The sequence below is a fragment of the Paralichthys olivaceus genome, chromosome 9, assembly GCF_024713975.1.
Source record: "Paralichthys olivaceus isolate ysfri-2021 chromosome 9, ASM2471397v2, whole genome shotgun sequence".
Lineage (NCBI taxonomy): Eukaryota > Metazoa > Chordata > Actinopteri > Pleuronectiformes > Paralichthyidae > Paralichthys > Paralichthys olivaceus.
In genome coordinates, this window is record NC_091101.1 from 4,736,726 (window position 1) to 4,808,814 (window position 72,089).

Sequence of the window (72,089 nt, forward strand, 5' to 3'; positions counted from 1 at the left end):
TGACGGGCAACACAAAAACACTGTCGTACAAAAGAAATGTGAAGTGTTCAATTTTGCATTGGGTTGCGATAATGCACAATGAGTCTGTTATGTGGACTGATAGTATATCTGCTCTGTCAGACACATGTGAGACAGGTGACTGAAAAACATGACATGCCACACATGAAGCGACTCCTGCTGCATGCAGCACAATATCAATTTCACCTTGTTGTCATTTCTGTTTGTACTGATTTCATTCCACGTTGTGTATACTAGTGCACTGTGTTTGCCCTTCCTGCGGTAATGCTGGGTGCAGCTTCCTTTCTGATACTGTAAATGTGACCTGCAGTGGGGTATTCATGAATAGAGCGACGCTTGCAGGGAGGTAGTTCAGGCAGCCAACTTGAGCTGCACTACTCTAATAATGTGACGTGCCGCACTCTACACAACCCTCTGTATTACACATCCTTCCAATATGTCTGCAAAGAGTTACCATCGCTCCCTTTGCTTGTCAATGCCTCTGCTGCTATACGTCAGTATCGCTGTCTGTCAATTCAGCCCCTCCACCACCCCAGTACCCACCTGTAGGCCAAAAGATATTTGCTCATCTCTTCCCATTGTATTATTTATGATACATCATACTCTCATGGAAAAAAAATAGATTTTTGCAAGAATTTGAAAGTACATGTTCCACATTTTTACATCCATGACTTCTATAAATGTCATTCTTTGTGGATCTGCTGGATCCTCTTGTCACAGCGATGGTATTTGCTTTGCTCTGGGAAATGATAATGTCATGCCATTAGTTTTCACAGATACATGTCTCTCACATTATAGACCTCACAAGATCTGACTGATCTCTAAAAATGCAGTCAAAGATGACATACAAAGTCAACGCAAAGATTCAAATAAATGCAGATGCCATGTTACTTCACCCATTCAAGTTGACATATTTGAACCTGAGTGAAAAATGTGCGCTATACAACATCAAGAAGGCAATCAGCTGCTGGTCAGCCTCAGGTATCTATGGAAACAAGAGTCATCCAGACACAGCTCCTGGAAAAGATGATAAAAATTCCCCAAGCTGTCTGCATCTCTGGATGTTTTTGTGAACCTAAACGACAGAGCTGGCTTTCTCTGGAATTTCCAGAACAAGTACAATTCACATTTGAGATGCTTATTGAATTAGTCAGTGTTTGAAGTCTAGGCTCCTCAATCATCACTCCCCCAGATGTGATTATGATATAGATATAAGAGGCAAATATATATAACCCCCTGCAGCAAGGGGAAGGAAGTGAGGAAGGCTGCCAAATTGGGATGATGTGTATTATAGAGGTTTGTGGAGCATGAGGCATGTCACATGATTGGAGTGAGTCGGTTCCTTGCACTGGCTCGCAAGGATCACTCTTTTCGCTTCAACCAGTACACATCTCTTCTTTTCCAGAGAATAAGTGAATAGTGACGAGAATCAAAGCATTCGGTTAGTGTTGTTCAGCTACAGGAAAACTGTCACAGATCTCCACTTGCATCAATCACAGTGTTTATGCCGTAATTTCACTGTGCTGCTGTCCTCCAGCTGTATCACTGATTCAGTAAGAGCAAACCGACGTCCACCGACTTTATCTGTTGGTCCAGGAGCAAGAGACACAGTTTCAGGCTGCGATCAGCAGAGTGACACCCTGCTCATTTCCTGTGTCTGAGTTCCAGACATGAATGATAGTTCTGCTCTTTGCCTTCTCCATGACTCTGACACACAATTCCTCAATCTGTGATGAAAATGTGTGCAGTACAAAAGCTGTATGACAATAATCACATACTGTAAGATGGAGGCTAATGTAAAGCTATGGGGTCGAGGATACGGTATATAAACCTAAAATTGTATCATGTATTATACAGTATGGACAGAACAACTACATTTGCATTGAAACATGAGCAGAAGTAAATATATTATTTATTTATGTCTTGCATAAACCCTACCCTCTCTTCTTTCCTGTGCTTGCTACTGGAAAAGTGTGTCACTTGAAATGCAAGTATAACAATGTGCTTCATGATCTATCAGTATATTAAAGGTAGGGTTGGTCATTTGTTTCTGAAACACTTAATATCATGTTTTGTTGAAACTCTCTTTGAGTCACTAGCCAACCTGCCTGCCCGTGTTCTCACTGTGGATGACCGAAATCGTCTGTTGTGAGACTGAAGCAGAGACGATAGCAATAAGTTAGTGAGTAACGGAAAAGTCCGTTTTCAGACACTTCATGTGTTTGGTGGATGCAGCTTTGACGAGAGAGCCGATAGGAGGGGGTGGGATGTTTTTCAAAGTCTAGCCTGCTCTTGCTACCTTTTCCAGATGACCAACCCTAGTGTCAAGCTGCATACAGCTAATCTAAAAGTGGTTTTAGTTCAGTGTAATTAAGGGGGATCTAACAGCAGAAATAAAATGTTATATATTTATAATTATAAAAAACAAGGAACCATTACTTTGGAAAGAGCCTTTTATATCTGCATCTGGAGCAGCTCATCTTCCACCATTTTCCACTACCATGCTTCTAAAAGCAGCCTGGCCATGGACAAATGTTTTTTCTTCACTGTGTCCCATTTATCATTTCTTTTTTTTTTCATTACCTGAAAGCCACTTGTGTTGTCCTGCACCCTATAGAAATACACTGGTAGCCTCGCCCTTCTAAGTGACAGGGAGGGCGAGGTGATAAGTATTCAATCTGGAAATGCAGCCGAGTAGATGCTACTAGTAGTAGATGCTACCACATCTTATACATTGAGCCTTTAAATTACTTTAAGAATAATTTTGCAGATGCAAAGTCTGTACATAATAGTATTTCAATTCAAATGAGTTATCACACATTTGCAAATAACTAAACTGTCGCAGCAAGTCTTTACTCTACTAGCTGTCATCCCTGTGTCTGTCTATGCTGCTTGAACTTTCTGCAATGCACCTTTTTTTGCATTCAAATATATTGTAGCCTAGATCTCTCCTGTTATACTTTATAACTTTTATTTCCTGTCTGCATGCAATCTTTTTGTAATGTGTGGCAAGCACTGCCTTGTAAATGGGATTCCTAACAGCCAGTTTGAGTTCCCAGGTCTTTACATTTACTGAGAAATACAACCAAAAAAGTGTGAATTATATTTAGATTGGACAAAGGTGCTTCAAGTATGGCCAAGGGTGCCAATAAATCGACTGCAGAGAAAGTGTGCACCTGTACTCAGGCGGAAGAGGCGGAAATTGATTACTTTCCCAAAGCAGAGAGTAGATAACTTCTCAGCTGGCACCCTCTCCGACAAATCTGCAGAATGCTCTCTCCTCCCCACTCTCATCCACTGCCTCCACATCCAGTAATTCATTGACAGAGTGCTTTACCTTGATGCCTCGTGGTAAGAGCAGTGGAATAAATAGAAAAAAAAGTCCAGTGCAGGAATGATCCGATATAAGTTGACAGATCTAAACAAAAATACTGACTTATAATCACAAACTATGAGGCTACACATATTGCATTTGATCCAGCCTGATGAAACGCATCGAATTGGGAGTCAAAAGGAAACCAGGGCTGTTTATCTGTTGTTTGAAACTTGGCTGTGGTACTTGAGAGTTGAAGGCAGTTTGTGAACTGAATAGTTTACTTCTTGAACAACAGAAAAGAGTGCACTTCGCTGCTTCTACAAATGCACACACCACAGTGCTTTAATTAGCACATGTAAGAGGATTACAAGACAGTAAAGGTTTTCAATTACCACATTTGTAAGCAGCATTTAAAGGCTGCTGTAATGGACACATTACCTTTTAAATGAAATCGATAGAGCAGGAAAACAGTGACACCAAACTATACTGGTCATTCCCACCAGATGACCCCGCAGTCCTGGTGCAGTCCTTGGGTAGTCAGCTTTGACCTAGGGACAGCCAACAGGGACAGGCTGGCTGATCTCAGGTTACGACTTGGATTATAAGGAGTCAAGGGCTACAAAATGTAGGTTGGGGCCAGCCCATTTTCAAAAGTTATTAATAGAATCTTAAAATGAATCTTGAATTTAACTGGTAACCAATGAAGGGATGCAATAATTGGTGTGATATGAGCCCTACAGTTTGTTTGTGTTAAAATACGAGCAGCAGTGTTCTGAACAAGCTGCCAAATGAGTTACCAGGGTTTGGCTGAGGCATGAATACAGGGCATTGCAATGATCCATGCATGTATTAGCTTTTCTAAATCAGAGAGAGATAGAACTGATTTGATTTTAGAAATGTTTTCTAGATGGAAGTAGCAAGATGGAAAAGTTAGATGACAATTTTGAGGCACTATGTTCATTTAAAGAGCTTTTAGTGGATTTGATGTTTTTTTGGGGCAACATGGAACAGGGAGTCAGACTTAACACAGAGATGGTCAGAGACAAATACTAATACGTTCGAGTTGATGCTCAGATCTAATGTGTGGCCGTGATTATGAGTTGGACCACTCACATGTTGGACTAGAATAAAAGACTCTGTGATGTTAAGAGTTCAGTTGTAAAACCATTGGCTGGGTCATCAATGTGGATGTTAAAATCACCAACAATGATAGCTCTGTCATAGTTTAATACAATGAAAGATTAAAGTTGGGGGGCAAAATTAACATTTGGTTTGGGAGTGCGACAGACTACTAGACCGAGGACTGGGACGGTGCTGCAAATTTTGAACATAGTTGTCACAAAGCTAGAAAATGTATCTGTTTTAATGGGGCAGCAAGTAAGGCATTTTTTTAAAACAGCAGCTACCCCCCCCAGCATATTACACTGTAATATATAACAAATGATCTTCTGTTGTATAAACTGTGATTTTATATATACTAATTCAGCTTTTTATCACATATTGAATTATAACGTGTTTATTTAATACTCATTGCTTTACTTTTGATTCAAGCCACTGTCATAACGACTTTCATAATTCATAATGCGTCTCATCTGAGTGTATTTACAAAAATGTTGCTTAAATAACTTCCATTGTTTTAAAAGTGACAAAAATAAAGTAGTTGTGTTTCAGGCTGAAGCAGCTTAATAAGTAGGACTAAACACCACAGCAACCAGTGCAGTAGAACCGGAATGAAAAAGGATCCGTCGTCAGAGTCGGCTAGTAAACCATCCACACACCGTCAAGTCAACACAAACAAACCGCGCATAAAAATGTGTGGATACACACACGTACAGATGCACACAAGGGGCTTGCGGCGCAGCAAGCAGCTGAGATAACACTAACTCAAAGAGACAGCTTCTTTTCCATGAGTCACAATAAATGTACTAATATCTGCACTTTCATATTTTTCGGTCTCATTCACTGCCTCACGGTTTACCAGACAAAAGAGTACCAAATTTACTCCCTGACTTTCATTCTGCCTCCTCAGTCTTCCCTTTCGTTTATTTAGTTCTAAATCAGGAATACAAATGTCCTTTGTCAGCTTACATGTGACACACTGACAGGGAAAGCATACAAACCCGTGTTCCATTTATGAGGTGCTGAGGTAGAGCAAGTGTTATTAGTGCAGTGATTTGTTTTAAGCATATTCCACCATTTTTTTTTACTTCCTTCGACCTGCTAAATGAAAATCCTACAATAATTTTTGTATGATGCATAAATGTATTAGTATGTATAAATCCTGCTTTTCTCCTGAGCCTTAGCTGCATTTCATTTAAGACAGGAATAATGAGTGGTAAGACATATAGTGTAAATGTTAGTCGAAGGGATGAAAACCATGTCAGTGTAATCTAAATTCTAATGAAGTAGTTAAAGCTTTTGTTTAAAGTATTCATGGGGCTACATCCTGAGCACTATTTAAATTATTTGTTTACATTTTGGAAAATGAATAACGCTAAGCTGTCTAACCCCTAACCCTACATATCATTAGATGTGCAGACGATCACTGGATCATTTTTGATACTGAATAAATCTTAATTATAAGTAATATAATGATTCTCAGGCAGGTTCTGCAGCTGTCAGGAGGGTGTTTTTTGCTTTGAAGTCAAAGATGACGTCAGTGTCTGTGTGGTGAGAATCTTGTGGGTCCATGACTTGCCGAAACAACTGTTCTGGGGTTTTGTCTTTTCTTTCTAACTCAACACAGTATCCTTTGCTCACATCTGTCCCTTTGCATCTCCTCTGCACATCTCTGCACCTTTGTTTGGAACTGAGCCTAAATTCCCTGTATGTATGTACCAGTGTTTTTTCTATAAGGCTGAGGCACAGTGCCTAAGTATTTTTCCACGGTGCCCGAACAGAATGAAAGGAGAAGACTATCATGAGATTTCGCTTCCTGAATGTACGTTTTGTGAAACTCAAATTTAAGAAAATTGGGATTGTCTTATATTTCAGCACCAAACAATACCTAATTTATTCATTACAATACACATATCCATTTTGACTGGAGAGTGCTCCAGTGTCACTACTTTATTTTGCATTATGGGTTCGTTGAAGCCTATTCTGCTGCTGAGACGACTGCCTACGATGAAACTCCACAGGGTTAGTCGCACCATTAATGACAGGCACAGACAAAGAAGGAGGGTATAGAGACTGACGGAGGCAGTCAAAACTTGATGGATACTTTTAATGTGCTTCAGCAAATTGATGTGATGGTACACAGCCCCTGTGGCCAGTTGGTTTTCAGAATTAGAAATATGTCCGAGGGATGAGATTGAGAGTAATTTGTAACAGAAACTCAGTGAGGTGAAGAGTTACTACTGTGACAGTCAGCTGTTTATAGACGTCCAATTAGGGAAAGCAGCCAAACACTGTTACCTAGTCAGATGGTTATGAGGGGATGAGAATATTACAGTTCGAATTCATTCACTATAAATCTTGGTCAAATAAAATGAGGATTACTTCAGGACATAGCCCCAACGTCATCAGTGAGCTTTCTTTCTTCTTCTTCAAATAAGCTGTGAAAAACAAACTTGTGTTGTGCTTTTATAAATATTTTAATGATAATGGTGCAAAAATATGTTAAAACCCATATTACTACAATGTGCAATGGACAAAGGCCTGGGAAAAAAAGCCCTGTGAAACGCAGTGTACAGTTTATACCATCCTTATAATCTGCAGGACACATTTGGGAGCACAGCCTTGACTGTTAGTCCATATAATCAACCTCTGAATCTCCATTGTCTGCATTTTACATGAATACAAAGTAGAAGGATGGTGTGGTTTTTTTATTACTTCACAGTGAATCCACTTCACTTAACCAATTTTTTTTGACTAATAAAAATTAATAGTGGTTATACTTATGAAGTGGAAAAATGTGTCATATTAAAGGCTTGTACAGGAACTCACATAGTCAAACTGCTATTAAGTGCTCCTGAATTCACATCTGTATCACCACTCACGCTGTGCCCTACATACTTTGGCCTGTAATAATTGAGCAGCCACAGTACTAACACCGTTCAGCATGTGTCACATGGTATCAACCAACAGTGTAATTTGAACGAGCGAGGCCCACACGTTTTTCTCTTTCATACATTTATGCACATGCACTCGGTTACCGTCATTCCATCTACTGAATGAGACCAACACACACACGTTGTGCCTCTATTTCACTCAGAGTGAAATAGAGACGAAGGCTGCTTGATTGGTATTCAAATGCTTATGTCACACATGCGCTTTTAGTATTCACAGGCTCATTTTAACTTTAACCCATGTCTCCAGGTCTCTGCGTGCACCAGCATTTAAAACACTGATTGAACGGAATGAGAAATTCTGGTGGGTCCTGCAGAAACATGTTCCCTGTAACATGCCACATTTTCCTGCTTGTATTATTTATAATTTGCAATATGTTAAAGCACTCTTCTGAGGTAGTCTGTATCAGGGAGACAAACACAACTAGAGGAGGTTGTATTTGCATGTAGGACACTAGTCTGCATTGAGTCGATCCTTGAAGTTGTGACGTAGTGAGTGCATATCAATGAAATGTCAATCGAGATCGTCAGTGTGTGTCAAGTGTGTCAATATCATTTTAGCTGTGGACCTGCTTTTGCTGTTGCTAAGCTACAGAACACTGTGTACTGAGTACAGTATGTTTCTCTGTAGGAATGTCATAACCCATTGTAACACGGTGCCGGTTTGCTGCCGCAAAAAAAATGAACTCTATTTTTCTGTCACACTGTGAATATGAGCATGCTGCACTGTATCAAGACATAAATAACGCCAGCAGGTGGACACCACCGCTTCAGCAACAGCACTTCAGAAACAGCTTAGTGCACTTCTCTCGACTGATGGCTTATGTGTTTGTATTTTTGTTTATTCATTGTGCCTCCACTGAGCCAGCGATATTAAATATGACTGTGTAACAAAAACAGACAGGGCAGCTTCCTTACCAGCATCAAGACCAACAGTGCGTTCACATGTGCTGACAGTATCTGGCTATCTACTTCTCCTGTGAATCTGTGATTCTATGAGTGTGTTGAACACATACTTTACATTATATCCTGGAGACTTTCTGAAAATGATCCACTGCCATTAGAGATGCTGATAATGTTTGTTTCCACACATTGCTCATCTTTTCTATGACTCAGATAAAGGAAATCTATTTTGCTCATTTCATATTTGTATTCTGGGAGTTGCAGTAGTCAGACTTAGGCACAAGAGTAGCTTTGCATGATTCACAGCTCAAGAAAAAGCCTCATTTATTTCAAATTGTCTGTCATGCAGCTTCTCAGTAGAGACTGACTGATACAGGAAACAGTAGCTGAGGCCTCCTCGATAGCCAACGTTCTTCTGACTGGAGGGACATCTGTGAGACAGCTGAAATCTCTGCCTTCTGTGTGTATATATATATATACACACCCAATCCAAAAAAATGTGTCTATAGCTGTGTCTCAGTTCAGAGGCTGCATTTGAAGACCAATTGTATGACAGTAGCGCAACTTGGTTGTCCTAATTTAAAGGCTCCTTCAAACTCGGATGAGTCCATTCTTGAGCTACAAAGGATCCAATTGGTGTCTCCTTATCCAACCAGCTCAATTGTTTGCTGAAGTAAAAAAAAAAAAAAAGGGACTACAAACCCATATTCCTTTGGTTTAGCCTGGTGGGACTGCTATCAATCAAACATACCCGGATCATACAAACTATAAAAAAGCTCGGAAACATGGTCTGGCTCAAAATCCATCCCGGCGTGGTTCATCTCGGGTGTGAGAGCAAAGCAGGCCAACCGCAGAACTGTGTGACAGTAGGCAACATGTGACTTCAGTAAAAATTCAAAAGCAAAACTATTTCTCATGATAAATTATTAAATGAAAAGGAGTTAAGATAGAGCTGAATCCTCCTGGTGTGCTACTGTTTCGGTTTTATCAGTTATTCATCCTGCCAAGGGGATTAAACTTGGCAGTCACACTATCTTTTCCCCACTTCTTTTTCTGCAGATTTAATTTCTCATATACTAATCAGTCGGTTTTGATTCCACAGTGTTTATATATGATAAATAAGATGCAGTAAAGCACTGTATCTCTCCTGTCATTCACCAGAATCTGATATCACACTTCCACATTCCACATCACTTCACAGATTTGACACCAGGACTATTTTCCCCCAGTTTAGACCAGTCCAACCAGAGGACATTTCTGAAATCAACCTGAATTTTTAAAATTCATTTGCAGTCTGACAGTTGAAGTGTTTATTTGCAGATTTTCTTCAGTTGACACATAATCTGCAACTTTAGCAGCTTTATTTCTGAAAGGTGTAATCAGCTCTTAATCAACCACTGAAAGCTGTAATCAAAGCATGACGTCTGGCTTTAATCCAGAGTTCATTTTTAATGATATAAAACCAGTGTGGCTTCATTATGAATGTGCTCTTACTTTATATAAATGTGTTGAAATGTATTTTTAAGGCTTTGCATTTGACTGGGTAGAACTAAATCATATGGGAGTATCTCTGTGATTGTGTGCTGAAATTGTCAATGAAGGATTTTTGGCAGACAGAGGAGCTGTCTCTTTCTTATTTAACCAAGATTTAAATATATTTAGGTCCATGAGATGGTTGATTTGATTTTCTGAATTCTTCTTGCTGCAGCACTGATGTTTCCTTCAGTTTTTATGTTTTTATTCATTCCACTTTGCTGCTCCTCTCTACATTTAATATAAAAGTTTTGCCAATAGATCCCTTTCCCCTAAATCTTACACACTGGACCTTCACACAACAAAATAGTCAAATCATGCAAAACCATTGGTTTGATTAGAATAAGCAACAATACAACATTGTACAAAAACTATGTTGGCCATTACAGAATTTTGCAGAGCCCTGTTAACTGTGACCTGTGATAAAAACAGATTTAGGAATGTATTTAGTAATACACTTTAGCAGTGAGTTAGTGTGTTTTGGGTTTTCTCTAAACCCATCCCTGGTTTCAAGAGAGGCCACACTGGACTATTTATATTAGCCGTGCCAATGTGTAGCTTCAGAAATAAAGCAACTCGTACAGTCAGGGAAATCTGTTCCTCGTGATTCTTGTCATTCTTTGCTCTGATTCTCAGCTCGTCACACATATTGGTGTATAATAATAATAACATGAAAATAGTAATATGTGAACTAGTGTACAAAGCATTGCACTGCATGAATGTGTCTGTAGTAAGATATTACTAATAAAGGTCAGTGAACAGTTTGAAACAACTTAAAGCTCCTACAAGGAATTTTTCATTTATTTTGGCGCCTCTGTGGACAAAGGCGCAAGTGTTTCCAATGTCTCCTGTCCTAAAGACCCGGGCACAGACAGCATGTGCATTTGTTTTGGTGAAAAAAGTCACATGTGTAGCGATTACAGAACACACACCAAGAAAACAAAGCAATTTCACCAAGATATATAAGGCACAAAGGCACCTGCCACTACGCGATCAAAACAGAAAGCGCACAATTATTTTATTTTAGAGCCTCTTCAGGTGTTTATTCTCTGTGGGTTCATGCAAACACATTCCATAGGAATTTGACCAATTGTAACTGTAAAACATTGATTAGTTCAGCTTCAGTCTCTCAAATATCAGTAATGATGCTGACTTAAATCAAAATCAAAATATATATAATATATCAATACTGACCAAGCTCTACAGGTTTTGAGATCACAGCAGGGGTCAGGTCATTATTTGCAATGTCATCGAGCATTCAAACTGTATTTCTTATCTCAAAGTGTTCTTCTTTCTATTGACTACGTTTACACGGACACCAATATTCTGATTAACCCAAAATAAAATAGCATTTTCTGATAACCTTGACCCAGGTCCTAATCAGACTATGGTCTGAAACATGCAGGAATATGAATTGAATATTCTGTTGACAGCTCATGTAAATGAAAATGGCTAAAACATCTTTCGGTGAATAAGGTCGATAGTTGGAATATTGGAGTCCATATAAATCATTGTTTGTGTCTGTGTTGGTGGGTGGTAGCAGACTCTTGACTCTTGTAGGTGGCATTCAGCCGTTTCAAGCTCCTCGTTGTTCGATGAGAAACGCTGTTGTTGAACACTCAAATGATTAATTATATACAACACTGCAAGTTTTTATTCTCACAGTGGCTCCAGTATTGTATTCACACACTCCAGATCTATTCAATCCAGCAGAGACAGATAAAGAGGGACCTCACCACGCATGTAAATGAGGACTGTGGAAATGGTGCTGTGGCGCGGCATCAGGAACATATCATGGCCGTTTGGCACATTCAATGAATTGGATCTTTAATAAAAATGGCCACAGACAGGTGATTTGGCAGAGAAAACGGCCTGGCCTGGTGGGAGTGCTCTCACTGGACACGTTAAAGAACGCTGTCATTTTAGCTTAGGATCCTCAGCTGTTGGCTTTGTAGGGTCCTTTCAGAACGGAGACACAGGGGGATGCAATTTAAAAAAGAAAGATTCCACGAAGCACACCTTACGCTGCTTGAAAATGCAGATGGGAGAGAAAAGCACCCCCCCCCCCCCCCTTCCTCTTATTGCATTTTCTCTTCCCCTATCATTCACATCTATTCTAAATTCCCCTCGTTCTCCTCTCGCCTTTTTCTCTCAACCTTTTATTCCCGTCTATCGTTCCTGTTCTCTCCTATTTTTCATCAGTGCTCTCACGCTCTCTTTCTTCACCTCTCTCTCTGAGGAACCAGATGTGCTCCGTGTATGATTTATTCAGATACAGAGACCGGCACTGAGTGTCTGCTGCAGGCAGAATGCACTTTGCTTGAGTTCAGATGGTTGAGAATACTTCTTACAGTCGTTCCTTATGCAAATCAGCTTCGCTCATTTATGTGAAAAAGGCTCATCACCTTTTTGGAACTGAAGAAATTGCATCATCATTGTGGGCATGACATAATGCTGCTGCCATATGCTCAAAACATGAAAAAAAAAACATTAGTAAAGAAGGGATTGCTGAAATCGACAGCATCATCTTTTTCAAGTGGAGCTATCCTTAATTTTTTAGTGTTTAACATAGTACCATAATTCAATATATCAAAAAACAAAAAGTGCTGAATGTTGAATTATGTAAACCATTGTGTGGCAGATAATGTTTTCAGTCGGATTCAGCAGAACCTCTTATTGAATAAGTGAATCGTCCTTTGTAATTAACATCCTTTATACATTCCCACAGTGGAAACATCATGTTGGTGTTAATGGCCCTTGAATTGAATATTTTACAAGGAATGGCAACGCTGCAGCCATTTTAAATTTTAAAGATGTCTGCAGATGTACCAAATGTAATTAAAGAAACCCACATGCTTTGCTTGCAATGCTTAAATTATACAGTATAGGTTTCTCGATAATTACACATTATGTAAGTTAAAGTAGAGTACTTAATTTGGGAGTTTATAGAAGACTTTGATTGGTTTTGCCAGTGCCCCAGTGCCACATAAAGATTGGACCATTGAACTAGTACAATGTATTGTGACTTGCAGAGGGTTCTGCTCTTACAGCATTTGGAGTAAATGTTAACCTGTGGAATACTTTTTAGAAAAACATGTGTTTGGGGTCCTTCTGCCTATAACTAAGATTCAATGGAGGGAAAGTGCAGCAGCAAATGTTTTTTTCATTTTTTTGTGTCTCGGTACATTGTCCTTGTTTATTATGTATCCTTGAATATTGTGTTTTTCTAGAAGCCGAAATGCATAAACTTCATAAGTTTCCCTTATGCACCAGCTACAGAAGCTGTTCAATAATGTAATATAGTTTTGGAGCCCAGATCCTGGGTTGTGTAATCAGAATTACACTGTGGTTCCGCTGCGGTGGAGCAACAGGTAGCAAAGCAAAGGAAGCTCGTAAACAATAGAACAAGCTTAAAAAAAAAGGACAAAAAGGCAGATTTGGCATGCTGGTCTAAATCTGAGCACGTCTTCCTTTTTCTGTGTGTGTCACTAAACTCCAGTATTGTGGCTTCTGTTATCAGATGAGGCCTATCCTATTTTAGGCTTCAGAGCCCCCGTGTCGCTTCCCACAGGCTGTTAGAGCACATATGGTGCTACAGAAACACTGCTGGAGGCGAGATTATCAATTCATCGCTTTGTTGCAAGGGCTTCTTCTTGGGACACATGGCTTCCTCTCTCTACCTTCTGCAGGTATATGTTTTAAAAGAGGAAGTCAGTCATTAAATAGCTGTTTTTGGAGTGCAGGGGGGTTGCTGGGGGAAATCCTGGCATCAGGTACAGACATAATTGTGTCAAATAGCTAACAGCAGGTGTGCCAGTGGGCTTATCAAATGGGTGCTTAACAATATGACGGAAATGTGCAAAAAGCCTAATTATAAAATCATGGAACCTCAGGGAAGATTTCTCACAATGTGACTCATCATCGGAGCTGAGATGAGCAGGCTCAGGGAAAAAAAAAAACATCGGAGGGAAGGGCTGATAGTCGAGGGCTACAATTGTTAAAGCCACATTAGGTACAGTGAATTGCACACTGGGAGCGGAAAATGGCAGCAACACAACTAATTCCCCCGTATTGGCCAAATATCCTCCATTACAGGCATTATGTATCACATTGGCTTATTTGCTGCAGCAGGATGAAGAGGCTCTGCCCTGCACTGGAGGGGTAATCTGGAGTATCGGGAGAAATCCTGGTGGGGCGCTGATGTTTCAGGGTGAAGGCCTGAGGTAAGCACTTCGAAACACACACACACAAACCCTGATAAAATATATCAAGCTGGCAGAAGGGAACTGAGTAAGAAGCCCTTGTATATCTGGACTGAGAGCTGTTAGAAAATAAAGGGAAAAGGGGGGTTACATAAAACGAGGCTTCTTTTATCTTTAATTAAAGTTTTTTCTCTTGTTTTACCGTCTTGTGGTTTGTTTCCAAAAAAGGTGGTGTTTTTTGTTTTGGGCTTAGGCAACACCACATTTCCCCTCCAGTTCCTTTATGTAGTTGTTTTTGTGAATGGACAACATGAAACATGTCATGCCAAGTATCATAAAAGTTTCAGGTACAAATATCAAAAGATTCTACTTTGTAAGGTGCTTTCTGCTGAATGTACTTGATGATCTGAGTTTTCATTGTTGACAAAATCCACCACAGGAATACACAGTTACTGATTCCAGCTGCAAACTTGTTTCTGATGATACGAACTGACAGCTCTGAGATGAGTCATGGGTGATGGTGATGTCAAAATGTGGTAAAACACTGAACATGCTGGAAAACTGCAAAGCTGGAAAGAAAGCTTGATCGACATGACTTAAGAGCTGAGAGGGCAGCCTGCAGGGTCTGATGGCCTGAAGAAAATACTTTAAATACAGCAAACTTAAAAAATAACTTCTGAAAACACAGAGCAAACTGATATGACTGAACGCTGCAGGTGCTTTACGCAAGAATTCATGCCAGTAACCCATAAAGCTTGTTGATATTTATTTGGGTGCAGCAACCACCTGAAATAACTCTTTGCCGGCAGCAGCACCGGTCTGATGGGCTCTGGCCACATTTCAACCCCTGGAAACAAAGAGAGAGCTACAGTAATTACCATTACTACTCACAGATGTTTTACAGGCTACATCCACACTGACACGTTTTTAGAGCCTTTTGAAAAATCTCCATCCAGATCAGCTCAGTGGCTCCAGATTAGAAGTCATCTCCATCTATTCTAAAACACCTTAAAAAGGCACAGTGAATTCCCATTCATGTCTACTGGTCATGTGTGTTCCAGGGTGACTAGAGGCAAATTGTCTATTTGCAGTTGGTTGCTTAGTTGTAGAAAAAGCTAAAAACAACAAGGAACAGCAATGGTTAAAAGAAAGAGCAGGAAAGCTCAGGCCAACGTCAATAGTAAGTCACTGCTGGTAGTCGAGTTGTGAGTAATACGATATATATATATGTATATATAAGTGTGAATAAAAATAATCTTTTTTTGAAATGTTCTGTTTTAACTTGATACGTGACATGATTTTGTGGCAAATCAAAGCTGTGACATAACTGAAAGAAGTTTGATTCAGTTGTCATAAGTATCAGTAGTTCAGCTAACTTTGCAAAAAAGACATAAAGCATTGGAGCTTCTGTGTCAGACACAACCTCAGTGATGTAAAGTACTGCATGACTGGACATATAATAGTAAACCTGTCCCCACAAGACGCCTTGACTTCGACATGAAAGGAGACGGCATGTGGGAGCAGGTATTCCAGTATTCATACAAGGAAACTCCATCTAGAACAATGCTCACTACGGCAGACGAACCCCTTTCGACTGTTTGGGTTATCAAGAGAGCTGCTGTTATCACAGAGACAGCACCAAGGTTTGCTCCCCCCTCACCGTCTCTGAGGAATTCCTAACAGACTTCATACATGAATGCAGCTGGGCCGCAATCCTTGTATAAAGGGGCCATTATCACACATATGATGGTGTAGTTAACTTAAAAACCTCTGACAGATGTTGAAGTGCAGTAAGTGAGGTTAAGAGTAGGTGCATCTCTGGCATAATCAAGAAGGCAGCTTCCCCACAGACGCAGCACCGGAGGCAAGATTATAAAATCTCAGCTCTCCATCCCGTCTCCTCTGGGGCGTTCTGCTGTCTGCTTGCTATGAAAACAGGCACAAAGAATCAGAAAGAGAAAGCAGCTGAGGGATGGATAGATGGTGCACAGGGCAAGGTTATTAATTCAGAGCTTTGTCGAAGCCACTTCCCTCAGGACCACCTGACTTGCTTTGCACAATGCCAACAATATAGTACAGTCAAATATTTAAAATTGCTGAAAGACTAATTTGAAACAGCTCTCAGGGTCAGTCCTGAGAATTATTCACGAACCTGTTCCATGATTTAAAGGTCAAGTGCTGCTCTGCTGTGAGGGGTTATCAAATGGGCAACCTCTATTATACAGATAGCATCAGTAAATAGATCATCAATTCATCACAGTGTTGGAAAACTGCTCCCGTGGGCGTACATGTTTTCCTCTTACAATGTACTATTCAGCCTCGATCTGGGGGGAAAAGCTGTCGTAGAGAAGAAAGCGTTTCTCTCAGGAATTACTGGTTGCTCTTCAAAATACAATTACACACACCACACTGCATTTGTCATACACGTGTGTGCTTGGAATAACATTCAGACATTATGCATTGACATGTATCTGATAAGACATCTTCTTAATCCAGTACTGAACTGGCTATCTCCTTCAAACAAGATTTTATTTTATTTACACCTGATTTTTATTGGTGTTACTGTAAAAACCAAATAGAGTTTTAAGAAAGATCACTTCTATCACTGGATCAGATACTTCAAATGGAAATCATATATACATGTGCCAAACCCTCACAATTGCTTTCAGGTATGTCATGTGGGCCAACAATGGTAAACTATGTAAAATTGTAAAAACTGCTCTATTGTTCACTAAGGGAAAGCAGAATACTGCATATCATGTACATAACATACTCGTACATAACAGACATTTATGTTATAGACTTTTAAAACTCTTAAAATAGAAAATGTACACATCTGCTTAATACAGAAAAAATGACCAATCATCTGATGTCATGTCTGAGGTTCAGTTTCCTCTCCTGTCACTTTCTGTACAGGTACAAGTAATTAAATCAATTACAAAAAGAAAACAAAACGGATACAAAATTTGAACAAGTTACAACCTGGCCAATCCATTAATTGTGTGAAGCATCCTCACTGTCAAGCTTTGAGACATTTTTCCTTCTGATCCAACCTTTTGAATTGGATGTCTTCGACCGTAACATGGAGGTGAGGCCCACGCTGATAGGCTCTGGACTTGCAGAAACACACTTTTGTAAGGTTTTTCCAAAGAAAATGTATCAAGTGACAGAATCTTTAAACATAAAATTACCTTTTATGCCTTTTATGACTTTACCTTCAATGGTTAAGCCGGCAGTTTAGACATTTGCGGAGATCAGTGCATGTCTGAAACCGAACACAGTGCCTTAATATGTAACACTTTTACTATCAGACACCATTCATATAATGTGGGTAGAGCCAACAGGCAATTCAGGGTACACTACTTTGCTTAAGGACACTTTGGAATGCAGACTGGAGGAACTGGGGATTGAACCACTAACCTTCTGGTTAGTGAAAGTAGAGAGTGGATACCTGTCGGGTGTGGCTGGGTTCTGCCAAAAGTTTAGAAAGTATGTTTCATCATGTTAGCCCAAACATATGCAGCAAACATTTAACTTGTGTGTGTTAAACCAAAATGTCTATCATCAATATAAAGCAATGCCTCGTGACAAAACAGCTTACACATAAGCTTGGGTGAGGTTTAGATGGACGGTCTTTTTGGGTCAGGTCAGGCTGGGTTACTATTTTATCATAAGGCCTTAGTTGAAATAGCAACTTTAGAGATTTGAGATGTGGTCCCTGAATTGATTTCTAAAAAGGTAAATAAATAAGATTAATGGCTGACGCATGAACTTGACGAATTGAAGAAATCTCAGATCTCCCACACAAGAGTACGGAGATTTGAGAGTGCGCTCGAATGATGAGTTTGTTAAATGCCTCTGGCAGAACCTGTTTTTAATACACAGAGATTGCTCCGAGGGCACAAGCATAAGTTGAAAGTTTTCAAGTGAATGTTGGCCTTGATAAAAATTTGAACCTCCTTACTAAATGAATGCACTGGTGAGGATTATGCTTTATCTTCATGGTATTCCACTGTGGATATAAATAAAGCTTTTTTCCCCCCATTCCTCACCAAGAGAGGCCTCTTCTTCCTCCTCTTATATAAGAGTGGGTGTTGGGTCTGCCTGCTTGACCATGAATGGGCCTTTGTGTTCACCAGTCAGTCTGTGGCATTGATTTAACAAATGCCTGCGGCTGGAATAGTGACTGAAAACAAATCAATGATATTTTCTTAAATAGGATTTATTGAATGTGTTACTTGACAGCCGTAACATATTGAGATTTTGAAATCACTATCTCCCTCTATCTTTATTTCTCTTTGCAACAAAAGGCTGTCTTCGTCTCTCGTGTTTTCTTGCCAAGCCAAGGGCACTTGATTTTCTTTCAGCATATTCATTTTGCACAGCGGCATGGAGGGAAAAAAGAAAATGTGAAATTGTGTTTCAGTCTCTTTGTCCACCTATGAATACAAGTCTGCCATATATCACGAATCGCATATTCCTTATTTTAAAAAATGTGTCTTTTAATAAGGTCAAAACTGTTGCTAGTAACCTCACCTGCTAATTTGTGTTTGCACTTCCTGTTTTCCTTCTCTGATGTCTGAGGTTTTAGTCGGTTGAACGTAACACAGCTGTCATCTCTTTCAACTTGTGTGTGTCAACTGAAGCCCTGTGAGCTTGTATCAGCAGCTGTATACTGTAGGTGCTGACTTTCCTTTCAAATAAACATTATGGGATGAGTTACCCATTGAATGGGTCAGCATTCCTAGCAAACAAACAAAACGAAAAAAGGTTCTAACTTCAATACAAAATTGATCTGAGAAAGAAAAATCTGATGGAAAGTGTAGTAACCATAGCAGGATTCTCCATGTACATCCTGTGGACATGACACCATGGAAAGTTTGCAATGCTTTCCAAAATTTAAATCACAGTTATTAGTAAATTCTATTCTGCTGACAAAAACTTAAGAATGATATGGAATCCAAAATGAGGATAGGACGGATACTTGCTGTCTTGTGTAGTAATCACATTCACACACGAAGGGTTGCTGAATTAGAACCAGTGTGTGTGAGAGCGTTTCATCAACACATACAGTATTGGAATTTGAACGTGTGCACAGACATTGATCGTAATCTGCATCGTCCACCTTCTCATCCATTTGTGTTTTCACCCACACCCTTGGCATGCCTTGTTAGCCGGAGTTATAATGGCTGTCTTGGGACATTGGCTCTAGGTGTAACAGCTTCACACCTCAGAGGAGCACTAATGATTCCTCTGATTCAATTTAACAGTAGTCCTCAGCCACAGTGCATGATCATTGCCAATATGTGAGTGGAGAGAACAGAAGTTTTATTTAAAAAAAGACAAAGACAAACAAAAGTCAAAAAGTCAGTATTCGTACGTTTTTCAAATATGATGTCAGATTTTTGGAAAATACACCTAAACTGCTTTTGGATTTATGAGCTCCAGGTAATTTTCTGACAGTCTCCTGAGGGGCTTTGTGTGAGAACACCCTCAACTTTCTGTAGTTTATCTGAGGATGTAGAATAAGGGAAATGCAGAGGATCGGACAGCAGTCTTAAAGAATGAATTCGAACTCCATGTGTTGATGGTGAACATGCGATTGAAAGCAGGCATAGAGTGGCAAACAAGGAGGCATGGGAAGATTACCAGCTGGCTGTTGAGCTATTAGGGCTGGTGGCAGAGTAGGTAAACACAATCACTCTTATTATTCATTGGTACAGGTGGGATTTGTCTTCGCCTGGGCTCCTTTTGTGAAAACAAATAATGGATTAATTGAAAGCGAGGCTAGAAAACAGGGCAAAATCTCACAATTCAGGGTGTTTGTGGGCGAAGATGTAGATGAGTGTGACACAGAAAGATAACGAGAGAAACACAATGTGTCGATTAGACCTTGTGTTTTTTAATAGAGGTCATGGTCACCTGGAGAGCTTTTTTTGCACGTCCCAGCTCTCGGCAAATATACTCAAACCTTCAGTTTGTGTGAAACCACAAAGTTATGCATGAAATTCATGTATTGAAATCAGGAGAAGAAAGGAAACCAAAAGCAGAGAAGGAAGAAAGAGGGACGGCAAGAAAAGCTTTTTTTTTTTCTTTCATCAAAGTGACGATGACATTTATCAGTCTCATATTTCTGCAGGTGAATGAAACGTGTGTGAACCTATGCAGAGCCCCAGACATGTGACCTCCACTCTGTAATCGCCCTGTAAACCCAGAGTTGACCTGTCATGCTGCGCATATAGCTTTGGGGTAAACACACCAGCTCCGGCTGTGCCCTCTTGTATAATTCATCAACACAGTTGTCTTGTCACATGTAAGTGGAGAAATAAATCTCCGCCGCTGGAAGTCGCTCCTCCTGATAGACTGATGACCTTTTCTTTTTCCCAGTGAGAGGTGGGATTGTTGAGAAGACAACAGGCTTCATATCGAGTCCACGCAGTGCCCTTTCTCTTCTCTCACACACGATGTGCTGCACTGAGTCCTGACAGACCTGAAGAGCTTCTACACAGCAAATTCAACGTACACAATATATGCTGTTATCAGGCTACAGGAAGATTAATATTGGCCATCCTGATAACCATGGAGCTGGTTATCATGGAGCTGGTTATCAGTTTGCTCGAGTTCATTCATTCGAAAGCAGCAAGGTTTTTCATTTTCAGGAGAAACATTAAAACTAATAATAAACCTGTAGGTGCCCAAGTATCTTCTATTTAAGTAATACCCATAAGACAAAAGAGTGAAATTTAAGAAGGTGAAATGTAAATAACGGAATGTAAACAAAGTGAAGTCAAGCAAGAGAAATAATTTCCCACTTTTAAAGTCTGGCTGAGGATATGTTGTGAATATTCCATTTGATGCAGCCAAGAAAATGAAGACTCAGACTGTTTGTGCTGCCAAAGCAGAGGAAAGAAGTAGCTCATGTCTGCTGAGGTCAATCTGAATGAAACGTTCTGAAGAATATTGAACAGTTTGTGTATATTTTTTAATTAAAAGAAACAGTGGTTTTATTTCTCACATTCTGAGCTACATGCGTTATAGCATATATACAGTCAGGAATTCTGACATATACCTGAATTTAAAATGGAGATAAAATAGTTGGATGTTTTTGTATAACGTAGTTATTTTGCCTCAGATGTTCTGTTACTTCTTTGCAGCTAGGAACCACAGGCCTCTGGTTTTATGTTAGCACACTTAGCTTAGCTCGGTTTATAAAACTGATGCATGGATGCAGAGGTAAAAATTCCAATACTTCTGGAAAGAGATACTGATGATCAGCCATGATATTTTAACCATCCCAGCACACGTGCCAAAAGCAACCAAATTGTGAATCAATGTTATATGTCATTTCAGAAAATCATGTTTTATTCGCAACATTGATTACTACACTACCCACAATTCTCAGGTGTAACAACAACAATGTGTGATTGGCAAACATCATGTCAACTAAATGAGATTGTTCAGCGTCATTACAATAAGTTCCTTATGTACACAATATGAAATGCTATACATACAAGACACAAGACAATATATTCCAACACTATTACTTTTTTCAGGGTTACAAGCACCAAACAAATTGTGTTTTATATTACTGTTATATATTTCCTTTTATGATGATCTGGTAGCTCTTTTACATTTAGTTTATTCTTATTTTGTGTGTTTGTGCCTTACTATGTTTCAAATATTATTTTTTCTGAGTAGTAATAAGTGATAAGGAGCATCTGTGCTCACTATATGGTATCATATAATGCCTGTTTGCCTTTTTACTTTTTTATGTCCGAATTTTCTGTTTTAGCAGAAAAGCTGAAATCATGCAGGTATAATGAGGAGGACAAGGATTATTTTCCCCCATGGGCTGCATCGGTTTTCTGCCATGCCTCACTCATAATTTCCTGGAGTACACACCGTGCACACAGTGTGACTCATTCAGTGACATTCTTGGCACACAGGTTCGACGTCAGTTCAAGTCAGCCCAGCGGGCATGTTGCATGTGTCATCGCATTTTGTTTCTGTGACTTTCTCATTTGTCTGAAACGAACATAATTCTTCCATATGACGCACCATTTATTTTTTTGTTTGCCAAAAAGTTGCAGCAATGTTACAGGATCTATTTTTATCACCTAACTGGTGAAATGACTGTGGTCACAGCACACTCATGAATAACAGTAATGATAAATAATAATAAATAACTCAAAAGATTGCTTAAAAGTAAATGTGATGACGTTTCACAAAACATTAGATGATGTGTCTTTTATCTGCTCTTCTCTTGACTGTTTTTCTAAATGCAAACTGAACACATCATGTTTACCAGCTGTCTTGATAAATTCAGCATGATCAGCATTCTCCGCTGAAACATATGCACCAAAGGTCCTGTTTCAGAGGAGCTTAACAGACTGAAAAATAGTAGGGAGCTTTGTTTCTGTTGGCTAAAGACAGAGCAGCAGAGGTTCATAATGTGACACGTATGGGTTTTGTGTTATTTAATATATACACTGTGTCTTTTCTTCAGCCTTTATTAGTCACCTTACTGAGTTTGTTCCTGCTGGTTTATGATCTGACCTGTGGGTGTTTATCACTGGCTCCTTCTCTGCTTCTAACCTCAAGTCATATTCATGCTGGTGTACAGTACAGTGCTGCATCTTGGTATTTATATAATTTACTAACTCAAATATTAGTCTGTGTAAGTCTTTTTTAATTTATGTACAGTTCGGCTTCACCAGTGAACCTGCTGGGCCTGATTTGAGCAGTTTAAGCTGCTGATTATCAGGAGATTGTACATGCTCACCAAAGTCACATTGTGAAAGAACAGGTGTTTGGGAATGGAAGAGGCACCATTCTCCCTATTACAGTACAGTGTAGCATCATCAGGATTATAAATCTTGTATTTTAAAGTTACAGTGTGTAGAATTTATTTAAATATAAAGGCCCATTCAAGGGTAAAGATAACAACAATTTATATAATTTAGATAAAACACGCAAGAGAAAACAAGGATTATTTTATATTCAATTTCTGTCAATGCATCTCTATCACTTAAATCTTACACACTGGACCTTTAAGGTTAAACATCTGCTAACTTTTTTAAGTGTCCCTCAAGATGTTCACAATTGTCTGAGCCTACAAATCGCCCTTATACTCACCTCTGTGTTAATGCATCCTGAACTAGGCCTTTCCTCATCCTCTCTAATGTCTCACTTTGGTTCCCCTCCATTTCTCCCCCATCTTTATCCTGTCGTTCACCTCCCTAACCTCTCCTGCTCCGCTGTCCTTCTCTGTATTAAGATAAATGTGTGCCTACTTAAAGGGAACGTCTGCCTGGTCGCTAGCTACTCTACATTTACACACACACACACAGAGGTTTGTACTTCGGTCTTAGTGAGGACACTCACTGGCATAATTCATACCCAGCCCCTTACCCTAATCTTTACCATCACAACTAAATGCCTAACCCTGAGCCTAACCTAATTCTAAACCTAACCCTAAAACCAAATCTTCAACCCCAAACAGTCCATTAAAGGTGGGTCTGAAAGTGAGGACTGCCCAAAATGTCCTCACTCACCCAAAAATGTCCTCACTCGTAGGTTGTAGGCGAAAAATTGTCCTCACAAAGATAGCTGTAGAAGAGCACACACACACACTTGCAAACACGTCCATGCATAGTAAAGCAAAGCGTTTACTTACATATAGAAACACATACACCAGCATACAATTACATGTGCACATTTCAACATTCTGACTGTGTGTGTGTGTGTGTGTGTGTGTGTGATTAAATCTCACACACACAAGCACACAAACTGAATCACAGAAGCAGACTGAAAGGTTACATTGATCTTAGTCATGGGTGAGATTGCAAAAGCCTTCATCCCTCATCTCTATCTCTCTCCGCCTCATTCTCCCTCTCTCCACCTGTATGTCCATACCTCACTCGCCCCTGCTCCCCACCCTTTATTTTTGCCCCTTTCTTTCCTCTCCACCACCCTCCCAGTTACTCTCCTCCATCTTAAATCACCTCCTCCTCTCACTCCGTCTCTATCCTTGCACACCTCTTTTATTTTCTTTCTTTCTCCCTCTCTCTCTTTCTCCTTCAGCCTCCTCCTCATCTCTGAGTGCTGGTAATATTCGCTATAAATCATGACCGGTCCGACACACACAAACACAAACACACTCACACACATTGCAAGACAGCGCGTTCAAAAACACAAACACTCTGCGACAAGCCAGCTGAGCATTGCAGCTCTTTTAGAGTGTGTGTGTGTGTGTGTGTGTGTGTGTGTGTGTGTGTGTGTCTGTAGCATAAAGGTCTGAATGATTTAGCTCAGTAGCCAAATAGCAGCATTAGTCACACAAACAAACAAGCCCCCCCTTTAAAAACAGTTAGATAATGATCACATCTTCGGAGACAACACAGAAGTTCTCCTATAATAACTTGCCAGTATTCAACCCGGCCACTAAGTTGGAAGCAGACAGATCTTTGTGATGAGATTTTCAGCTGCAGAGCGTGATCAGAGTTCAAATTCCTCCCCCATTCTTCGGAGGAAGAATGCCTTTTATTTGTTTCTCCTCTTCTTTTGTTCAAACTCTCCATTCATAGGTAAATTCATTATTTGATTTCATTGATTTGCAGGGAAGCGGTAATGTTTATTTGTATGTATTTTATATCTCCTATCAGTATGTCTATGATTTATCCTCATAAGTGACCTCTGGGATTCCCTAAACAAATATAGTGAAAGAAGAAGCTCCCGAAATTCAACAGTAGGAAAATATATTAAAAAGCTTTGTATCAAGTAAGGGTGCTTCCACACCTACCAGACATTCTGACTTTTCTGTTTAGCCTAAACCAAAATAAAGTGTGAAAAATGCCTTGGACCATGGTCTGGACTAACCAAACTAAAAGATGTAGTTTCAGTTTGTGGTGTTCTTGGATTGTTTGAACTTTCAGCAGGAAGTTGAGACAGCATTACACATAAGAAGAAGTTAAAGAAACAGAAGAGGCTCACAGGAGCGCTTGTAGACTTCACCTCTGAGGATATCAAATGTGACTTCTAGTGTGGAGTAGGGTACTGTGCATGAAGTTGGGGATGCTGGTAGTATTTCCACGATGATATTAAAGTGGCAATGAAATTGACAAAACATTCATTCCCTCCATTCAAACAGAAAGACAACTACCTGCTGAATTGAGAACACACCGCCACTGACGTATACCTGACGTATACCTGACACCATTCAGTGTCAAGTATAGGTAACAGAAGCCCACGTAGGTGATGACGATGGGACGTACTCTGATATATAACTGATATATTATAACTGAGCTCTTATTTTCTGTTTGCCATCATTTCCCTCATTTTTAGTAACCCTGAACTGGTGGATTGTTGAGATCTGGAAACACAGTGACAGCGCTACAATTCCAGCAAAAGAAACAAGGTAAGAAACAAGGAGTCAGACAATCATTTACACTGTAAACAAGCCCGATTTTGTGAAAAACATTTTTTCCCAAGGAGAGCATGTGTGCCTCAGTAACAACCTCTCACTGCACAGGAAAACTATGTGTGTGTATTATTACAAAGAGTGTGATGGTAAGAGAAAAGTCCATTACCTTACATGATGGGTATTTTATTTCTTCCACTCAACCCTTTGGAATAGCCATGACCTTTTTGTCTATTATTTAGGCACAACTCCAAAAATACATGGTGACACATCCAGGCAGTGGACGCCACATGTCCCAACACCTGCATCAATTATGTTGCATGAAAGCCTTCATGTGACATTCTCTTGACATGTGTCATAACCTCAGGCAACACTTTGTATAAACCTTATTTCGCAGCCTGAAAATGTTTCAATTCTCGTATTTTCTCCGTGGACCAGTTCATCCTCTTTCTCTTTATACACCATGTGAGGTGCCACAGCTGGGGTGCGTTTCCCATGAAATTGGAGTTTCCCCTTTAACACGTAACCCTTTCTGTACTGCAGTCACAAACGGCGGTAACAAGACTCCAGCCCACTGGGTTTCCTCTTCATTTTTACATCGTCGTCCTTAACTGAGAGTAAAGGGGCCACAAGCTAGCACACGATTAGTAATGTCAGCAGTGTCTATCTAACATTTGCTAACACCCGCTGACCTTATTACACATGAGCTTGCTGCGAAGAGGGTGAACCCATTCACTTTCATATCAAGGAATTTGTTTTCTTTAACATTGCATGATGGGTTTTTTATAAAACACTTTCATACATTTCTCAATAAATAAGGCAGAGATCCCTATGAAGTCATAGTAACATTTGAAGAATGCGAACACCTATGAACAGGTGAAACTTGGTGCAGCTAAGGAAGGGGGCGATCTTTATTCAGTTGGGCAGCTATGGAGGCACCACAGAATTTCCACCACTGTAGAAAAAGCTGTGTTCTCACTTAAAATCCACAGAGAGGAATAGTGTGGCACTGATGTGTACAATTATTTTCTTACATTAATAATTGAAATAACAATTCTATACTATGATAATCAGTAATCATTATTCTACGTGGTACTGAAGTATTTAATGCTCTAATTTGACCTTGTCTTTGAATTGACCCTAATTATATGTCTTGTCTGTACTTATTAAGTGTCCCTATAGAAATACCCCCTCATGTATGTTTGAGGAGCAGTGGCCTATATAACAGCAATAATTCAGAAAAATGACCTGTTTAATGGCAGGAAAATTAAATGATGTCAGTGGTGGACAGTGATTAACCAGCAGTGTTAGAGGTGCTTGGTCCTATCGTACATTAAAGAAGAGGGGGGGGGGACACAGACACTCTGTGGCCAATCAGAATCCAGCTGTGTCTATGGCCATTGCCCCAGAAATGACCTCCACGACTATATGAAGGATTATTTTCATGGTTTTGCCTCATAGCATGACCTTAATGTCTGTTTCAATCACATCACATCCCACAGTTATAGCAGCCAGAGCGCATCCAGCTGTGCATCAATACATGCGTTGAAGCCTGCAGTCGGGATGAAATCGCACATCGCGCACACACTTGTATGCTGTAATTGCGAGGGCCTTGTGTTGACTACTTTCCCTGAGGCTAACCGTAACCCTCGCCCGCACTGAACACTGCATTCCAGCCACTCTGATGTTTTTACAGCCGCCTGTGTTTCAGTGTGGGGAGAGCAGCCTGAGGGGAAGACATGGATGCCTGCGAGATTCACGCTGCTTTATCAATGGCTACAGTTATGATGAAATGTTTGACTTCACTGCAGCAGACATTGACACAGATTGCTTTCTTTTGAATTATAACCTTGAAGCATAGTTGCAGTGTCAGTAATTTCTATGGGTCCTTTAGTTTCGTAGTAAAAATGGGTTGTGCAGTTGTCACAGTCAACCCTCGCGTGCTCTGCAACATCTGAGGTTCAGAACATTGGCTGGAAGTGAAAAGCAACTTTGAGTTTCAGATTTAAAGGCACAGCTATAATATTTTTCTGCTTCCAGGTACTAAACACTCACAAAACCCAGCTTGTAATGTTGATATATGAATAGTAGCTCTATCTGTTAGAAACTGGTCACAGCATCACAACACACAACCTTTTACCAGCTCATATTACATGTTTGACAGAATGCCTACACTGAGCACATTCGTCCAATGACTATTAATCTACAAAATACAAACACAATCAAGCTCACGGTCTACTGACTCACATTGGGCAGAGCTTTTTCTGTGTCTACACAAACTGTGTCGTGTGACGACACCTGTGCCAGCCTCTGTTTGCTGACAGAAATGAGATGTGGTCGAAAGCTGAAACTGAAACAACTTTATTAAACGAGAAGGACACTCAGAGAGCGCACACCTCTGCCAAGGCTGATTGGCCACTCACCATAATACATGCAGATGTATTGAGATCAGATCTGTTCAAATGAATATACGGATCAGCACCAAAATACAAATCATAGCTATTACTGCTCTACATGTGCATGATTTATTTCATTGACATTTTTGAATTAAGTCTTGAGGAATTTACAGAAATTGTGTGTAATTCTGCTGGTGTTGAAAAAGTTAAATGATGTCTTCGAGTGCATTGATTTGCAAAGACTTGGAGAGTAATGTTTGTTTTTAATTTCATATATTGCTGTGTCATTTCCTCATAACTGACCTCAGTGTTCTTTGTCATTTTTAAACAATGCAATGAATTTGGGTCAAAAGTCCTGCATTTGAGTTTTCTGAAGTGAGGGTTCTGATTTATTACAACTGAGCTCTTATTTTGTGTTGTCAGCCATCATTTTCCTTCAGTTTCAGTAACGCTCACTCACAGATTAGATAATCTGATAATATAACAAGCTTGGTCACAGAAAATACTACAACGTGCGACAGAGATTATAAAAAGTGCGAGCCCTTTTCACACATGAATGTCAGAGAATGTGTGCAAGTTTGTTTTTCACACATAAACAACGCAGTGAGAGATTCTCTGCTCAGGCTGACAATACATTCATATCAGCAATAATAAAGTGGTTTAGTGTTAGCGTAATCTAACAGCAATCAAAAAAAAACAGCAATGGAAGTTTAACCTCCTTGGCGAAGGTAAAATCCTACTCTCTGCTGTTCCTTGTGTTTCTATAGAACGTAACTAAAAGTATGTTTATGTGTCTTACTACCACCTCTGTGAAACAGCACAGACGTGGATTATGCAGTGGTGCTTTGACAATTCCCTGGCACTATTGATGTTACGATGTCTAGATGCTGGATCATCACTGGAATCTATTGTAACTGTGGTGAATCTTCACAAAGACACAAACAATATAAAGCCTCTGCTGTTGAGAGTCTCACATTTTCCTCATCAGTCATTTAAATTGAGAATTTGACCTTTAGAAACAGCAGCTCTAAAAAAATAAAAATAAAGACAACAGTGGCTCTTCATCAGCACTCCTCCACTCAGTTGAATGGAAATGTACCAGTTCAAATTTTCATTTATTCCTGGGTGCCGTCAGGGTTTCTCTGCCATGCTGGATAATAAGAATAACACATTATTTGAACATTTACAGTTCCTCGACAATTGATGTGATCCTCTGCTCTTCTTCCGCTGTGTTAGTCACTGTGACCCTCAACACAAATTACAGCCCATTCACATAGTGTAGATGAGCTTCATGAGGGTACACAACGGCAGGCTCCAGTGCACACAAGTAAAGTAGAGTGTGAAAATACAGGCATTTATAGAAAATCATTCAAGAGTGTTGTGCACACACACACACACACGGACACACAGACAGACACACACACCTTGTTAACCTCCATATATCACCTCTGACTGACAAAATCCCTCACTTATTACGCCTCCTGTTTACACTTCCTGTCTTTGGCTGCGAGGAATTGTGGGTGTTGTATTGAAATATTGACTCGAAAAACTCCCGCAGGTCCAGCCGGCACCGGCTCATTGTCAAAAGTATTAAATGTCACAGGCTTCAGCAGCCCACACACACACCTAAACACAGATACAACACACACACACAAACAAACGCACACACACAGTGTCGTGTTGTGTCGAACAGATTTGCTGTCGGACACACAGAAAGGAACAGAGCTACATACAGGTACAATCATTCAGCTATGAGTGCCAAACCATTGCCTGTTACACACACACACACACACTCATTAATGCAGAAAACACACACACACAAAGAAATAGACGGGGTGCAGTTGAGTGATTCTGAAATGAAGTAAACACCCCTGTTTATTACTTTGTGTGTGTATGTGTGTGTGTGTCAGCATCCATGCTCCTGAATAAACATGAACTTTGCCGTGAGCATTTTTCCAAGAGGCCTTAACTCTTCTCTCCTTGGAGAGGGAAAGGCCCTTAACCAGCCCTATCTGATAACTGGCATTGATTTATTCTCTCTCTTTCTCTCTCTCTCTCTCTCTCTCTCACATACATGCACACTCTCTCTCTCTCTCTCTCTCTCTCTCACATACATGCACAAATACCTCAGCACAGACTAGCCGTCCCCACGGATAAACACTCTCACACTCCGAGTGCTGGCATGTCAACAGACTGCAGCAGCTCGATTGGGCAGCAGACGCCACATTCCCCACCAATGTCAGGCAGCTAATTAGGGAGGAAATTAAACAGTCAGATGCAGTGATAGAATTCAAACAGAGTTCAGCTGAGCGGCACGGAAATAAAAATATAAATAGTGATTGTGTCTCTGGGTGTGAGAGGACGCTCTACTCCCCCTACCCTCCTTCTCTTTCATTTTCCCCTCTTCTTTTCTTCCCCTCATTCTGTGCTTGTATTTAATGGCGGTCGCATCATATTGAGCACTTGTAGTTCTGAAAGACGGTGGCTTGTTAAAGGAAAATGAGATGGAAAGATGTTTTGATGGACACTGGATAGGAGTTCCTTTGAAATGCTTGTTACTGAAATGACCTGAGACACTCAAAGCTCCACTCAGTAATAAATGATGGATTCCAGATCTGTGTGTAAGCTTGGGCACTTCACTGCAAAGTGTGGATGTAAATTGGGTAAATTCAGTAGTTTTGCAATGTGCAAATGAAAACAAAGTACATCAGCCTGCAGGCAGCGCTTGTCAGCAGGAAGGTAAAGTAAAGGACAACAACAAGGAAATGTTTTGAGATGAGTTTGAAGGAAATTGCCAAATGGAAGTGCAGATTGAAAAAAATCTTTTTCGTAGTTTTTCTTACTGAGGGTTAATGGCAGAAAATTGTTAAGCCCTATGAGACAAATTGTGAATATGGGCTATAAAAATAAAAGTTGGATTGTTGATTGGTAAGGTGAGAAGAAGAGGAAATTAGAGCTTTCGACCATATTACATGACTCTCATCAGCAGGTCTCACCAACCATTTATCTAATCTACTTGGTAAGTGCAGTGCAGAGTTTGGAAATACTATGCACTGTCATGGTTATCTGTTTAATTCAGTATTATTTTGGAGATCTGATCTACAGGGAGGGAGTTTTTCCTCCACAGTCACTGAAGTGCTGCTCATTGTAGGAACTGTTGGGTTTCTCTATATTAAATAAGATTTTAGGGTCCTGACCTTCTATGTAAAGTGCCTTGAGATACTGTATATTATAATTTGGCACTATACAAATACAATTGAATTGAATCTTCCTTATGTGTTTCAGGTCAGTTTACTTCCTGCCTTTGTCTGTTTCCCTCCATGTTCTGATTGTTTGCCCCGCCTTGATTTGTTTCACATGCTTGTCCTGGTCCACCTGTTGCCAGTTTGTCATTAGCTCAGATTGTATTTAAGTCAGTTCCTCTGCTCAGCCTGTGTTGACTCCTCTGCTTTGTCTTGATCCCTGTCTGTGTGTTCTCCTGATCCTGCTTTGTTTTTCACCTGTTTGTTCCTTCTGTGTCATCTATTCTATTTTTTATTTTTTTTGTGATGAGCTCTGCCTTGTTTGTGCCTGCATTTGGGTTCACTTGCTCCCCACACTGTGACATACACACCTTGTTACTAAACCTTGAAGAAACAGAGGAGGCAGCTTGGACTCAAAAGCTCTTTGTGGTGGGGCAGCTTCAGGGGTTCTGCTGCAGCTCTCACTTCTATAGTTTCAGAAAGAAAGCTGCAACTAGCATCACCACAGGCCAAGCAAACAGCCCATAGGTTGAAACAATCTTATTTTGTAAACTATTAAAAGCCCATTGGATTGGCTGTGAAATCTCCTGTCACATAATTAATTTGCATACAATCTTTAGATTAGTTATTTCAACCACTGTTTCCAAAATCAAGAATGAAATTAATCCATCAATACATTTCATCCACTATGTAAAAACAATTGTTTGAGCCAAGTACACGCCAACCAGCCAGTATCAGTCAGCGGAGGTTAAACATTGTGAACCATTTAGCGACAAAGATGTTGCTTCAAATCTATGTGATATATAAACAGGGTTGGATTTGGATATCATGACACATTCCTCCACGGCCCTGAATGGTCAAAAAATTCACAATTTATTATCAAGAAATTGTGCCTCAAAAATGTACCCCATTGTGATCTCAGCACAGTTGAGTTTGTTCCATTGATCCATTCGAAAGGTTTATTAGTAAAACAAAACTAACTGTTCTAACTAACTGTTGTCACCTCAATACTACTTGTTTCACAGGACACCACAGAAATGAAGGTTTGGGAGGATTAGAATCAGAAAAGGGGAGAAAGTGCAATCAAAAGAACAGTGCAAGGACAAGAGGGAGAATCAATGTGAAGCAGGAGAAAAAAAAAGTTAAACAAAGCAGTTAAACAATCAATCAGGCAGTGAATGATCGCAGTTTGCTGCCTCCCAGAGGGCCGCTGTGTTATCTTGAGTGGGGGGGGGGAAACCGTGAGTGTTGAGTGGGAGCAGAAAACTCTCTCCACACTGTACTGAGCCATGCAGAAAAGCAGCCATCTACTGAACATCATCCTTTCACTCATTTAATGTCCATACGGCCTCTAACGATCAAATAACTATTGATCTGCTCCTCAACTCATGTTACTGGAGGTGCGTATAGAGATTAGTTTGTCATTTAACAGTGTTTTTATGTTGTGTGCTTTTATTATTTTATTGTGATGTTATGGTTATTATGAGCTTTAAAATGTGTTTCTCGTTTTATCCTCAAAACACCTCTAAGAATCTGCTGACTCCAAACTGTGGATGGCAATTCAAAGCCTGCGCTCTAATTCTCTACCCATTTTTTTTTTTTTTTCCCCACCCTCCATTTTGCTACACATCATCATCACAAACTCATACTTAATCTTGTACTGAAAAACATGTCAGTCACGGTAAGAGCTGTGTTAAAGCTGTACAAGGGTTTAGTTTTGATATGAAAATCACTATGACAACCTTTTCCTTTCTCTCGTGTAGCCTCAGGATTGAGTAAGAGTGACATTAGTGGGATTTTAAGACGTTGAAATCCGCTCCTCTTCATTCCTTCATCTACCTCATTTCTTCCTTCCTCTCTCTCTTCTGTTTTAACCGTCCTTTTACGTCTCATTACATTACATTTCATTTTGCTGACACTTTGATCCAAAGCGACTTACAGTAAGTGCAACCATGAGAGTACAAACCCAGAACAACAGGAATCAAGTCAGTACATTTTGCTTAAAAGAAAAAAGCCAAACTACAAAGTGCTACATGTAAGTGCATTTTTTATTTAATTCTTTTTTTTTATTCAAGGGGTAGTCAGAAGAGATGTGTCTTTAGCCTGCGGCATAAGATATGAAGACTTTCTGTTCTCCTGGTGTCAAAAGGGAGCTTGTTCGTTCATTTAGGAGCCAGCACAGCAAACACTTGTGATTTTGTTGAGTGGTTAGCTCGCAGTGAGGGAGCAGCAAGCTGATTTACAGAGCGGAGTGGACGGGCTGGGGTGTAAGGTTTAACCATGTCCTGGATGTAGACTGGACCCGATCTGTACACAAGTTCTAGTGTTTTGAAACTGACTACCAGTGAGGGGAGGGGAGTAGTGTGAGTGAACTAAAGTTGGTTTGACACCAGTCGAGCATTCTGGATGAGCTGCAGAGGTCGGTTAGCACTAACAGACAGATCAGTTAGGAGGGACTTGCAGTAGTCTAGGTGTGAGATGACCAGAACCTGGACCAGAACCTGTGCTGCCTTCTGAGTGAGAAGGGGACGTACTCTCCTGATGTTGTGCAGCATGTATCTACAAAGTGGGTTGTTGCTGTAATGTTGGCAGTGATTCATCGTGTTGACATGATTATGAGTTGCTGCTGTATGTTTTCTTGTTCTCCTCCATAGTTTCATCTCTTCTTCATTTTCTTCTCAGTAACTTATTATTATTATTTTTTTTTTCACCACTTATTCCATTCCTCCCTCAACATGCAGAAAAACACCATCGCAACTCCTCTCTGCAGCATTTCCAAATAAATTTCCTTTGCACGTTGACCCATGTGACATCTGAGTCGGTATGACTCTTCTATTTGTGCTTAGACTCATGTCTAATGTGGGCTGGTAGCATTAAGGACCTTGCCTAAGGGTCTTGTCCTGACCTGACATCCTGTACCAAACAGTGGTCTTATCCACTGAGCCACACTAAAGTAAAACTTAAGTGAAGAAAACAGTGGTGCCAGTGGTAATCGGAGCCTTCTGGCTTATAACCCCCGAACATGGAATGTTGCTCCAGAAGATTCCGGGAAGAATATACTGCATGTCATCTCTGTCCGAGGAACAGCTAAGATTGTGTCGAGCCCTACAGCCTCTGGTAGAGGACCCAACTTCGAGGAGGAAACACAAGAAAACTCATTTTGGTTTGTTTAAGGAAAACATGCTCATGTTCAGATGTGAGGCTTGTTAGATAAGATTCTGTTTTTTTCGGTCTGTAAATACAGGCCCGGTCAGCAGCCACTCAACGACCCAGGACTTAGTGTATATCTGCATTGATTCTGGTGTGATTTAAAGAGAGCCAGCTCCATTAGAGGAAATGAATTCTGAATGACCCTACAGGGCCCCAGGCCGGGTTCTCTTCTTTTTCATTCCCTTTTCATTCTGTCTCTGTTTTTCATTGTGTCTTTACCTTGCTCAACCTCCTGCTGACTCTCTCTCTCTCCCTCTCTCCCTCTCGCTCACCCCTGGGCTGTATGCTATCACCTTCTGTTACATGTAGAAGTGAGGAAAATCCATTTTGACCAACAGTGACCATTTCAGGAAACCTGGGGCTTCATTTAAGGTTGTGTGTATGTGAGAGACTGGACATGTAGTGCACACACACACACACACACACACACCTTCCTCCAAGGCAAAACCATGTCCAATCGGCCAATTGAACCAACTCTATTGATTGTCTACTCAGTCTTTTCTCTTCCTCCTATACCTTGGCTTCCACTGTTCTGCTTTATCTCTGTTTTCCTTTCCTCACCTCCTCTTAAAAAAGTATTTTCTCTGTCTCTCTATCGTTCTCTGTGTAATTGATTTCCGTTTCTCTATATCCTCCTGTCACAGAAGGGTCCTGCGGGTCAAGCTCCTTCGACCTTGGCACAAGCACTCGATTTGAGATGGAGAAAACTCTAATCCAGAGGTGGGGAACCTTTTCCCTATGAAGGGCCATTTCAAATTTTACAACATCCTTCGAGGGCCATAGTAAATCATTGAACACAACAACATCTCTGATGCATTGTAGGCTGTCAGGCACATCACCCAGCCCTCCTCAGCTCCTGAAACCTCTCAACAAATGACTGATGAACGTTTGCAAAGTCACCAGCATGCTCAGATGACATTGCAGGTTTTGGTTCTTGTACAATAGGAAAATGCACAGTGTTCTCCACTTGCAGCTGCCACAGATTTCTCCAGCAGCTTGACAGTCAGCTCTGAAGGTGTAATCACATCTTCTTCTTCTTTGTTTGACTTATTGGAGTGGCAACCAAAGTCAAGATGCAATACCACCATGCACTGTGCTTGTGCTCCAGGAGGCACTGCAGCACCAGGTCGACACGTGGAGTGGACGGAGCAAACCCTTATTCCATCTCCCTGTTCCAATTCCATGCTTGTGGAATAAAAACTAAACTAACTCCCTCTCATCTCCAAGAATTCTTCTTCTTTCAGTTCTGTAAAACCACATATTTTGCATGATTCAACCATCAGATCTCACTATGGTAAACCAGCTCACACAGCTGCTCAGATCTTTACATTTGTCATTATATCGTCACATTCTCTGTGATGATGATGATTCGGTTGAACAACTGAACTTGTTGTGGTTCCAGCAACAACAAGGCTCCTTCACCTTCTGAATGAGATTTCAGTATTAGCTGGCTTTCTGCAAAACATGTCAGAATGTGGAATTTGGAAGCTGCTTGTTGGACACCCAAACCCTGCTGAAAAGCCTATATCTAAAGATATTTTTTTTATAATTCATCCAGTTTATTCATCTTTCCGGCTGCGTTGACACTCAAAATGAATCTTAAAACACTGGCTTGTCTTTAATTAAACATGAAATCATTTTTAGAATTACAATGATAATTTCTCTTGAAAAACATTCCACAACTACTTTTCCAAACAGTGGCCATGATGCTTGCCAGCAACGAACTGTGACCTGACAGACATGCAGCCAGGAAAACCCTGCACCCTGAAGCACATTCTAGTCTAATAGTAATAGACTAGACAAAATAGTAATTTAATTACTGTAATAAACTGTTCTCGTTATTGAGCATTAAAGGTTCTTCTTGACCGTGAAGTCTGTTGAGTCGCTTTTTCTGTTGCTTTCAACCTCATCAATGCTCAGTCACTGGGCAAACATGATACTTTTAGGAAATCCATGAACTGGAAACTGAAAGCTCTGTAAAAAGTTATTATTATGTGAAGAAAAAGCTGATTTTGTACGATTGATATCTGAGTTTTCCAGTTTCCTTCAGAATCTTTAATATAAAGTGAAAGTAAAGATATCACCCACACCCTGAGTTAGAAACCTGCCTGCTCACCTGATGGATGTTTCTTGTAAGAATAGTCTTCTATGCCTGTGAAATCTTTTCCATAACCAAGAAAGTTCTGTTGATATTATCTGAATCAATATATTTGACCAAAAAATTGCAGAATAAGACCCAAGTTGTGAAAATGCAGAGATTTGAAGGTTTGAATTTGAAAGTCCCATGCACAGTTCCTGCTGTCTCTCGGCTCCACCAGCCCATTATCTCTGTTCAACCAATCCCTTAACCTGGCACATCTTGAGCCGATCACCTGTAAGCTGTCAACATTTAAAACATTCACTCTCCCATCTTAATGCTTAATTTTCATCTCTACCACCAGTGGCAAGACTAAGGGAGGAAGCTCCCTCTTTCCACTGCACCTATTCAATCATTTCAGTGGCATTGTGACAAAGTTGATTCCTCTGTTCACAATAAATTGGATTTCATTCTAATTGACTTAATCTAATTTGTTTGTCTGAACGTCTCTTCTGAGTAAAATATCAAATACTTAACATCAGATATTAACAGTTTTCAGACAATAATGGCTTAGACAACTTTTAGATCGAATGGGTGAACTATTGCTTTTCCTAGTGAGACTCATAACAAGTCTTAACCAGATCAGGTTTACTGTAAAAGTTGTTATGACATTTTTCAAATGTAGGCTGGAGTGATTTCAATATGTTTATATAATTCAGACACTGGTTTCTTTTTGAGTATGAAAATAAAGTAGTAGTATACATTACAGTGAATATACTCCTGCACCGTCTGCATGGAAGACCCATGTCTGTGAAACCTGACTTATCAAAATCCAGGCAATTTCAACTAAACACTGCAGATGTGGTTGGATACAACTTGCTCTACAACGGCTGACACTCAGCACCAAACCACTTTGGATCAAAGTGTTATCACTCATGCAGCCCTGAAACAGATACAAGCAGGTTCAACATCTCGGATATCCAATACTGGACACTGATAGGGGAAAAGTAAAACAACCTTGATCAGAGTAAAGCAGCATGTAAGAGCTAGAATGACTTGAAACCAAATGAGTGTGTCTGCTGCAGAAAGCTTTTAATCTCCAGAAAGGCACCAGAGTTATTTAATCACTGGCACACGGCTGATTTTATCGTCAATGTCTGTTTTTGATTAGCAGTTTACCTTTGCTGATAGATGATCTGGCCTCTAAAATGTGTGGCTGTCAGATACATAACATTAAAAACGCAATTAGAAGTGCAGGTGTTTTTTTTTTTTTGCCCCTGCAGGATCCATTCAGAGCACAATCAGTTAACACACCTCGGGTAAACAGAGACCTGACACTGCAGCGCAACAGAATCTGCGCGTCTGCTTCAAACACCCCGACATTCAAGCCTTTTCTCAGGCGGGCTCAAGCTTTTTTATTTCTTATCTGCCGCTGCAGTCTGTGTCACATACACGACATCCCAGCCTGAAGATACCAGGAACAAAGACGGGTGTAATACTGCTCTGACATGCCGGAGGTGAGTGAGTGCTTTACTTTATGCTGCAGTGGGGATCTATGCCAACATTACAGCAGACTACAGTCAAACTTCCAACCAATACAACATTGTTAAAAGGCGGACGGAATTATCAAAATTATGTCTGCAACAACCAATTATTATATTATATTAATGTTTACTGCTTAAGCAGAACATAGTTCATAGGCTTAGTCACCAACTTAATTACTCATGATTACATTAGTATAACAGGGAGTGATGGGCAAATAACTTGAACCCCCCAGCCGAAGCTTACTGGCAGAGATCATGACGGAGGGCAGCAGAAGCTTTTACAAGCAAAGGGAGGGATGGGAAATCTAGTTTAAATGGACTGCCATATTGGGAGGATGTGTATGATGGAGGATTGTGAAGAGTGGGGCACATCACATGTTCGGAGCAGTGCAGCTCACAGGCGGAGCTCCATTAATGAATACGGAAAAATACATATTTCTAAAATATTCAACAAAAGGCTGAAAAGGAGAAAAATTTAAGTAAACTTTGCAGGTATTAAGTGAGGGGAATACATTGAGGCCAAACCAATATACTGACCAAAGACACCTGCAGTGTTGTCAGGAAACAATGAAAAAATTAGGGCAGGGGAATGGTCACGTATTCACAAATGCAAAGCGAATATGAATCGCGTGCGTCAAGGTCATGATCGATAGTGTTCATCATTTCTGCCGTTTGACAAAAAGGATTCAAAAGAACTATGACATACATGGAGGATCGTCTTTCCACCACAAAATAAATAAATAAATGATGAGTGAATGACTAAACTGGGTCTAGGGGGAAGGAACAAGCTGTGAACAACTTATCGCCTTCTGCAAGTGTCATGGCAGACACGTTGCTGCAGACACACTGAGATATCAACGTTCATTTGGCGGGAGGTGTCTTGACACTATGGCTCTTTCTCTTTCTTCATCAGCCAGTCACTGGCTAACCTTGAGTGCCGGCTGTTTGAAGCTGCGTAGGTAGTTTCTGCATGAAGATTTAAAGGTCCAGTGTGAAAGATTTAGGTGAAAGGGATCTATTGGCAGAAATGTAATGTAGAATAATCCTCATGATGTTTTCACTAATTCATTTTATCTAAATTGTATGAATTGTATTTTTTTTTACCCCAGAAAAGGTCCTTTATATTTAAATACTTTATATTTACATTGAGGGGACCCTCTCTACGGAGGCCGCCATGTTTTTTACATTAGTCCAGACTGAACAAACTAAACACCAAAATTAAAGGCTGCCACAGGTTCTTTTTAATGTTTGGAAGGAGAGGGTGAGGTGAGGGGTGTTGAGCTGCAACATGCAACTTCAACACTTGCTATCACTATATTCTACACACTGTACCTTTAAGCCTGCGAACTAATTACAATGCGAACGAATTAATAACATTTAAATTACATGCAGAGTCTCTCTCTCTCTCTCTCTGCTTGCTTAACTCAACTGCCTCTGCTGCGTAACAAGGGGAGAACTCAGCACAGAGCAGCCCCCCTACTCCTCCCCCCAGGGTGCTCATAAGTACAAAAGCAGACATGCAATTCGCCGGTGCCGTACACATCATCGGCTGCGTGTCGGGGATATTTAGAGCGAACGGCGTTTATCCTGTCGTTTCTCTCTTGCATAGTAAATCTTTCGCTGACATGCCACACTGCTTGCTGAATTTCTAAAGTATAGTGATGTGACGTGCACAATTTCACACACACACACGCAGAGTTTTCAGTGGTTAACCCAGGACTGAATAGAAACCTGCTCAGACGGCTGCTCAGGCTAATCATGTCTTGCTCAAGTGTTTATAGAAGGTCGTGTCATTTGAAATCAATCACAGCTAGTCACAGATCACAGGTTACATGCTAACATACTGTCGAGCCACTGACATGGAAACAGTGGAACCCCCTCCCCCCCAGGCATGGCTGCCGCAACACATTAGGCCGCCCCAGGGCACAGACTTGTCGTTGGACCTCTGCTGATTCCCACCCTCTCTGTATCCTCTGTACATTGTGTGTATGTCGTGAAACTTCAGACATGCACTGAACTCTGGTTAATCTCCTGTCATTCTCCAGATGGGCTGTGTGTGACAGTGCAAATGGACGATCAACGAGGTGTCTCCTGCCAGCCCCCTGGTAGAAACTCTGGATAATGTCGGAATGAGCCGCCTTGATTGAACATCAGGATATTATCCAGAGGATTCACCACGAGCGAGTGGGTGTGTTGATGAGGTTTCTGAAAGAATATGAAAGAAAAAAGAAAGAATAGAAATAAATCAAGATGAAAAAGAGGAGCCGCTCATGTAGAAGAGGCAGACGAAGATGTTGAATCAGAAAACAACGAGATTCAAAAGCTTTTAGTGATACAGGTCATTGCCAGTGTTGATGTGCTATAAACGTAAAGATATGTGATCTCTGCGCTCACCTGAATGCTGCAGAGACTTGTGTGTTTTGAACAGTTTATACAATCTATCACACGTGCACAAGGCTGTCTCACATATACAACAGCTGGATTATGTGCACAAAGATCAAAAAGAGAAATCATCCCAACCTCTTTAAGCTCTGACCTGACTAATCTTGACTTCTCCGAGACCCTGACCCGACACACAAAGACGCATTGTACTTCATCTCTTTCAGTACTGAGCGGTACTTCTCCAGACTGATGCAAAAGTCAAAGATAGCCAGAAGTTAGCGAGGGAGTCACAGGTTAGCAGTTAGCTGCCAGTGCATGATCATGTGCTCTGTGGGCATTGCTTTGACAAGAGGAGAGGGTGGGCTGTTTCAAAGTGCAGCCTGCTCTTGCAAGCTTTTCCAGGATTACCAACCCCAGCTCTAATGTGAAGATAACCAAACACAACCCTGAGACCAGAGCATTATGCAACAAATGGCCAAAAACCAAAATACTTTGGCGGGAGCTGGTGAGTTGTGTTCAGGTGCCAGCACTTTTTATATGCACCATGAGAGCAAAATATAACTTAAATAATTCATGTCTTTCTCATTAAGATTCTAACACAAGAAGGGGGACCAGTTGAAGGTGACATTACTGGGACAAATTCTCAAAATTGTAATGGAAGTTTGTGTTAAATCAAGCACATAGCACTGATTTGTTTCTGCTGGTTTGGGGTTAAGCACCATGGGCTTGAGGGACCTTGTGTGTGAGGGCGGTCAACAGGGGCTTTAGGCCCCCCAAGTGATTTGACCTCGACCTGCTTACGGGCTGAACTGAAGACAAATATAAACATTTCACATTAATATGCCGACTCAAATCCAACCCTAAAGAATGTGCCAAAAAACCAAAGTCAGACACACGTCAGACTCAAGGATGCAGCAGAAATATGACGCACAAATTCTTCCTGAAAACACAAGAGAGGCACATTGGAGAAGAGCTGCATCAATTACAGACTGCGGTTTTCTCTCCTTTACACATTTTAAGGAAATCTGTTAAAATGGAGAAGAGACACCTTACCACCTCCGGCCTCTGTTCAATATTTCAATATGAACAGCTAAGTTCAAGGAGAAGGGTGGGGGGGGCACTGCAAGGCTCAATTTAACGATTAAGCTTGGATGGAGGAACTGTGCACTGCCGCCTGAATGAAACACAAACCTCTGTAACGGAAATGACAGCTTGGGATGACGCAAGCATAATTGAAAGTGAGTTAAGGGGAGCGACTAAATAGACTGATGAAATACACATAATGGAGTGCACACGCACACACACACACACACACACACACACCATGGAGTGCACACAAACAGAGAAAAGGCAGTTTATAAATCAAGTCAAAGCAGCAGCACGTATGCTTCAAAGTCATCTCTGAATCGCTTATCCACACATTGAGCCACACCGTAGGAATGCCAATTTATAGTCCTCCATCATATCGCTCAGAGAGATGGACAAAAAGAGAAGGACATGGTGTGGGACAGGGCGAGAGAGGTAGACAGAGAGTGGAAGAGAGAGAGACACAAGATACCTATTTATACCTTTCATTCTTGTCTAAAATGAAGGAGAACACACTGCAATGATATGGACATTCACACATACAGTATATAAATATATGAATGCACTGAGTCAGTCAGTCACTCACTCATTCACACACACACACACACACACACACAACAGTGTCCCAGAGCTGCAAGATAAGAGAAGAGAGTGTTCTGGAGAGAAAGCTTCCTCATTGGTGTGCAAGGCTGCACATGTTCCAACCCTCCCTTATGTGTGTGTGTGTCTGTCTGTGTGTGTATATGTGACTGAGAGTGTGCGCCACTGTGTGTGTGTGTGTATGTGTGTGTGTGTGTGTGTGTGGAGCACTCTTTCCTTCACTGCCACTAAAAAGACACAGAGGAGCTATTGTGCCCAAGGAAGGAAAATCACTCCATTTTCAGAGAAAGGAAAGGAATGAACAGCTCTCTCTCTCCCTCCTTCCGTTCATCTCCCCTGACCTCTCTCGCTCCTTCCCTCTCTCCTTCCTTGCTCTCACGCTCTCTTTCTCCCTTCCCTACCATTCACACACAGCAGCTGAAATGGTGAAGCTTGTTAAAAAAGGGGAGCCCACATGACAGCGTTCGCAGCTTTGCTTACCGCAGCATCTCCCCTGCTTGCCGGGTGCCTTCGCACCAGAAACCACAGATGAAAGCAACTCCATTCTCTGCATCATAAAAAACAAAGTTACAGCACTAAAGGGGCCACAAGTGAAAGCACAAAGGGAGAAAAAGAAATGGGAGGCAGGAAAGAAGACAAAAAAAATCCCAGGGTTTGGAGTTAATGAGGTGTTTCATGCAGCAGTAACAGCAAAGCAACATTACAGGAGGATGTTTTTCAGGTGCAAAGAGCCTCACATCATTCGCCCTGGAACAGAATTTTTGTGCAAACAATGTTATCAGAAACTGAGCTGTCTACCTGGTAATACTAGTTTATTGATATATCACATCAACAATTGTGACGCAGACGGGGACTTGCTGACGTGAGTCGCCTAGTTCTTACGAGATGGATGTGAATGTGCCTCTGTTGTCATCATTATCAGTATTCTTTTTTGGGCCATCACTCACGGTGTGGGTGTAACTTTGCAACCCAGCCAGAAACAGGTTTTACCAATCTTACTGTGAGAGAGGGATAAATGTAATAACTACTACCTAAACTGCCTATTTCAAACAAGTAACGATCTTAGGAAGACTGCAAGGTGTGTTTATAAGTTCTGGAAAAAATCGTACAAGTGGATCTTATTGAGATTTCTCCCAGAAGACACAACCAGCCTGAATGCAAAACACAGGTACTTTCCCAAAGCCCCTCAACACGACGCTTCGCTGCCTCAACCTCAAAGAAGTGAAAACTTGCTCATCTAACAGGGGCCCTGTTACCGGCAACATTTCAGCACCTTGGACAGCTACACATTAGCCAGCAGAGATCCAGCAGGAGGAGGTGGGGAAGGAGGATGAGGATGGGGGGGGTGGCCACTGGGAGGCCATTCACAGAGCACACAAAGAACCAATGTCAACTCGAGTTGAGGGACAGAAAACAGAATTAGCATTACAGTGGACAGCACAGTTCATCCATGTCACAAGGCAGCGGGAAGGCCTGGAAATGCACAGGGGGGGGATCACCATCATGCACCCGTGGACTCAAACGTGTGGCGTGTTCGAAAACAGCAGAATAGGGAGAAGCGCAGTGTTTCATGGTCACTCCTTTTTGCTGCAGACCACATTTATCTGTACTTCTCATTCACAGCAGCAATGCAGCACAGTCAATACCTACCCTGACAACAATTCATCCCCAAGTCACTCGAGAAGCAGCAGCTGCAACATTCATCAGTGTAGGTAAAAGAAGTCTTTGCTGGATGCCTTTAAAGAGATGCTTTCTAGCTTTACTGCAGACTACCTCCAATTTTCAGCACGGGTGTATTGTCCTCTACTGGGGGTTATCCACTACTATTCATTGCAACACTGACAATTCTGCTCTCCTGTGAAATTACGCAAGAAGCAGCAGTTGTTTAAAAAAACACATCATCAATCTCCGTACGTGTCATGAGAACCAACAAGATATTTTTTTAAACTATAAAATCACTGTCCAGCCCTCGGTGATGTTCTGACACACGCTTGTCCCTCTTGAAGAAAATATCGACCCTCCACATCAAATGTTAGTGTTTTCTGCACATCATCAGGATGGATGGGGAGGAGTAGGAGTTTGGAGAAAAGCTTGAAACGAAGAAAGGAGGCCAGAGCAGATATCAGTAAATGCAGAAGAAGCAAAAGGAAAAAAAAGCAAAGACAAACAAAAAGCACCTCATCAATCTTTAGAGGAGCCGTCACATTTCAGTGGGGGGAGAGACGAAGGAGCTGCGGGTGAACTCTATTTTCATTTTCTCTGGCTCCCACCACACACACACACACACATACACCCACGCACACATTAGAGCAGTCCACAGCTCACCGCAGCTTCCAAAAATAATCATGCACAGTCTTAACAAATTTTACCTCACGCTCGGGATCTTGACAAAGTGCTTCAGTGAAAATTTAATGGCGCCATTTTTTTCCACGCTGTATCGCTCCCCTATAGCATACAATGTTCTCAAGAAGTTGTACATCTCCAAAGACACGTCATACTGAAAGCAAAATAACATGAGTCTCCCTGTCAACAATATCATTTCACACTCAAGTTCACTGTTTTCTTTTTTTTTTTTTTTTCAATTTTACATTTTACATAAAGATTTGATTCTTTAAAATACAGCACTTTCAGAAAAAAGTAACATTTCCATTTTGCAGAGAGCATTGTTGGTAAAATAGTTGAGTGCAAAGGCACTTTCTGGAGTAAGTATAGTGAGATTTTGCCGCTTATTGGATTTTGAAAAGGTTTTTCTTTTATGATCTAACACTCACGGTTTATCTGTGTGTGCTAACTATGTACAGGAATGTCAATCTGTAGCATTTCCTCTTCTACAAAGAATAGTTATTTCATACTTTTTTCAGTTTTTTCTTTTTTTAACAGGGAAAAAATAAAATACAGTTTTATGAAAAGCACAAAGCCGTATTTGTACACAATCCTTCCCATTATATACCTGCTGTCTTCAAAGTCTTTTAGAACTTCATTTTTCAGGAAGAAGAAATAATTTATACCTTCCAGGAGAAAAAATAGAACTGCATAATAATATATTTCTTATACTCCTTTTATACATTTTGAAAATAAAGTAGAGAAGAAAAGGAAGAGAGAAAAAAGATCATCAAGGCTTCAGTTCACTTCCAGTCAATCTTGTGGGATTGAACACGGATAGATAAGATAGATATATAGAGAGCGCTATTATTAGAGTAATTGCATGGGTATTATGAATTGGGGGGTGGTCTTGTTGCTATCTTACAGTTGGCTCATCGCAGTCTGTTTCTCCAGAACCTCCAGGTAGTCTGGTTCTGTTTTTAGCTTCCCAGGGAGCAGAAGTGGGTGCTCATTGTTTCTGGACGGGTGATCGGCCCCGTAGTATTTCCTGGGGGTGCCATACAGCACAGTTTTGTTCAACCTGTCCTGGTTGGTGATATGCCGCCGGGCTGTAGCAACCTCGTAGGGGGGCACGATGCAAGGTCTCTTAGGTAAAGTGCAAAAGTTGTAATTGAAAGGAGGGACACCTGCAGCTGTGGGAAGCTCTTTGTTGGGCCTCTCCCCTAAGTTTTGATACAGCATCTCAGGAGGCTCTGGGGTCAAACCACATGATGTCGGTGATTTATCCATAAAATCCACTGTGCTGATGGTGTAGGCCCCTGGGCTGCGGGTGAGGACTTCATCCTTCTTTGCTTCCAGGGGCCCGAAGCTAAGCTCCTTCAGATTGCGGTAATAAGCCACCTGCTCACCATCCTTCTGCATGTAAATGGGGTTTTGGCACATGGAGCCAACAGGTGGGGGGATGTAGTTATACATGTGGCTTTCAGAGGTTTTGTCTTGGGTCGGTTCTGGAGTGTAGGAACCATATTGCACTTGGAAAGAGTTGAGATCTAAGTTGTTGGCACCTGTGGGCACGTGTTCTACCCCTTTGCGCCGTTTTAGAACAAAAACAAAGAGGCCTGCACCAAAGCATACTGAAAGGATGAAAACAACAAGGAGCCCAAGGATCAGGACTGAAAGTGGGACCTCAGGGTGTAAGTCAGGGGTGTGGAGTCTGGATTCAGTGGGGCTGACAGAACTAAAAGAAGAAGAGGAGGAAGAAGAAGATGAGGGGGTGGTGGCTTCAGTGCCAGGGCTTATTAACGTAGGATTTTTTGTAGGGGGGGCATATTGTGGTGGGGGCACCTCACTAGGCTCAGGACATATGGCCTCATTGCGAAGTGAGCGCAGCAGGCGGCCCGCATGCTTTGAGGGCGAATCGCATGTGATTTCGTTGACCACCACGCTGGTACTCGACAGCTCCATCCAGTTTTTGAGCGCCACAATGTCGCAGGTGCAGTCCCAGGGGTTCTCCTGCAGGTCAATCTGGATGAAAGCTGAGAGCTGGTCCAGAACACCTTTAACCGGAAGGTAGCTGAAATGATTATTCCGCAGGTTGAGCCTTGTTAACATGGTTCCCCCAAAAACATTGTCAGGGAGCGACCGTAGCAGATTGTTGTTGAGAAATAGCAGCTGCAGGTTATGCAGAGCATTGAATGTTTGTGGTAAAATGTCCTTGATGATGTTGTATTCCAAATACAGATACTGGAGCGACTGCAGACCAGCAAAAAGAGATTGAGTGAGTGATTCAATGTAATTCCCATTGAGATAGAGCCGTCTGAGGTTTGTCAGATTCTCAAATGCCCCCTCCTGAATCACTGCGATCCTGTTATTTCCTAAATGGAGCAGCTCCAGCGAGCTGTACTCAGTCAGATCAGTTCTGTAAATTACTTGCAAGTAGTTACCGGTCAGGTGGAGTTTCTTTGGGTAGGAGGGCTTGGGGTTGAGCTCACTGATGTTATGCAGCTTTCTTTCTTGACAGTTAATGTTCAATCCGCTGTCAGGGTTTTGTGATGTGCACACGCACACACTGGGACACAACATGGGCACAGGGGAGCGTGTCTGGTAAACCATTATCGGCCCAAAGACGTGTTTGTCCTTTGAGATGCGAGCGGTGGGCCTATAGCGCATTTTTGGTGGGCGGGATGCTTTAGGGGCACGGGTGGGGGTGACCATGCCGGGGTGGTAGGTCGGGGGAAGGGCTCCTTGAAAGTGAGAGTCAGAGGGGGGGTGCACACGCTCGCCAGCATTCCTGCGCGGACACAGATCCTGCTTTATGAGCTGAGTGATGTCTTTACCGTGCAGCCTGAACGGCGTCTCACACACTATGTCCCCAACAAAGACGGAGATGGTGTCCAACCAGGATTTGAGAGGAATTAGATCACAGGTGCAATTCCAGGGGTTCTCCTCCAGCTGGATCTCCATGATGCCGCCTATGTGCTCCAGGACCCCGGCAAACGGCAGCATCTTGAGCCGGTTGCCTCGTAAATCCAAGTGGGTAAGGAGCACAAAGCGGAAAATATTAGGGGGCAAAGACAACAACAGGTTATCATTAAGGATCAAGACTTTGAGTTTATTCAGCTTACTGAAAGCGCCTGGCTCTATGGCACTGATATAATTATAGTCTGCCTGTAAATACTCCAAACTCTCCAGTCCAGCGAAGGTGTCCTCTTTAATCACCTCCAGGTTGTTGTTGTTCAAATGGAGCCGCTTCAGAAAGCGAAGCCCGTTAAAAGCGCTGGTTCGGATCTCCTGCAAGCCATTATTCCCCAGATGCAGTGAGGTGACATTGCCATAACTGACAAACTCATTGGCACCAAGCCGTGACAGGAAGTTTCCATTTAGAAAGAAATGGGAGATTTTGTTTGCTGGCGCCTGGAACTGACTGACGGTGGTAAATCCTTTATTCTCGCAGTTGATGTTCAGTATGTTCTCCCGCTCCTCGCAGGCGCAGCGGGTCTTGCAGATGTCTTTGGAGGCTGAAGTTTTGCGGCTCTCCGTTTCGGACGGTGACAGGCTGGTGACCGTGAGGACGCTCAGTAGGAGGACGCCGCTCAGCATTTTTACAGCCGAAAATGGTCGCTGAAATATAGATCCAGCATTTAACTTTGAAGCGTAAAGCTCGGGCGGAGAGGAAAAAAAAAAAAAACGGGGGAGTTCTCACAGTAGAGAGAGGGGAAAAAGAGGTAGAGGCTCTCCCTCACATACACACACAAAAACACTCACACAGATGAAAGCACACTGGCGCAGGAAACAGGCGCACCGCTGTTATCTAGTGTTAAAAAGGGACCGTGACGCACCAGACGTGCGCAAATCTCTCCATTTCCCTTCACCCTGAAATCCAAAAATCCGTCCCCACAAAAATCAATCCTTGAAAGGAAAGAAAATGACACCACCGCAAATCACCGGGCTCCTGTGTGGCGGCTGATGGACTTGGCACATTGTCAGAACCAGAGGAGACTCGGAGGGAGAAAAAGCCGCTTACTGCAACCCCCCTTTTTTCCTTATAGAGAGAGCCAATTTATTCAGTGGCTTCATGCAGATCACCGGCAGCTGCAGCCGAACACCCAGAGACAGACACGGGCTGCAAATCGCTCCCTCTCTCCCCATCCACACTTAAAAAGCGCTTCATTTTGTTGTCCAAGCAAAAAGAACAAAAAAAACCCACTAACTCTTTTCTGTTAAAGATCCAGAAATAATGCGCCAGGACGCACCATGACGCACAGCCGGCGTTCCTTAGCGTCTTCTCCAACAGAAGGAAGAGCAGCAAAAGTGTAGTGGATGGAAGAAAAGAGGAGAAAAAAGGAGCGCGGTGAGAGAGAGGTGAGACTTATATTCCTGGAGCCGAGGCATAACTACACAGACATACAGTTTATCCTGCGCTGTCTCCTCTACTCCTCCGCTCCGCACGGCGAGAGCAGCACTGAGCGTCTGCTGCTGCCGCTGCTCCACTGCGTTAGTCTCTGCGCGTGCGTGCGTGCGCGTGTTGGTGTGTGTATGTGTGTGAGAGAGAGAGAGAGGAGCCAAGGGGCCGTTACGTCACCGACACAGTCAACATGAACACACACAAACTCTCTCTCTCTCACAAACTCTCTCTCTCTCTCTCTCTCACACACAAACACTGATGAAAAAAGAAACAACCATCCTTAAAATGATCGGTTTCATCAGTTCCTCAGATCAAATTCCAATTAAACTTCAAATGAAAAATCAGCCACGGGACTTTTCATTGGAGCAAATTTTGTCAAATCAACCAAATTATTTGTATTGTTATATTTGTTGTTATCACCTTTCTGTTGTTTTCAGAATTTGAAGATTATTTTCTACAAAAACTCATATGAACTGGGAGCCGTAACATGTTCTGTCTCTTCACATGTAATAGGTTCATTTTAACCATTTCAATTAATTTCAGAGAAGCCTCCTCTCTTGTCTCCATATGTTTTGCATATTACAGCCTCCACGTATCTACAACAGCTAATAATTATATGATTAATCAATATACCTGCGTGATGTGATGATCCAGTGTGAATGTATATATTCATTTAGATTCTTACCCATGACTCCACTAGGAGGCAGGAAAGGCCACTTTTCAGGATCCCAGCATCTCTCTCATTATTTCTTCTGGTTAGCTGAGTCTGTGTTTTCGCTCTCATTTATCATGTCAACTTATAGACGTGCCATTATTATCAGATAGAGAATAATAATATACTTAAAACGCAAGAAATGTTTTTAGTTTTGTGACATTCCAGAGAAAAAGGAACAGTGATGAATATCAAAATCTACCATCAATTATAATATGTATGTGCATATGTGTATATATATATATATATATATATATGATTAAAGTAGGCTACATACAGTTTATATAAAATAAATGTAACATAACTAAGGTAATGAATTAAAATGTTAAATGCTATATTTTATTAAACTTCTAGAAACTCTGAAATGATTATCAGGCTTAATTGATACTAATTATATCCATATATGATTTATACATTAACAAAAACAAAACTAATAATTGAGTTAAAAATAAAAATATAGAGTAATCTTCCTGTAATATTTTATTTAAGTTATTACAGTCCAAACTAAGATATGACTTGTGTTATACAGTTCTTCAAAAAAAAAAATGCTTTCAACTTCAAATTTACAGAGAGAATTTTAAAAATGACATATACATTCGACGGAACACTGTTTCATCCCACTCATCAGTGCTCCATAGAGCCATGCAAATACTCAAATATAGAGGTTAAGGAGACCAAGCTCTAATGGATACTTGTGTACACTGACTGTTGATTCATGCAGTTATCCAATCAGCCAATAGTGTAGCTGCAGTGCAGTGTGTCAAATCCTGCAGATACAGTTCAGCTGCTTCAGTTAATGTTGACATCAAACATCACAGTGGAGAAAGAAATGCATATGAGTGACTGTGCTGACAGATCCGCTGGTTTGTGTATTTTTCAAACTGCTGATCATCAGGGATTTTCACAAACTTGACGTTTAATTTAGAATGGAGACAAACCTTCAGTGAGGGCTGGAATTGCTGACCTGATGAGAGAGGTCAGGGGAGAATATTAAGACTGGTTGGAGTAGACGGACGAAGGCTATGGTAACTCAGATAACTACAACTGTCAGGAGAGGAACCATCCACCTGATGTTGTTGTTCATTCTGTCAGCACAGAATGTGTTTGGCTGCAGTGACACAGACTCACCAACACTGGACAGCTGAGGACTGAAGAGTGTAGCCGGGTCTGATGGATCTGGATTTCTGCTGAGTCTCAAGACCAGACAGCAGTCCTTAGACAACCCAAGGGCTGCAGCCATGGTGCACAATGGCCAAAGCAATTCCCTTATGGAGCTCAGAGCAAACACCACGGCATGCTTGATTTGCGATTTGTGAAGAGGTACCTTAACTCAACTCTGTGGGAGCCGAAGTCACTGCAGAGAAGCCTGTGTACGAGTGACACGGGACCTTTGGAGGAGTCCTGGAGGCAGCGGTCACTGCAGTCGCCTTACTGCAGCCTGACTGAGGACTGACAACAGGCTGTGACAGCAGGCTCGGTGTGAAGACTCAGGGGTGAGGATGTTTTTCTGCTTGTCAGGGTCTGACAGGGAATATACCCAGAGGCAGACAAGGCCTGAGATTGAAAATAGACATACATGTATACTGTAGGAGCAATATGGTGTTTTACTTTTTTCAGATGTATTTCAGCTGTTTTACATACGTAGGGTATTTGGAAGTTTATTCTGACTGTTAAGTCTCATGTAATCTAAATGAGGTGAAAGTGATACTCAGCCTTATCTATATTTATCTTCCTTATAGAGGACGGAGGCTGCCTCAGATTCTGATGATTGATGGGGTGAAGGAGTGTGGAAGGGAAAAGCCTGCAGGTTTCCACATGAGGCCAGATAGGTATATATTGTCAGAGTGCTGCTCCACAGCACATTTGTCAAGTCAATCACAGGCCACTGAGGATGTCTGTACCTCAAGCGTACGTGCTTTTGTGTGATAAAGAAGTAAAGAAAAAAGGAGGATTTACTATTCTATCCCAGTGCTTTAAGCTGATCTCTTATATCTTTTATTTTACATCCATCCATATATTAACAATAACAATCCTAGTTTGACAGACACAGAGTGCATGGGACTGCGTCCAATCCCGGCCAGCATTGAGCGAACAGAAGAAGTTTTCTTTATGTTAATGCCTCCCCCAGTGGCTTGCAATTGTTTGCTCATAAACCCCACCTCCTCCATGTTAATGGACAAGACAGGGACCAAATTAAAGAGTCAAAGTGCACAACCAGTGATCTCTGTCATTTTCAGTAGTTCTTTTCGCATGGATGCTTTCTAAAGCTTAGTTATTTGCTGCTAATAATGGCTGTATTATAGTTTGAATATATATATAAGAATAATGTGTTAATTGCATGTTTTTGACAGACTTCACTATTGTGCCTCCATCCCCTAAATTGCTACTGCGCAATCTCTGGCACCAAATATGCAAGATGGCAGCTGCCTATCCAGGATATTTTGGCTTCATTTCTTGATATTGGGAGGAAGTGCAGACGTGTCATCCATCTTCATAGAGAGTCTACACTCAGCCCCATTAGCAATTTAGCCTTAGCACTAGCAGTTTACTCCCCCAATTATGCTCTCAGCATTGGACATTCTTTAATTCAATAAAGAGTTACGCCTGCTAGGGAAAGTACATCCCTCAGCTACCTAGCTTTCTTATATCCGTGCATTGACCCCTCGTATTTCTCTGCTAACCATCCCTCTTTTTTCAAGCATATGCCTTGACAAAGGAGGTTAAATAAAAAGGTGGACAGGGCAGCACAGCTAATAGGCCACAATAGCACTCTCCGTTTTCCTCCACTTTCCCTCAAAGGTCAGGGCTGTCAGGACGGCTTGCTACTGTTCAAGGGCACAAAGTTCACCTAAAAAGAAAAAAAAAAAGAAATTAAATGATTTTGCAAGGGAATAAAGCTGATGCTGATGGGAGCAAAAGTGTTTAGTCACTCTCTGTGCTAACCTTCTAGTAATACATATTTTACAAGGGTGTGTGGATAAACTTTACTTCAGCCTTTAGAGTAGTGCACTTAAAAAAAGGACAAAGATCCTGTTGTTGTTCTTTGTTTCTTCTCTTATATGTTATTTAAGTTCTTGTTCGTTCTTGTTCCTTCAACCCAATCAGTTTTTTTTTAATCCTTTTTTTGTGTGTAGGAGAGTGTTTGTAGGGACACACAGAAATGTGTGGGGTCCAACTGAGATCATGAAGAAGTGTACGAGATGAGTTATGAGAGTGTGTTGCTTGATCTGGTGCACAAACACAGAGGGAGATTGAGGGATTGCTGCTGTAATGGCTTTGACATATATCTGTGAGTGTAGCTGCCGTGCTGGAGCTCAGTGTGGGAATGTCACAGCGGATCAGGTTTCATAAATGGCTCCGAAGAGTGATGTTTGAAAAGGAGAAAATCCAACAAGTCATTGTTTATAAGTCAGAAGTTAGTCTCTGGAATTTCCCATTTTAACAACTTATACATAATATGAATATAATGTTAGATAAATCTAAACAAATCAAATAATGAAGATCTGTTGTTTTATTGTAAGAACAATTGTGGTGGCTTAGGTAGGTAGAACTTATGAATTTGAAATCCTGTTTCACACATTTAAAGTGTATTTTCACCTCTATGGTTTGTCTGAAATCAAACCAATTAAATGCCAGGTATGGGAGGCGGGGCAATTTGGTTCAAGGGTGTATAAGTCATGTTCATCCCATGAATGTATTTCTTTTAACAATTTGGTATTAAATGTGATATTAAATTGTGTATTTCTTCAAAGAACAATGATATAATTGTGTTTGCTGCTCAAAAAACACGTTTAAATACAAGCACAGTCTGACCTTCAAATGAAGTCTTTATCTGGTCTTTGTTCACAGCATCACATCTTTTGTGCATTGCCTTGTCTGACACCATAGCAACAAAGCAAGTTTAGTGTTGTCATATAAGATGATGTGCAATTGCATATATATGCATCTGCACTTATCATATAGTAAATAATAGTAATGTGTGTAAAAAAAAAAAAATTCTAGTCTAGTCTTTTAGGACCACAGTTTTGCCATTTACCCATTCACATACACATTCATACAGTGCATCTACAGCATGTGCAGCACTGTCACTATGCAAACAGCGGCCAGGGGAAATTCGGGGTTCAGTATCTTGACCAAGGTCACTTCGGAATGGGGAAGACTGGAATCGAAACACCAACCGTCTGGTTAGAGGACAACCCGCTCTACCCCCTGTGTACCCTGATGTAATTTCCTGTCACCGGTTTTTCCATGTTCTCGTGCATTATCACCTCTGGTCAGTTAGAGAATATACAGTAGACTGCCCAGATCTGATCACTGTGGTTATCCATCTTTTAAGTTTAGTGGGTGATGGTTTGGGCTCCACCTTTACAGTAGCTGGTTTATTTTAGTGCGTGATGGTTTGGGCTCCACCTTTACAGTAGCTGGTTTATTTTGTCAGACTTTACTGTGATAGTGGGAAGACGTGAATTCTTTTTTTTAATGATTGAAATTCACTTTGAGAGGTGCTAAAGCTCCCACTCACCTGCTGGCTCACCTTTTGGTAAATCCAGTAATAGTCTGTCTAAGCTGGAGTCTCTGCCGGGCTCCCACATGGCATGGGCTTTAATATGTTGTAATGGGACTGACTGCTGAGGCGACAGAATCAAATTTTCCTTTTAGGTCCCAGGCTGTATTTTATTTTGCTCACAGGCTAAAAAAGCTGTTTCAAAGCCCAGGCGGTGAGTGACACTTCAGCTTGATAGAGCGCTCAGAGATAAAGAAGCTTATCACTTACTTTTACAACACTATACTTGAAAATACATGTCAGACATGCTTCCTTTCAAGCTGCACTTCAGGTGACATTAAGCTGAATACATCATTACCACAAAATGTTTAAAGTTCACATAACATTCTGTTTTCAATCACTTTTCTTTTTCATTTTCCACATTTGCCCATCAGCATGCTCAGCTCACAGACATTTGAAGGCAGATGAGCATCAAGCTAATGATACACTGATACATTCAGAGTGTGTTGACAGTCACAAAGATGAATAGAATGAGAGGCAACAGAATGAAAGAGCAGAGGCAGGAAAGATAAAGACAATGAAAGAGCAGAGACAGGAAAGATAAAGACAGAGACAGGAAAGATGAAGACAGAGACAGGAAAGATGAAGACAGAGAAGATTGTGAGATTGAAGAGGTGTACGAGGAATAAATAGAACAAATAGAAAATAAAAGTCTGAAACAAAAATTACAAAAGCAAGAAAAAGCCAATTCACAATCACATTGACGCCTTGTGTCAATCAAAATCAAATTGCTGCAGAGAAACTAATCCCAATCTGAATGTCTTTGGACTGTGGAGGGAAGCAGGGACATCCTGAGGCGAACATGCAAACTCCACATGATACCAAACATCAAAGTTATGCACAGAGATAAGGGTAAAGAAGTAAAGTGCAAAAGCCCACTAACATCTGAAGAACATCATACACACACATATAGATGCTTTAGTCTTCGACCCCAAAAAATGACAAAGCTTTTGCCACGAAGCCAGGGGCATGGGGCCCTGTCAGGAGATTTCCTGTCATGGTGTCATTGCAGCGTCATGCATATAGCCAGTCATAGAATTTAAGGGTGTTCTCACAAAAATGTAGTTGCTGTGGACTAACATTATCAGTGGTTGTCGAGGGACCACCCTAAGCTCTGGGCCCCACGCAATTGCCTGCTTTGCCTATTTTGCTGCGATGCCCCTGTTGCTGGTTTGACTGTGGGGATGCAAATGACACAAAAACAAATGTCCACTCACATTTGCAGATCTAGTGCACAACAGACATGTAGAAAGGAAGCACGTGTAAAAAGACAGTCATGCCTGACTTGTAACGGATGAATTGGATTCCCAGCTCTTGGAGCCTTTTAGCCTTTAATATTTATCCACACATTCACACATCTATTTATACCTTTACAGAGTTGTTTTCACTACATTCAATACACTTGTAAATCAGATATGTACACACAGATTGGTATACAGTTGACTCCCATTTGGAAATAGCTTTGGTGCAATTAAAGTCACATATAAGAAATTCTAATAAATCGTTTGAATGAATGATATATAAATTATTTGCAATTTTGATTTGTTTATATGTTTACATTTTTAAGTGATGTCCCTGCTATTTAGGGTTTTGCTCTTCATTAAAGTTATAAAATTCACCTTACAGTTTTTCCTATGTGCCCATACAGCTGGAATACAGTCACGTCATCATCTTCCCACGCAGGGGATATGATTACATGAGGAGCATTACAGGATTATTTCACTGGTTTGCCCAGAGGGATCTTCTTAGCCACAGAAATCAACCAGTAAGTGAGTTAGGACATAGACATCAAGGAGTCTTCATGAATTCAGTTTATTAAGCTGATTAATGATTTAATTATTGACCCCTTCATGTCCAAAAGGAAATTGGCTCTACCTTCAGAAAACTTTATTTTGAATAGGCCACACTACACTTTTTTCTCTGGTTTTAAAAGGTAAAATAAATTCATCCGGCCGACATCTGGTAGATCTGTGTTTTGCTTTGTTTTTACTCATGGGCTCTTACAGAGAAAATCTGTGCCTGTTGTTTGTTACAGTCTGGTTCAGGGATTCACATTGCCAACAAGTAATACACGAGGTGGGAGGGGGGATATTATCACAAATACGTTTGTACCACTGTGGTACATAACACATTAAACTATGTGGGCTAACATGTGTATTTTGTACATTCTACTGGCTTGCTTAAATGAAAGCTCCCCATTCATTTCCTCTACAGGTAAACACCTGTTTACACAAAGAAAATAACATTTATTTCAGATTCATCAAAGTTTGTCTCAGCAGTACTATCACGAAGAAGAAGTGGAGTGTGTGAAAATGCAATGAGAAAGAAAATGAAGTGAGTGATTATAGCACACAGAGAGCTTCAGTAGAAAATATATAGGAAGACATTCAGTCCTTTGTCTGCTGGATCAAACTAATGGCATCCCTGTACAGGAAGCTCTAACCCCCCACACGGAGCAGAAAATCTATCTAAATCCTCGAGTCATTGTGAATGGGTGGCTGCGCTTCCTGGCTTTTCGCTGACAATTTATCAGTCCGCATGAACATGAAGACGAGTGTCGATGCATCACCGTGTCTTCATCAACCCATCCTCAGCAAACACGAGGTCAAATGTGTGATTTTCTTCCTCAGTCATGTCAAGCTGAAGAGCTGCAACATGTGGTGGATTTGTGATTCTGTGTGGTTGGCGAAGCATGGATAGTAATAAATGACCATGGTGCTTGTCGGGTTTCATATCTGATCTGGCGATGTGAAGGATGAGATATGCGATGGGCTAGAGAAGTGGATAGTTAGTGAGCACCTATTCACGGAAAATGTTTCCTGGCACCAGGACATTTATTTTTTTGTTGTGGAGGATTTAAGTTGTGAGATGGCCTCTGCATGAGGCCATTTTGATCAAAATGAATTTTTATAGGAATGAATGATTCATAAAGGGATGAATCCTTGTTATCCTTCAGATTGGGAGCTTGGTCCCCAGCTGTTTAACCACAGGAACCTCACTTCTTTACTAAAGTCCATCTCTAAAGCGAACAAAAGTGCCTGCATTTATATTTAAATCAACAAGAACCATCACAACAAGAACCCTGCTTGTGTTTGGATGCAGAGCCTCTCTCAGCCCTTGTACATGAAGTGAATTGACATGACATGATTTGTATGATTTGTCCTCTGATCTGTAACCATTCCCCCCAGCCCCACCCCAGGAGCAGTAAGTACACAAACGTTCACGGCTATTTATGTGCCGAAGCCTGGATGTTCAATGTGCATCATAACATTGTGCAGAAAAAGTGCAAAGTGCAGGATCAGTTTGTCAAAATAAAGAACAAATAAGAGCGTTCATGCATGTGTCATGTTTTCATCCCTGCTTATCGCAGCTGATAAAAACCAGTCTACTGCAGAGTCATTTGATCCCGGAGTGAGTGTTGATTGTATCCATTCCCATTGCAGACTCTGACGACCCCTTGAACCAGCCCTCTCCCTGCAGGAGCCTGACAAGGAGTATTGATGTTGGTTGCTGGTCTGGCTGCAGCATACAAGCAGTTTCATTTACATTTCTGTAAATTATATATTTTTAGGTTAAACTCATGTATGGTCTCCTGGCCTTGAGCCGGGTTTTGACAATTGGGGACTCATCCAGGATCAAATCAAAGATGGAAAAGGGGCTGTAGTGTAATTTCAGTGTAATTGTGGAAGGATCTGCATGGGCACAGTGAAGCTGCATGTATCTCTCACACTGATCTATATTAAATACTGAGCAAACCATCTAGATAGGGACTTTTAAGGGGAAATAAAACATGGACTCTTATTTATGTCAGTTCATAAATAAGAGTCCATGTGAGTCTTGTTAGGAATGTGACTTTGTGCTTTAAAGGTACAGTGTGCATAATTTTGTGAGCTTTAAAGGTACAGTGTGCATAATTTTGTGAGCTTTAAAGGTACAGTGTGCATAATTTTGTGATATCTATTATCAATTGCATGTCGCAGCTGAACTCCCCTCACCTCACCCTCTCCTTCTAAACATGAAAAAGAAACTGTGGTGGCCTTTAACTGTCATAAAAACTCAAAAGGTGTTTAGTCCAGACTGGACGAACTAATATGAAAAACATGACGGCCTCCTTGATTTAAATAAGAAAAGTATTTGAATATAAAGGGTCTTTTCTGGGCTGAAGAAAACTACAATTCATATAAATTAGATGATACGAACTAGTGAAAACATCGTGAAGATTATTCTAATAGTTGCACCTAAATCTTACTGTCAGTCATCAAGCTATTGAATGGGGCTTTTAAGACTGACAAACATTGGTGTTTTCCCAGCTTGCTAGTTGGGGTGGAAAATATAAATGATGCAGGTATATTTGTTACAATTACAGCTACAACAATACTGATGTTGATTTAGAATAAAAGTAAATGAATACAATCAAATAAAAAATGTTTGTGCTACCAAGTGTCAATGACATTCTAGTATTTTACAGAAATGCTATATGAATGATAAAACAAAAAACTGATAACTATATTCTGAAAATAATAACACATTATGACTTCTTTAAAGTTTTCTTTCTCTTCTTCATCGGGCCATGATTTTTCCGCAGCAACTTTGTACATATTCAACAATTTGGGCTGCCAAGGCAACAATGTTCCTTTTCTTCAGAAATCCAATGAGAAAGGAACGATCTTTGCATTTGATTTAGCCTACTTTACACTAATTTGTGATAAAGATTTCCTCATCGCTTCCATGAAAAAGCATCACTTTTACTGAACGTGATAGACCTTGGAGAGAACATTTATATTTCTCATTCATTGAGTGCTCTCATGAGATGAATGTTGGCATTTTAGTCAAGTTTTAGATTGTGCTTAGTCAGTGTTACTTGTCCTGTAAACCAGTCACTTTAAAGCGAGAGGGTTCAAATCCACCAGCAGTCTGGGGCCACTCTGTTGGAAGTTTGCATGCTTTGCTTTTGTGTTTGTGTGGATTTTCATGACAAACTATTAATCTAAAACTTGACTAAAAAGGCTATCTGGATCTCATAGAGCGCTCACCAAATGTCAAATGTTCTTTACAAAATCAGGCTCATGAGGTAAAAATATGTTTTTTATGTAGGCTTGTAAAGATTTTTTTTTTTTTTTTATGAACAATCAAAATGAAATAAATGTAATACTAAGATCTTTCTCTTTGGATCTGTGAAGAAATGTCCACATGGTCTGAACCCCTTGCGTACTGTCAGCAGGGATTACCCCTATCACCCTCTATGGACAAGCAATATAGATGATGGATGGATGGAATAGAGTATGTTGACATTGTTAACTTGAACCTCATTTCTCTTCTGACTCATTGGCTCATCTTCCTTATTAACAGCCCCTTTGCTGGGTTAGTGGTTGCAACAGTTCCAATGCATCTATTACCACTTTGCTGAGGACAAGAAATACACTCTTGTTTTTGTTATCACCCAAGAAAAAAGGGTCATCACTCCTTGAGATAACTTTTTCTGCATGTATCTGCATATTTGCATATATCCATGTATGTTTGTTATTTGATACCCCTGACAAACCATTACTCATATGTCAAACTCCTGGTATAATCCTCCCTTGGTTGTTGAGAGGTCTGCCTTATTCTTTTTTGTGTTTGCAGCAGTTGGCCCTTGTGTTTGCAGCAGTTGGCCCTTGAGGCACAAGGCTGTTTCCATAGAAATGGTTGATGCAGATACAGAGGATTCCCTGGTTGTTGCCTGTCCATCACAAACGCCCATGGCTTGTATCTCACCAATGAGCCTCAACTTTAAAGTTTCCACAGTTCCAGTATCATAAAAAGACAATGTACTTTGAACCTAATGTCTTAAAACGTGTTTTCTGCAAGAGTGTAGCTGAGCTCAGTGTTTTGAAAGCAACGTTTCCATTGCTTTGCAAGAGGTGAAGCTAGTCTTACACCGATGCCCTGCAGACATGGTTACTGTTTTTAGAACACAGACCAGAAGTATGTTGCTAGAAATGGTAACATACTGTCCTGAAACATCCTTAGTGGCCTTATCCAATGGCTCACAGGCTGATGTGCAGCCATTCTCCTTCATTCAAGCACATGGCGTGTCTCCCAAGAAGTGCTGTTATAACCACTTATCATTGTTTATACTGTCTCTCCTGCATTTACTGGAACGATGTCCATAGCGCCTCTAGTCCTTGGATTACTTTGTACATCTAAAAGCTGGTCAGATGCTTTGGTGCTGCACAACTAAAGTTGTTTTCAGACATGAACTCAATAACCGTACAATTGGGTCCAGTCCTTAGTTTGCACATGCGAACAATGTCGCAGACGGTTGTCTGGTCGGATGTGTTAATTTATAAATCCTGCTGCTGAAATTATGTTTTTTGTGTACAACACACCGGTATCTGCCTGTATCACCAAAAGCTCTCAAATCGTCTTGTCTTTCCAAGTTGAAATCACTCATGCTTTTCCTTGGCCAGTTGAGTGTTTACCATTTTTTAGCAAAGATAACGATCTGTAAACAATAAACAGTCTTTTAAAACCATCTGCCAGTGCTAACTGGTAGAGAAGATCAGTGACAGTATAATGATTTTAATAAATGTAGGCTGCTGCCCAGATATAAATAAATACTTGAGAGAAACATAGACTGCTGGATATGGCTTAGCAGTGCAAAATAAGATAGGAGAACATTTTGAAGGATTTGCAGTTTAGAGCTGTATGTGTTTCCTGTCCTGTGTTCCTGTGATTTTCTCTCCTCTCCTCTAGCTCCACCCTGATGAAGCGATCAGTCATCAATGAGGAGCACCTGTCCAGTGGATTGAGGTTCTTTAAAAGCTCCTGTGTCAGGATCAGAAGGGAGGCTTCCAGTGAGGGGACTGCTGCTTCTAATGGGCCTCAGCCTGGGAGTTGAACATTGTGTGTATTGTGTTGTTTGATGATAATCAATCCCATGGTTCTGCTGTTTGAAAAGCTTTCTGTTGTTGATTTGTATCAGTGATTTTACATGTTGTTCACCTCATAGGGTCACACGTTCTAAAGTCTTTTTAAACAGAATCTGAATCTTCATACTTTTCTTCACACACAGAAAAACAAAGTGGGTGAAATGAACACCCTTGTCCAGTAACTTTGAGATAAAGATAATTTCTTTCGACAACATTATAAAAAGAATCAAAGCTAAGCAGACTCTGTATATTAACAGTATCAAAGTCAGCGAAAAATGTTTTTTTTTTTATTATAGTGTGCCACAGTGATGGAAACAGTAGGTTGAGCAGCAGCTAATTTAATCTCCTTGATGATAACCACATCCAAAACAAATATATGCAAACAGCTTGATCACAGACTTGCCTCCTCACATTCACATTGCGTAGGGCCCTGCAAATTATGAAAGGCCCTGCCTCTCCCTCATATCAAAGCCAATGTCTTAACCATGCACTCTGAAGTGTGTGCTACTGTGTGCAGCCGTTTGGCAGCACCTGCCCATAGTTTGCAGGTGATGCATTCAAGGCACTTTAGAAAGCGACATAACTACCAATAGCTTATGGTGATGCATTTTATGAACACCTGCAGCTGGGTAAACTAAAGAGAATATCCTGGGTTACATCATCATTATAATTATTGATTTCTAAGGCAAAGTCGTGGATCAATTGAAGCATGTTGGTCATGCACTTAACACAGAAGCCTGACTTCTCCTCACATCTGCTTTTCGCCACTGTTATTCAAATATGTTCATCAGTTCACTGCTTTCACTGAACACAGTGTTTATGGCATTCTGGATTCATTATAGCTGTAACAACCAAAGACCTGTCTTCAAGCTATTAGATCTTTATTATTTCTATATCATCTACTTTTATGTTTTAGATGACTATGGGTAGAGCATGAGGAGATGCTAGTACAATTAAAGTGATAAAAGGCTGATAAGTTAGGATGACAAGTCATGTGTTCATACGTCTAAGATTACAAACCATAGAAGCCGAAAGGCTGGCATTGGTAAAAGCAACACAGCTATAACTAATAAAATTCACATTCGGTATATTCAATTTAAAGTGTGTGGATGATCAAGCATTAAAAATGGTCAATAGAATTGGTGGCACCTAGGCAGGGAGGGGCTCCCAAATTAAATTCTGCTTAGGACTCCATAAAGGCTCTGCAGTGCAGCACTTCTGGCAAGTACTATGTGATTGTTATATTATTTTACTTTTGTATGAAGGCAATAGCATGTTAGCTTTTTGGGTAGTGTGCATGGTTTTATTTTAAAAGTAATTTGTGAGTCACTCAAACACTAACGCCTGTGCTCTAAATTCAAGGCAGCAATTCACAAAGCATGAGAGCTCAGGACCAAGCTGACTCATGAAAAATGCCAGTCAGAACTGTACCTATTGGTGGGTTGCTATCGAGGGACTGTTCTGCTACCATTAAAGATTTTGTTTGAGTAAGGGTTTGAAGGGAAAGAATGTGGTCGGATGATGCCTCAGATACACAAGAAGAGTGTGAGCAACAAATAGCATGAACTCTTGTGAATGATGACTCTAGATCAGCATGGATTTTAAAATGGGCGTAGTTTCACAGACTCAGGAGGAGGTATGTGGCCTATCTCTGATTAGAGGATTGATAACATTGTTTCTGTCTTCTTTGGGCAATCATATGTTGAAAATATTGATTCCAAAGGATTCACATATGAATATTCAGGGAAATGGGTGGAATGGTGGTTAGCATTGTTGCCTGACAGCATGAAGGTTCCCATCTTGAAAATTGGTTTGTTTGATATCTTCCTGAGTTCTTTGAGTGACCATGTTCTCCCTTCTGTGTGGGTTTTTTCCAGGTACTCTGGCTTCATCCCACAGTCTAAAAACATGCAGATTGGGAATAAGGTTGATTGGAGACTCTAAATTAACCATGGGTGTGAATGTGAGAGTGAATAGTTGTTTTTCTGTTGACCCTGCAATACAGTGCCAAGATGTACCGTGCCTCTTGCCTAATATCAGCTGGGATTCACTCCAGCTCCCTCCAATGATAAGCATTATAGTTTATGGATGGCTGGATGGATGAATGTACTCTATGTCTTCATGGGTCAAAAAAAGCAGACAGGCCCAATCCACATAGGCCTGTGGGTAATAGGACACAAACCCCACCCCTCAAAAAACAGAGAGAACACCTAGAGTCTGTTGTGCTGCCAATTAATAAGCAGCTTTCGGTATGAAAGCAGAGTGCAAAAGTCAAGGAGATTTTATCCAAATCAAATACAACATTGCAAATGGAACTCTACATTACCGAATTAGACAAACTCTCATTTTTAATTGGGTCTCAAATCTTAGGTTGAAAAAAGACCTGTGGAGACTTCTGGGATACAGACCAGAGTTACACAGATGCTTTGCATTCCTGTATACTGGTTTCCTTTGTGTTTCAATACAGATCAATAAAGATAAATGAAGGATACACATTCAGTTGTATATGCCATGGTTTACCTAGGTAGGTAGAGAAAACTGGTACACATACACAATATGGTTATACACATCATTATCTTATGTGTATGATCACTAATAATCTAATGCACAATCCACTACTCTCACAGTGTATACATATACAGACACATACAAATTCTTAATCTGACTTGTGTACATAATTTCATTCGGGTTTCCGATGCTCTGGACCTCCTGCAATCTTTGGGGACGCCCACATAGACGAGCACTGCAGATTAAATACCACCGGATAAATAAATCGCTCACATCCATCTAATATTGACTTCATGGCTCACATTAAAGGGTAAGTTCTGAATTTTAAGAAGGGTTCTTTATTGATCTGCAACCAAGACTCCATCAGGCTATTGGGAGCAGTCTATTTTACTGTAGTATTATTTTTGGTGAGAAACTGGCAGCAGCCTCCTGTTTACATTTTTACCATAGTGTGATTTGGGAGAGACTACGAATGAATGTGCAATGTTCCAAACAGTTTATAATTTTTACCTCAGGAGTTTTTGGGAGTCAGGCGGCTGGTCTGCATAACATTTAGGAAGGAGGAGACTTGGACATGCTTTTGCATTGCCAATAAAAGTAGTGAGGAGACTGTAGAAAAAACATAAATATGGAAGATGGATTGGAATAAATGTGGTTATACTATAGTCCCCTTGGTGTCAACAAATCCAAATATTCATCTTCTTGTTGCCCCCAAGCCAGTTCTCCCAACTGAAGACAAATCTTTGAAGAGGCTGAATGTGTGAATCACTGGTGGAAACAGCTGCTTCCCAACCAAAAGGTCTTCAGTTCAAAGCCCACTCTACTCAGCATTCTTCCTGAGGGGTCCCAGTGGCCCAGAGTGTTAAGATGCTGAAGGTAGTTTGACTTTGAAAAGGGACACTTGTCGCATTTTATCTCCCTCCCCCATTTCCTGAAGGGACCCTACTGTCACTAGCAAATAAAGACAAAAAGGCTCCCCAGCTACCGATTAAACGAACTACTGCTCTCACTCTGGTGAGTATTTACACCAGCAGGATGGTGTATGTGAGTGACTCTAAATTAAGTGTTTGTGTTCTTGGTAACAAAAGTGCAACACTGTGGCTAACTGATGTGATTTTAATAATAGAGCTCAGTAATAAGATATATCTGGCTTTGGGCACATACACACACACACACACGAACACACACACACAATAGGCCTACATGTTAGGCATCTCTGGTTCTGTTCATTTGCTGGCACAGAGGAAATATAGGATAACAAAAAAAAAACATTAACTTGAAGTAGCTCTGAGTACTCAACAGTCATAATAAAAAGTACAAAAGCACTGGGTGATCATTACCACATTATCACATGAGTGTCCTGTAACAGTAGTTTGACCTCGCTCATCTTCTTACCTATTTTATTGTGAATCAAAAGTTTTGCAGAAAGCTCATCCCAACCCATCACTAGTTTCCACAAACCAGGCACATGTTGCACAAGTGTTTTCAGTTAGTGAATCACGGGTGTGTTTTGGGCGTAACATTCACGAAACCAATCAGTGCCATCTCCCATTCTCTTTAAAATCCACTGTCATTTTGGCAGTTTGCTCTTATAAGGATTGATTTGCTAGGTAGTAAGAGAGAATGTAGAGAAAAAGGTTTCAAGCAGTGTTGTGCACCAACCTATGAAGGTGCATAGTGTTACAGTGAAGTACTGCAGTACTGACTTCAGATCAATGCACCAGTTTGACCACACCTTATTTTAAGACGCATGGGCACTTGGAGCATTCGCTATTTCAAAAATGTGGGTAGTGGATGTTGGGTGTAAAATAAGTCTGAATGATTGAAAATGGGGTGGGGGGCATATGTTGCATCTTTATCCATTGCTTCCTGTTGGGATGCCATGGTGTGAACATTTTGCTTTTGATCGGGTTAATTTTTTAATAAATCAATGGATCTTGAAGCAACCACTGACTTTGACTGCATTGGTTCAGTTTCCCCGCTCCCCCAATATTGAAATAGTAGGGTTCAGGTATGAGACATATTTTTTCTTGGCTTTTCTGTCAACAGGTAATTGTATAGTTCAAAATCAACCATACATGCATTATGTTATTATATCAGTGTGATGAAAGCAATTTATAACTCTTCCTTGCAAAATCGGTTTCTTTATCCGATTTTCTATCTATCATGAAGGTGGTTATATACATATATATATTCAGGTTTAAAAGGAACAACGATTGTTGAGAAATACAAATTTATGAAGATATCAAATATATATGTATGTTTATATTCATACATATGGACCAAGCATCAAAATCCTACAATCAAGCAATAAAAATCAGTATTTTACATTTCTCCCCCAAAAAGTAAAGACAGACAGTAAAACCCCATCTTATCAAAACACACACATTTCAATTCTTACAGTAAGTCCAGTGACTGATCCTTCAGGGTAAACAACGTCTGTAGCCTCTGCTAGGCCACTCATCACATTCAGTGTCAAACCTCTCCTGAGCTGCTTTACTGTAATAACTCTCATGTCCCATGACAATCCGTGTAAAATGGGCTTGACAGCTGTGTGTGTATGTGTGTGTGTGTGTTAAACAGTAAGAGATTCAATTCTAAAGCTGCAGAGAGATCAGGGGAAACTTCAGCCATTCTGGACCTCTGACAGTGGTTTGTTTTAAGACTAACTTTTAGTCAGGGGTTATGTACAGATCCTTTGTTCACACACATAAGAGTAACACATAAGAGTTTATTGTGTGATATGTTGTCTAGCAGTAATGGTAAATTGTTGTGTCCACACACACATGCTAGCCACAGTATATCTTCAGTGGTGGTAGCTGTGCAATTCAGGGGTAGCAGTAGCCTGGTTGATGGATAGCAGCTGATGGTGTGCATGTGAATGTGTGTGTGTGTGTGTGTGTGTGCTACTTTCAGCTGTGTCTTCAGCTGAATGTAGGTTCTCGGTCTCTGGATTGGTTCACAGCAAGAGTGATGAATTGTGACCAGCACGTGTGTGCATGTGTATGTGGGCAAGTGTGTGTGTCAGCTATATAACCTGTGGGGTCCTCCATAGCGAATTGATATATAGTGGTGGGGGTGGCCAATAGAAAAAATGCTGAGGTTCACTGTGTGTGTGTGTGTGTGTGTGTGTGTGTGTGTGTATTGTTTGAGAGAGCAATATCCCATGGTAAGAGCCAACATGAGTGATGGATCGCAACCCTCGGTTACATCAATCCGCTTTGCACACACCCACCCACACACAATATCTTGCATCTCTTACTCCCTACTCTCTTGCTGCAGACTTCTCTGTCTCTGAGCTCTCACACACACTGTACAGCTCCTGCTCCACCACTGTTGTCTCTTGGCTATTCAGGTGAGTTTGATACAATGATGGAGCAACTCTCCTTTGGTCTCTCTTTGTCTCGGTCTTGGCGACTAAACAGGCCATGAGGACAGGAGCATGGGGAACGCAGAGTCCCTTAAGTAGAGAGGGAAACAGGGTAAAATAAAGGATACAGTAAAGATGCACTCTTACAGGGGATACATCTCACATGTATCCATTCATTATCTATTATCCTTTTTTAAGGGCTGACATTGGAAGAGAGACAGGGTACAGGAGGACAAGTGGAAATTATTGCCAGCATATAAATAGCCAATAGAAGTCCCTGATCCAGGTGCTAATCACATTCAGCATTAAGCTCTTGTACAGTTTTCTATCAGTGACTGTTTATTTGAGTATGAAATCCATTGTGATAAAGTGTCAGTTTAAACAAGCAGATATTGTTGAGATCCTTAAAAACCTGAGCAATATGTTGAGTCATGTCATGGTGGAAAAGAGTTGGAAATGAAAAACACTGAAAAATACTGCACTCTAACATTAAAAAAAACAAATCTATTATAATCCAATTTAACCCTCCAAACATCTTAAAAGTGCACATGCACGCAGAGATGTCAAAATTGCACATTCACGCTCAAACACACACACAGCAGAGTGCAAACCATGTTGACACAAGCTGTTCAGACAATACACAGATCAGCACTTGGGTTGACAATATGGAAGTAATGCTTTTGACATAAACCTCAACCCCATAAACACTTGACTGTGCAGGCTTTATACTGTGTTTTCATGTACGGTTCATTCTGACTTCTCATTGACTCTGACTGCCATAATTAACTGATATGTCACAGGGCAAGATAACTTTGCAGATTTGTTTGCCAGAAAACCTTTATAAAGTTTGAAGCTTGAAAAAGGAGGTTTAAAAGTTTAAAGTTATAATTTTTTCTTTGCAAACGAACTGAAAGGTTGCTCTCACTGCAAGGAGAGGGGGAGTCATGGAAAATGTGTCTGTTTATGTGTTCGTGTGCATGAATGGATGTACGTGCATGAATTTGTTGAATTAAATACCACTTAGCCTTAGTGGGGGTTACGGGGGAAGATGAGATGATATTCAGTTTTCAATTTATCCATTCAGAGGAATTCCACAGTGCAGTCTCCAAAGTCCTTTTGGATTTTAACTAAACCAAACACGACAGCAGAAGGCCTCCCTACTTCTAATCTCCTAACTTTCTCTTTCTTTCTTTCGTTCATTCTTTCTTTCGCTGATGCACTTCAAAGCTGCGATTACAAAACAGAATTTAGTCTGTATGTAGTCCAATTGCGAAGGTAGAATCAAGAGTCCTGGTTGTCCTGGAGACCGTAGCAGTTCTGTTTTGCGTGCTATCTCTTGCATGTGGAAACACAACTCCCCAAGTAATGCACACACTGATGACCTGAGGGACTTCTCACCTCACAGTCTCGCCACAGGACCCGCATCTCGAAATAGCAATAGGAAAACTCCTGGAGTGTTTGAAGCATGGCTGGAAGTGATGGCGTGCTGAGAGACAGGTCTTGTTGGAAGGTGACATTGGGAAGATGACGAAGGGGAGGAGAGGGAAGGAAAATTGTAGAAAGAAATGGCAGGAGAAGAGAGGAGTTAATCATGCTGACTTGTGAGCTGTCCATCATCTCAGCCTGTGTGGCAGCTGATAAAGCTCTACAGTATCTCCAGTAACAGACCTGCTGATGCAGACGTGGCTTTCGTCAGATGACGAGCAGCACGTCAGTGGCATTGATGTGCTCAAGCCAAATAATGTGTAGAAATGTTCATCTTCTCATCCTTCAATTGTTAATTCGTCTCTCCTCAGGCTTTCGCTCTGTACATTCTCCCTTTACTCCCATCCATCTTCATCGTCATTGTGTATGGCAGCAGCGTTGTGTTAACGATAATTATCGTATTTGTATGATCATTTTGGACTCTTTAAGATGAGTACGATCAGTAGGGCATGATGTACGATCATTTGATCATTTTGTGACACTTAGTATTATCAGTTGTAATCTGGACAGTGAAATATGGATCATGTCTGTAATCATGCATTTCTTCTCACGTGATGTCTTTTCAGCCAGTTATGCTAAATACATGTCAGCATCACATCTTCACTCGCGTTTTGTGAGTCTAACAGGTCTTTCCTGTCTTATCTTTCAAGATAAGAGCCCTGTGCCTTTAAAGGGTCGTTTCTGTACACTAAATCGCTTCTGAATCTCGACACGGCTTTGAAATGTGGATATTGAGTATCACATCTCTACTTTGGTCACGTATGGTAATTTTCCTCAAGATAATGTTAAGCTACTGATACGATACTTCAACATTTCCCATCTGGTAGCAATGAGTGATTTCGGGAGTATTAGCGGGGCATCTGCACAGTGGTATTGCAGCTTAGTGTGCAGGTGAGACAGCAGGGATTTCCAGTTAGGCCTCTCTGATACATCCTTGTTAAATTGCTCCTTGCCAGGTCGGGTCGGGGGAGAGGGGGGTTCTCTTTCTTCCTCTCATATACACAGTGGCAAACCACTCGTGAGAAATGCACAGTTCTGTAGCAGGCACTAACTTTGACTGCTTCTAATGCTGATTCTTGAGAGGAGCCATTGTGTGTGCAGGGTGTCTCATTCTACACATGCACATACACACATGGAGACCCGCTGCTGAGTAGCCACTCATACAATGCGGTGATTACTGGGGGATCTTTATAAACTCAAACTTAAACACACATGTAGGAGCTAGGAACTGAGTGTGTCCTAACACAACTGTCCCTGCTTTTGCGATATATTTGATTTCTTTGCCATTTTTAGTGTTTACATACAACTGTTTAGTTGCTTTAATGCTAAATCAGCAATACCACAAATTAAACAGACATCCATAACCCCAGTTAAAATGTTGTTGGTTTTTTTTTGTCACACCAGAGCCAATGCTTAAGAACAGAGGATGTCGCACCTTGTACAGCTTGAGGTAAATTGTGATTTGTTAATGAGCCGTGTACAATTAAATTTGATTGGAATACAAACTTTACATTTTAATTTTGATACAGTGGACGTCGCTTATAGTGATCATGTTTGTCCCTGTCTATAAGCAGTTGATTGCTATAACCTAATTGTGTAGCTACTGTATGATAGTCCCAGAACATGAGGGAAAGGTAGCATGAAATCGCACATGAGAAGGCACACACAGACACACTGACTCCAATGCCCACACTCTCATAAATTACTGACAGAGCCGGGAAAACTGAAAGAAAAACTTTTTGTACAGTCCAAACATGTATGAAAAGGCCTATAATGAACACTGTAAACTGACTACTAGATCAATATAACTAAATTATTCAAACAGCATTTGAATAGGAACGATTCTGTCCCAAGGTTTTCGATCCATATAAACAGCTGATTAATATATCACTATGAGCAGGTTTCTATGTAATTACTTATTATTTTAAGTACAAGTACATATACAGATGCTGGAAGCTGTATCGTTGACTTGTGGAGAAAGGAAAAGCAGGCTGCTTTCACACTTGATGCTAACCTTATCACCCCCCTGTACCGATCTTCTCATTAAACTTCCAGAAGTAAAGATAATTAGCCACTTTCTTATAATGCTGAACTATTTAATTCATCTGTTGGAAGCATTGTAATGTCAGAGCGATGTGGAGCCATGCTGTTTGTTTCACCACTCTGTTCTATTATATTCAACTATGCTCATTTTAGGTTTTTGACTCTCAAGGCAATATTAAAGTACCTCTGGCTGTAAAGTGCAGAATCAGGATAAAAGGTACAACATTTAATCCAATGTTCCCTTAAATTCCATCCATCCATCCATCTATAACCCTTATCCTCTCAAGGTCTATTGGGGTAATCCCACCCGACATTAGGCCTCATATACCTTGGACAAGTCATTCTCTAAAGTTGAATACTAAAAGTACAAGTAGCTCAGAATTGTACCTTGATACATAACTTAGTAAATGTAAAGTAAGTAAATGTGGGCCTAACACACCTCACTCCCTCCTGTGTAATAGTTGAGAGATGAGCTGTAGAGACGGAGCCTGCGTGTCTCCTCTGTGTTCATAACCCCCCCTTACTGCTGTGCATGTGCTGCATGCACGTGTGTGTCTCTGTAGGCAGTGAAGCAGAACACTGATATATGTCTAGTAAGAAGTTTACGGAGTGAGCTAAGGATGCAATCACTCATCTCACTGCACACCGACAGATACGGACTTTAATGTGCGAAGTGTGTGAACAGTCTGTGGCAGCTCTCGCCCAATCACGCAACACTCCCACTAACAAATGATGAGCTGGGCTCTAGCCTCCTTCCTTCTCACACTGGACCACGTCATCAAGTAGTTGAAAGTATGGACATGAGGTCAAAGCTGGACTTTTACAATGGCCGAATGACAACAAGTTAATGTGTTGAGCTGTGTCTCCCAGGACTGAATGATAACATGCGACCAGCATCATCGCTCCAAGCCAATTAAACATAGACATATACCATGGAGTCATGCAGACACCGCTCGCAGGCACACACACGCTATTTCATCTCTACTCCAGAAACCTTTATTTCATCACCACATTATCATACACATCACTTTAACTGCATTGTATTGTATTACGTCTGTCTTTTCATTATGTAAATATATCTGTGTTTCTTGTCTATCTTGTACGTCACCATTTCACAAATAAAATAAAAAAAATTGTATCTATACAGTGTTTAAATATATATATATATATATATATATATATATATATATATATATATATATATACTTAATCATATATGGGAGGATTTTGGCTTTATGTTCAATGAGGACTACTGGCAGTTGGCAATATATTCAAAATTCAATTTTAAGTGCTCCTTATAGGCTCCATCTCTCCACGAGCCAGCTGGCCAGGATAAATCCAGATGTTGATCCAGATGCCATCAGGCTCTAGCCACCCTTTGTCACATGTTGTGATCATGCCTACGGTTTTCACAGTTTTAGTATTTTATGTTTGAAACATTTCCTTATATTTGCAGCAAGGGAATCATCCCTGAGCATGATGGCTGTTTTCAGTGTGCCCCCTAGTGAGGTAGCAGTATCTGACGACCAGCTGTAGCATACATAGTCGTGGTCTGCCTGGCTCTGTGGAAACCTATTTAACTTGAACGTTCCTCCTACTAGAGGTTGCGGAACTACAATCTACAATTTTTCCAATGGTGGATAATCTCTGTAAAATCCATCCATCCATTATCTATCCAGTTCACCAGCATATTTTAGAGCCTCACAATCACAGCTACAGTCAATTTAGAGACTCCAATTAATTGAATCCCTAATTTGCATGTTTTTGGACT

At 40.9% G+C, this 72,089-nt stretch overlaps 1 protein-coding gene across 1 annotated transcript; it reads right to left on the reverse strand.

Moving 5' to 3' along the window:
• Positions 1-44,380: 44,380 nt before the first annotated feature.
• Positions 44,381-48,820, reverse strand: slitrk2 (SLIT and NTRK-like family, member 2). Its single transcript, XM_020113547.2, has one exon. It carries the CDS (start codon positions 47,918-47,920, stop codon positions 45,242-45,244), a length of 2,679 nt encoding a protein of 892 aa, XP_019969106.1. The 5' UTR covers positions 47,921-48,820; the 3' UTR covers positions 44,381-45,241.
• Positions 48,821-72,089: the final 23,269 nt, after the last annotated feature.

What these genes read in the sequence shown, in the direction of transcription:
- slitrk2 (XM_020113547.2), bottom strand. Translation starts at nt 47,920, where the DNA reads ATGCTGAGCGGCGTCCTCCTACTGAGCGTCCTCACGGTCACCAGCCTG.